The 62023-nt window shown below is 33.2% G+C and overlaps 1 protein-coding gene and 1 pseudogene across 2 annotated transcripts in view; one reads left to right on the plus strand and one right to left on the minus strand.

Moving 5' to 3' along the window:
• Positions 1-18210, minus strand: part of LOC143242507 (bifunctional purine biosynthesis protein ATIC-like) — a 23557-nt gene extending 5347 nt beyond the window's left edge. Inside the window, 14 exon segments of the mRNA XM_076485938.1 lie at positions 110-199; positions 805-890; positions 2154-2261; positions 2509-2634; positions 2890-2946; positions 2949-3045; positions 5856-5925; positions 6232-6286; positions 6289-6306; positions 6602-6690; positions 6880-6946; positions 9358-9434; positions 16559-16685; positions 18072-18210. Coding sequence (XP_076342053.1) covers positions 110-199; positions 805-890; positions 2154-2261; positions 2509-2634; positions 2890-2946; positions 2949-3045; positions 5856-5925; positions 6232-6286; positions 6289-6306; positions 6602-6690; positions 6880-6946; positions 9358-9434; positions 16559-16685; positions 18072-18093 — 1089 coding nt within the window. The 5' untranslated portion in view covers positions 18094-18210.
• Positions 18211-21065: 2855 nt separating this feature from the next.
• Positions 21066-59950, plus strand: LOC143242505 (coronin-2B-like; annotated as a pseudogene). The gene is made up of 13 exons (XR_013022824.1): positions 21066-21201; positions 21954-22047; positions 37946-38143; positions 38342-38458; positions 39198-39350; positions 39841-40005; positions 44433-44552; positions 44765-44869; positions 45528-45737; positions 47673-47785; positions 49452-49633; positions 50519-50717; positions 51987-59950. The product of XR_013022824.1 is annotated as a coronin-2B-like (transcript).
• Positions 59951-62023: the final 2073 nt, after the last annotated feature.

A 62023-nucleotide genomic window follows, 5' to 3' on the forward strand; every position in this document is an offset into this window, starting at 1 on the left:
TTGTACCTTTAGAATACAATAAATATACATTGTACCTTTAGAATACAATAAATATACATTGTACCTTTAGAATACAATACCTTTAGAATACAATAAATATACATTGTACCTTTAGAATACAATATTTTCCACCTTTTTTTTTCTTCAGAATTTCTAAAGCAGCTTTGTCATAGTCTGGAGCAATTATTCCATCTGAAACCTTTAATAATTTAACATATTATTTTTGTGTTAAAGTGTCTGCACTTTTCATTTTTCTTAGACCATTTTAGTGAGAACATAAATTTGTTAAAGAATATTAAATGGTGTATAATAAAACATTATCTTATAATTAAAATAAAACATAACAATGTTATAATAATAATAGTGTCATAATAATAATAATGTTATAATATTTGTATAAAAGGTTCTTTCATGTAACACTGGGAGTTTCAAAATAGAAACTTTTCTTCATTGTGAAGCATTCAGAAACGAATTTAGTTTATTTCATTGTTGGTGTTGCATGAAAGTTGTAATGACACTACAAAACAATACATGAAACCAAGTATCATCCATTACTGATGCATTTTCATATTTATAATCTGTTTACAAATGGTCATTTTTTTCAGCTAGAAGTATAAATATTACATTTCAATCTGTTTTTTATTTTAACAGTGATTTAATTTAAGCTTATTAAAACTGTTAACTTACAAAATTTAATTTTGTGAAGTTCTGTTATACAACTATATGTTTCTCCTAAAACAAAAACACCAAAAGCTGGTAAAAGATTTATTTTCCAATTAAAATTTTTTATAACATTCACAATACCTCTCGAGATATGATTTTAGCTGTTACAACATCACATGTAGCTGACAGAGCTATGAAATCTCCAAAAGATGACATTCTGTCTGCTCCTGTAAAAAATAACTTTGAAACGTTTATATTAAGACAAGGTATTGTCACAAATTATAATCCTTTAAAATACATTGTAAAGCTACCAGTTTTTCAGTATCAAGACAAGGTATTGTCACAAATTATAATTCTTTAAAATACATTGTAAAGCTAGTAGTTTTTAAGTATTAAGACAAGTTATTGTCACAAATTATAATCCTTTAAAATACATTGTAAAGCTAGTAGTTTTTAAGTATTAAGACAAGTTATAGTCACAAATTATAATCCTTTAAAATACATTGTAAAGCTAGTAGTTTTTAAGTATTAAGACAAGTTATTGTCACAAATTATAATCCTTTAAAATACATTGTAAAGCTGGTAGTTTTTAAGTATTAAGACAAGGTATTGTCACAAATTATAATTCTTTAAAATACATTGTAAAGCGAGTAGTTTTTAAGTTCTCAGTTAAACGTTTTTTTACACAGATCAAACAAAAGGTGCACAAGGAAGAAGGTAAGAAGATAGAACAAGTCTGAACAAAGTCAAAACAAGATAGGGCAAGTCTGAACAAAGTCAAAACAAGATAGGGCAAGTCTGAACAAAGTCAAAACAAGATAGGGCAAGTCAGAACAAAGACAGAACAAGATAGGGCAAGTCAGAACAAAGACAGAACAAGATAGGGCATGTCAGAACAAGACAGGGCAAGTCAGAACAAAGACAGAACAAGATAGGGCATGTCAGAACAAAGACAGAACAAGATAGGGCATGTCAGAACAAGACAGGGCAAGTCTGAACAAGTCAGAACAAAGACAGGGCAAGTCTGAACAAGTCTGAACAAAGACAGGGCAAGACTGAACAAGTCAGAACAAAGACAGGGCAAGTCTGAACAAAGACAGGGCAAGTCTGAACAAAGACAGGGCAAGTCTGAACAAAGACAGGGCAAGTCTGAACAAAGACAGGGCAAGTCTGAACAAAGACAGGGCAAGTCTGAACAAAGACAGGGCAAGTCTGAACAAGACAGGGCAAGTCTGAACAAGACAGGGCAAGTCTGAACAAGACAGGGCAAGTCAGAGTCTATCCTATATTTGCAATTTTTCTTCTCCATTTTAACATTTTTACTTTCAAGAACATTAGCTTTCATCCATGTTTATTGGTGCATGCAACTTGAATGTGTGTAACTTTGCAACTAGCCAGATATGATGGTACACTAGTTTCATACAAATAAATTTAGGATGGGCAAACTTTAAGAGTGTCTCTGTTGTTTATTATAAAAGGCGATACCTTACCTCTTGCTCGAGCATAGGCTGTTGCCAGTGGTGTCAAATCATCAAAGAGGTCATCTACCATACACAGTTTAGCTTGCTCTGGAGAGAGAGGAACACCGACAGCAGCACCTATAAAAGTTTGAGTTTTCAAAATATGTATCAAACTCTTCCGAGTTACACAAAATATTTCAAGAGAAAAAATGGAATAAAACTAACCACACAAATGATTACAATAGCATATCAATAAACTTTCTCTTATCATTATATTTGATCAGAATATAAACACTTGTGGGGAAAAATGACGCTCAACACAAAAGATTTTACCAAATTTTGCTCACCCGGTAGACTCACCTGCCAGGCACCCATCATTACTCACCTGCTGGGCTCACATGTTTGAAAGAAGCAGCAGCTGGGAGACTCAGACCTTCTTCTAGTTCTTGCACAAGCTGCCAGGCATTAAGTGCATCACAAAGGTTGATGAATCCAGGAGACCCATTCAAAACTAGAAATCAAACAAACACCAATTTCCTTTTAATATAGATGATGTTGATCATTACAATACCAGTGTGTAAATGTAAATATTTGGTATTATTATTATTATTTTATAACAACATGAAGCCATTTTTCATTTTTTCTTAGACCATCTCAGTAAGAACACAAATTTGTTAAAGAATATTAAACAACAGTGTACAAGTTATGATCTGTAAACTTAACACGAAGTATAGTGTGTCCAATATTATATAAAATCTTCTCATACCAGTAACTGGCAGTTTTTCACTGTAGGTGAATATCTGTGCAGGAGTTTGATGCGGTTAATGCCATATCTCAAGGGTAACTGGGAACGTCCTTGACTAAACTCTCGACGGAAATAATCAGAAATGGCCATGTCATATTGGGCTGTGTGGTTGAATGCCTGAAAATGATTAATTATATGCTGTTATACATTTCCAAACTGTCACTGTTAGCTGGTGACTATACACTGAAATCCTTGTCCACGTTTAATCGAAGAGTGGCGATTTGCAAGAGTAAATGGTATCTGTAACTGACTGGTTCAGCTTACTAAAAACTAAAAAGGTTTACGGTGACAAGAACTGTGTTCACAAGCTTATCCTAAAAGAGCTTTACAGCAACCAAAGAAATGTATTCGTAAACTTACTCAAGAAGAGTTTAACAGTGACACAAGAAACACGTTCACAGGCTTACCCTAATAGAGGTCCACAGCAACAAATGAAAAGTGTTCACAAGCTATACTTCTCTTGCAAGTATTACATCTTCCAAAGTTGCATGGGGACATCTACTGGGTTAGTTACCTTGTTTTTCAGTGCTTTTGGGAGAAGTGGGGGATTCCAGGACAAGGAAACATTCCAGACTGTGATGAATGACAACACTACAGTTTCTGCTGTTTTAGACATTCATGACAAAATTAAAGCTTTCATTAAAGAGGGAACTCTTAAAGTTGGTAAAAATATTTCTTGGAAGAATGTCACTTCAAGAAGTTCAGCTGATCAATCCAGGAACAATAAACTGTGTCAGGTCAATAGCAAAAGTTACTTGGAAAAGTACTTAAAAACAAAGAATGAAACTCTGAAGGACCTCACAATGGTCAAGTACTTGGAAACAAACAAAGGATGAACCTCTGGAGGACTTCAATAGTCAAGTACTTGAAAACAAACAAAAGGAACCCCTGGAGGACTTCACCATGGTGAAGCACTTGGAAACAAACAGAGGTTGAACCCCTGGAGGACTTCACCATGGTGAAGCACTTGGAAACAAACAGAGGTTGAACCTCTGGAGGACTTCACCATGGTGAAGCACTTGGAAACAAACAGAGTTTGAACCTCTGGAGGACTTCACCATGGTGAAGCACTTGGAAACAAACAGAGGATGAACCTCTGGAGGACTTCACCATGGTCAAGTACTTGGAAACAAACAGAGGATGAACCTCTGGAGGACTTCACCATGGTCAAGTACTTGGAAACAAACAGAGGTTGAACCCCTGGAGGACTTCACCATGGTCAAGTACTTGGAAACAAACAGAGGTTGAACCTCTGGAGGACTTCACCATGGTGAAGCACTTGGAAACAAACAAAGGAGGAACCCCTGGAGGACTTCACCATGGTGAAGCACTTGGAAACAAACAGAGGTTGAACCTCTGGAGGACTTCACCATGGTCAAGTACTTGGAAACAAACAGAGGTTGAACCCCTAGAAGACTTCACCATGGTGAAGCACTTGGAAACAAACAGAGGTTGAACCTCTGGAGGACTTCACCATGGTGAAGCACTTGGAAACAAACAGAGGTTGAACCTCCTGGAGGACTTCACCATGGTGAAGCACTTGGAAACAAACAGAGGTTGAACCTCTTGAGGACTTCACCATGGTGAAGCACTTGGAAACAAACAGAGGTTGAACCCCTGGAGGACTTCACCATGGTGAAGCACTTGGAAACAAACAGAGGTTGAACCCCTGGAGGACTTAACCATGGTCAAGTACTTGGAAACAAACAGAGGTTGAACCTCTGAAGGACTTAACCATGGTCAAGTACTTGGAAACAAACAGAGGATGAACCTCTGGAGGACTTCACCATGGTCAAGTACTTGGAAACAAACAGAGGATGAACCTCTGGAGGACTTCACCATGGTCAAGTACTTGGAAACAAACAGAGGATGAACCTCTGGAGGACTTCACCATGGTCAAGTACTTGGAAACAAACAGAGGATGAACCTCTGGAGGACTTCACCATGGTCAAGTACTTGGAAACAAACAGAGGATGAACCTCTGGAGGACTTCACCATGGTCAAGTAAAACAGAGGATGAACCTCTGGAGGACTTCATCATGGTATAGAGCCTACAGTTTTTCTAACTGGCATCAAATGGATTCCTTCTTGTTCAAGGATCCAGACCAATGGGAACAGAAGAGGGTGTGGCCCTTGTGAAGAATAGATGGCTTTTCATCAGGATAAGATTAACTATTTGTAAATCTTTCACAGGTTGGGTTGAAGAAAGCATGAAAAGTATTGGAATTTCTTATTTCATAAGTCAATCTAAACTTCATTTTCAATTACTATAGTATTGTGTATTTGTCTACTATTTTTATGTTAACAGGTTAAAACATTTTTTTAATGCAAATAAGATACCTTAAATGTAGTTTTACAACTTCTCCAATATGTTTGGATATAGGCTGGAACTATTCCTTTAATTTTAAAGCTTACTGCAGTAACTTCCAGCCAAGTTTGTTCATCTTAAGTACACTTCTAAAGGTGCTACCATCTACCAACTTCAAATGAAGTTATAACATCCTCTGTATTTCTTACAAAATGTACTTAACTGGTCTGTAAGTTTAGTAGATTAAATGACAATTTGCACAATCAATATTCCAAAATAAAAAACTAAACATTTTTTAGATTTTAAAATTTTTCCCACAAGGCAACAAAAATGGCTACCTGAGTTTCTAAGTTTTAATTCATGATGTCAGAGAAACATGTAGGTTTAATGTCACTAGCAAACAGACATTTTTAAGACCCCCTTGTACACTAAAACTTTTCTTAAGCCTACTAAAAGAAAAAAACAACAACAAAAATCTAAGATATAACTTTAAACTCTACCCTTGGTTTTAATTCTAGGATACTTATCTGACACTTTAGTATTTTTCCTAAATACAAAACTTGGGTAACTTGGGAAGATTTGCTGAACGTTTCATTCAGTACTGATAAACAGAACCTACCTTAACGGCTAGCTGTTGCCTGGTCATCAGTGCTGTCAGGTGATCAGCTAATAACAATTCTTTTGTCAATCTGTGGATTAACAGTTCTATTAGTATGAAGCCCAGTAAAGAATGAAATTGTAAAGAAAGTATTAGAAACTCTGGAATTAATTATGTTACAATTCTAACTGGTACCACATAGGATATCACACTTCATCAGATAAAATATAAACAATATACTTCAGACCAAATTATGTTACAATTGTAACTGGTATTATATAGTGCACCACACTTATCAAATTAGCCACATCTTGGATTATTATTGATACACAATTGTCAGTATTCTCCAACATTTTATATTTTGTTATACAACTAAATAACTCCAACTTTGACTTACAGCCTGTAATCTTCAGGGTCACAAAGAACTGTAACTCTTTCGTGGTTCTTGGCAGCCGAATCAGAGTAACCCCGCCTAAAAGAAAACAACTAAGTAACACCCAGCTAACAAACTATTAATATTTGTGGAAAGGTATCAGTTATGTAACAACCCTTAGGAAGGTAACAACTACATAACACCATGCAACTAATTTTTATTTTTTATTTTTAAGCTTCTAGAGTAGGAGTATTTAATAATGTTTTACTGAAGGAACTCGGGACACAAAATACTGTTTCTTGTAAAGATAACCCATAGAGAACACTTAAGAAGTGTTAGTTTGTTAAACATGAAGAAAGACATAAATTATTAAAAATATGTCTGACATCACTACCAATATCAATATCTTCCACAGCTTCTGCAACTGTTACATCTGGTTGAGAGATGGTCTTGACAAATGGGTAGAGGTTACAAACTACAACACTAGAAAAAGACAAACCTTAGTTTTATGTTCCCAGCGAGAAATTCACATATGAAAAAACTGTTTATTATGATCTTATCTAATTATCTTCTAGCAATCATCTGAACTAATAACATTTTCACAAAAACAAGTTATAATTAAAATATTTTACACACGGTACCATCAGAGCACAAGGTTTCGAGGCAGCTTACCTAACATATTTATAGTTCTGACGATCCATGTCACCTTTATCGTCATCTGTTCTCCTGGCTAGAATACCTGCCAGAAACATTCCTCTCAATACATGCAAACTGAATAAGTATTGTCTTTAGTTGTTGTAGACTTACTCAAGTGTCATATTAATCTGTCTTCATGATAAATGTTACTAGAAAGTTTAACACTTTGTTTTATTAGTTGGATCTAGTGAGATATGATGGTTTCTAAGTGTTCATAACTTTATTAAATCATTTTATTAGTGAATCAAAACAATCTAACTTTAGCTGAATTACGCTTTCAAACTGTAGCTAGTGAATATGAAGCACGAATATTGACGGCATGGACTAATTAATGAAATAGAGCACGAATACTGATGGCATGGACTAATTAATGAAATAAGGCACAAATATTGATGGCATGGACTAATTAATGAAATAGAGCACGAATACTGATGGCATGGACTAATTAATGAAATAAAGCACGAATATTGATGACGTGGACTAATTAATGAAATAAAGCACGAATATTGATGACATGGACTAATTAATGAAATAAAGCACAAATATTGATGGCATGGACTAATGAAATAAAGCACGAATACTGATGACATGGACTAATTAATGAAATAAAGCACGAATATTGTTGGCATGGACTAATTAATGAAATACAGCACGAATATTGATGGCATGGACTAATTAATGAAATAAAGCACAAATATTGATGGCATGGACTATTTAATGAAATAAAACAAATATTGATGGCATGGACTAATTAATGAAATAAAAGCACGAATATTGATGGCATGGACTAATTAATGAAATAGAGGACGAATATTGAAGGCATGGACTAATTAATGAAATAGAGCACGAATACTGATGGCATGGACTAATTAATGAAATAAGGCACGAATATTGATGGCATGGACTAATTAATGAAATAAGGCACAAATATTGATGGCATGGACTAATTAATGAAATAAGGCACAAATATTGATGGCATGGACTAATTAATGAAATAGAGCACGAATATTGATGGCATGGACTAATTAATGAAATAAAGCACGAATATTGATGACGTGGACTAATTAATGAAATAAAGCACAAATATTGATGACATGGACTAATTAATGAAATAAAGCACGAATATTGATGACATGGACTAATTAATGAAATAAAGCACAAATATTGATGGCATGGACTAATGAAATAAAGCACGAATACTGATGACATGGACTAATTAATGAAATAAAGCACGAATATTGATGGCATGGACTAATTAATGAAATACAGCACGAATATTGATGGCATGGACTAATTAATGAAATAAAGCACAAATATTGTTGGCATGGACTATTTAATGAAATAAAGCACGAATATTGATGGCATGGACTAATTAATGAAATAAAGCACGAATATTGACAGCATGGACTAATTAATGAAATAGAGCACGAATATTGACGGCATGGACTAATTAATGAAATAGAGCACGAATACTGATGGCATGGACTAATTAATGAAATAAGGCACGAATATTGATGGCATGGACTAATTAATAAAATAAGGCACAAATATTGATGGCATGGACTAATTAATGAAATAGAGCACGAATACTGATGGCATGGACTAATTAATGAAATAGAGCACGAATACTGATGGCATGGACTAATTAATGAAATAGAGCACGAATACTGATGGCATGGACTAATTAATGAAATAAAGCACGAATATTGATGGCATGGACTAATTAATGAAATAAAGCACGAATATTGATGACGTGGACTAATTAATGAAATAAAGCACGAATATTGATGACATGGACTAATTAATGAAATAAAGCACGAATATTGATGACATGGACTAATTAATGAAATAAAGCACAAATATTGATGGCATGGACTAATGAAATAAAGCACGAATATTGATGGCATGAACTAATTAATGAAATAAAGCACAAATATTGATGGCATGGACTAATTAATGAAATAAAGCACGAATATTGATGGCATGAACTAATTAATGAAATACAGCACGAATAGTGATGGCATGGACTAATTAATGAAATAAAGCAGGAATATTGATGGCATGGACTAATTAATGAAATAAAGCACAAATATTGATGGCATGGACTAATTAATGAAATAAAGCAGGAATATTGATGGCATGAACTAATTAATGAAAGCATCTGAATAAAATGTAACTTAATGAAACAATTCTCGTGTTTTGAAGTTTCTAACTAGTCTAACATAATAAAAACTATAACAATTTAATTATGTAAAAATTGTCCAAATTCTTAAGGAAAAGCATCTTTCTTCTAAAGTGTACCATAATAATAATTAAATTTGAGACTTTAAACCTTCTACAATTTAAAACCAAAGAACTTTACTTTCAAGGCAAACTTGTTTTTAAGGTAAACATTTTAAAATTATCATCTCTAAACATCCTAAAAGGCATAATGAAATTTTATATTTTTCATACCACCATGAACAGCAGGATGAAGTGTTTTGACTCGACCTCCAAGCATCTCAGGAGCTCCCGTCATTTCAGAAACATCCCTGAAACAAAGATGATCCATTAGTGATGCGGTCCGAGGTTCATCAGGTTTTAATTAACACAGCCCTGTTAGACTCATTACAACTACAGTCGACCAAACTTGGTTAAATAACTGCTTTGTGTTTACTAAGGTCATAAAATTCATATACCTTTGGCCCTAATTGATCACTGAAATGCTTCCAGAAGCAGATATAGATGCAAAAATTTTTTTACCTGTGAAATTCAGGCCTAAATAAAACGGTAGCACCAAATGAACCTCAAGCCTTCAAACTTTTTCAACACCAGAAGATGTTCAAAGAAAATGGTGCACCCGGGAGCCTTTAGTCTCACTAAGTGTGAGCCCGGGAGCCTTTCATCTCACTGAGTGTGAACCCGGGAGCCTTTCGTCTCACTAAGTGTGAACCCGGGAGCCTTTCCTCTCATTAAATGTACACCTGGGAGCCTTTCATCTCATTAAATGTACACCTGGGAACCTTTCATATCATTAAATGTACACCTGGGAACCTTTCATTTCATTAAATGTACACCTGGGAACCTTTCATATCATTAAATGTACACCTGGGAACCTTTCATTTCATTAAATGTACACCTGGGAGCCTTTCATCTCATTAAATGGTTACATTTGATTATCATCATTAGTCTTGAACAGTTGGAAATTACCAAGAATATTAATAATCAGAAACACTAACTTCAACTTGTTCATTAATCTGAATTAACCAGCACTAATAAAACATAATGGTAATATTTGGATTACTGGAATAGTCAAAACAGAATATGGTAGAAATGAGAAACACTAATTATTATCAGCTTAGTATTTTTGATGTTCTCTTCTGTACAACATGTTGCCCCTTATCATCATATCTTCTCTATCATGTGTAGAGTGAAGTCATCATAACATGTAATCTTCTTCACTCAATCACGTGTAGAGTGTAGTCATCATAACATGTAATCTTCTCCACTCAATCACGTGTAGAGTGTAGTCATCATAACATGTAATCTTCTCCACTCAATCACGCAGAGTGTAGTCATCATAACATGTAATCTTCTCCACTCAATCACGTGTAGAGTGTAGTCATCATAACATGTAATCTTCTCCACTCAATCACGTGTAGAGTGTAGTCATCATAACATGTAATCTTCTCCACTCAATCACGTGTAGAGTGTAGTCATCATAACATGTAATCTTCTCCACTCAATCACGTGTAGAGTGTAGTCATCATAACATGTAATCTTCTCCACTCAATCACGTGTAGAGTGTAGTCATCATAACATGTAATCTTCTCCACTCAATCACGTGTAGAGTGTAGTCATCATAACATGTAATCTTCTCCACTCAATCACGTGTAGAGTGTAGTCATCATAACATGTAATCTTCTCCACTCAATCACGCGGTAGAGTGTAGTCATCATAACATGTAATCTTCTCCACTCAATCACGTGTAGAGTGTAGTCATCATAACATGTAATCTTCTCCACTCAATCACGTGTAGAGTGTAGTCATCATAACATGTAATCTTCTCCACTCAATCACGTGTAGAGTGTAGTCATCATAACATGTAATCTTCTCCACTCAATCACGTGTAGAGTGTAGTCATCATAACATGTAATCTTCTCCACTCAATCACGTGTAGAGTGTAGTCATCATAACATGTAATCTTCTCCACTCAATCACGTGTAGAGTGTAGTCATCATAACATGTAATCTTCTCCACTCAATCACGTGTAGAGTGTAGTCATCATAACATGTAATCTTCTCCACTCAATCACGTGTAGAGTGTAGTCATCATAACATGTAATCTTCTCCACTCAATCACGTAGAGTCTAGTCATCATAACATGTAATCTTCTCCACTCAATCACGCGTAGAGTGTAGTCATCATAACATGTAATCTTCTCCACTCAATCGCGTGTAGAGTGTAGTCATCATAACATGTAATCTTCTCCACTCAATCACGTAGAGTGTAGTCATCATAACATGTAATCTTCTCCACTCAATCACGTGTAGAGTGTAGTCATCATAACATGTAATCTTCTCCACTCAATCACGTGTAGAGTGTAGTCATCATAACATGTAATCTTCTCCACTCAATCACGTGTAGAGTGTAGTCATCATAACATGTAATCTTCTCCACTCAATCACGTGTAGAGTGTAGTCATCATAACATGTAATCTTCTCCACTCAATCACGTGTAGAGTGTAGTCATCATAACATGTAATCTTCTCCACTCAATCACGTAGTAGAGTGTAGTCATCATAACATGTAATCTTCTCCACTCAATCACGTAGAGTGTAGTCATCATAACATGTAATCTTCTCCACTCAATCACGTGTAGAGTGTAGTCATCATAACATGTAATCTTCTCCACTCAATCACGTAGAGTGTAGTCATCATAACATGTAATCTTCTCCACTCAATCACGTGTAGAGTGTAGTCATCATAACATGTAATCTTCTCCACTCAATCACGTGTAGAGTGTAGTCATCATAACATGTAATCTTCTCCACTCAATCACGTGTAGAGTGTAGTCATCATAACATGTAATCTTCTCCACTCAATCACGCGTAGAGTGTAGTCATCATAACATGTAATCTTCTCCACTCAATCACGTGTAGAGTGTAGTCATCATAACATGTAATCTTCTCCACTCAATCACGTGTAGAGTGTAGTCATCATAACATGTAATCTTCTCCACTCAATCACGTTAGAGTGTAGTCATCATAACATGTAATCTTCTCCACTCAATCACGTGTAGAGTGTAGTCATCATAACATGTAATCTTCTCCACTCAATCACGTGTAGAGTGTAGTCATCATAACATGTAATCTTCTCCACTCAATCACGTAGAGTGTAGTCATCATAACATGTAATCTTCTCCACTCAATCACGTAGAGTGTAGTCATCATAACATGTAATCTTCTCCACTCAATCACGTGTAGAGTGTAGTCATCATAACATGTAATCTTCTCCACTCAATCACGTGTAGAGTGTAGTCATCATAACATGTAATCTTCTCCACTCAATCGCGTGTAGAGTGTAGTCATCATAACATGTAATCTTCTCCACTCAATCACGTGTAGAGTGTAGTCATCATAACATGTAATCTTCTCCACTCAATCACGTGTAGAGTGTAGTCATCATAACATGTAATCTTCTCCACTCAATCCGCGTGTAGAGTGTAGTCATCATAACATGTAATCTTCTCCACTCAATCACGCGTGTAGAGTGTAGTCATCATAACATGTAATCTTCTCCACTCAATCACGTAGAGTGTAGTCATCATAACATGTAATCTTCTCCACTCAATCACGTGTAGAGTGTAGTCATCATAACATGTAATCTTCTCCACTCAATCCGTAGAGTGTAGTCATCATAACATGTAATCTTCTCCACTCAATCACGTGTAGAGTGTAGTCATCATAACATGTAATCTTCTCCACTCAATCGCGTGTAGAGTGGAGTCATCATAACATGTAATCTTCTCCACTCAATCCGCGTAGAGTGGAGTCATCATAACATGTAATCTTCTCCACTCAATCACGTTGGCGCGTAGTCATCATAACATGTAATCTTCTCCACTCAATCACGCGTAGTGTAGTCATCATAACATGTAATCTTCTCCACTCAATCACGCGTAGAGTGTAGTCATCATAACATGTAATCTCCACTCAATCACGTGTAGAGTGTAGTCATCATAACATGTAATCTTCTCCACTCAATCACGTGTAGAGTGGAGTCATCATAACATGTAATCTTCTCCACTCAATCACGTGTAGAGTGGAGTCATCATAACATGTAATCTTCTCCACTCAATCACGTAGAGTGTAGTCATCATAACATGTAATCTTCTCCACTCAATCACGTGTTAGAGTGTAGTCATCATAACATGTAATCTTCTCCACTCAATCACGTGTAGAGTGGAGTCATCATAACATGTTATCTTCTCCACTCAATCACGTGTAGAGTGGAGTCATCATAACATGTTATCTTCTCCACTCAATCACGTGTAGAGTGGAGTCATCATAACATGTTATCTTCTCCACTCAATCACGTGTAGAGTGTAGTCATCATAACATGTAATCTTCTCCACTCAATCACGTGTAGAGTGGAGTCATCATAACATGTAATCTTCTCCACTCAATCACGTGTAGAGTGTAGTCATCATAACATGTAATCTTCTCCACTCAATCACGTGTAGAGTGTAGTCATCATAACATGTAATCTTCTCCACTCAATCACGTGTAGAGTGTAGTCATCATAACATGTTATCTTCTCCACTCTATCACGTGTAGTCATCATAACATGCTATCTTCAACACTCTATCACGTGTAGTCATCATAACATGCTATCTTCAACACTCTATCACGTGTAGTCATCATAACATGCTATCTTCTCCACTCTATCACGTGTAGTCATCATAACATGTTATCTTCTCCACTCTATCACGTGTAGTCATCATAACATGTTATCTTCTCCACTCTATCACGTGTAGTCATCATAACATGTTATCTTCTCCACTCTATCACGTGTAGTCATCATAACATGTAATCTTCTCCACTCTATCACGTTGGTAGTCATCATAACATGTAATCTTCTCCACTCTATCGCGTTGTGAGGGTGGGTCATCATAACATGTTATCTTCTCCACTCTATCCCGTGTAGTCATCATAATATGTTATTTTCTCCACTCTATCACGTATTACACCTCTCACCATAACGTTACCTTCTCTACTCTATCACGTGTTACACCTCTCATCATAACGTTACCTTCTCTAGTCTATCACGTGTTAAACCTCTCACCATAACGTTACCTTCTCTACTCTATCATGTGTAACACCTCTGACCATAACATGTTATCTTCTCTATCACATGTTACACCTCTCACCATAACATTACCTTCTCTACTCTATCACGTTGTTGCATCTTCTCACCATAATCGCTATTTTCTCTGCTCTATCTGCGTGTAACACTGCTCACCATGGCGTTGCGGCTTCTGCTCTATCTGGTTGTGAACACCTTCTCTCGCCATAATCGTTATTTTCTACTCTATCATCGCGTTTGCGCACTCTCACCATAATTGCATTCTCTACTACTCATCGTTGTTGCACCTCTCGCCATAACGTTGCGGCCTCTCTACTCTATCACGTTGTTATACATCTCACCATAACGTTGCGGCTTCTCTATGCTCACGTTGTTGCGCCTCTAACCATGGCGTTGCGGCTATTTCTACTCTATCATGGTTGTGACGCACTCTCACTATAATATTGCGGCTATCTACTCTATCATAACGCCTCTCACCATGGCGTTATCTTTATATCAATCGTTGTTTGCGCCTCTCGCCATAGCGCATTTTCTTTCTATATCTATGTGTGTGTTTGCGCCTCTCGTCATAGCGTTGCGGCTATATATCTATCACGTTGTAACACATCTCTCACCATAACGTTGCATTTTCTACTCTATCGCGTGTTTGCGCCTCTCGCCATAATCGTTGCGGCTTCTCTGCTCTATCGTTTGCGCGCTTCTCACCATAATCGTTGCGGCTTTCTGCTCTGTCGTGTAACACCTCTGACTATAACATGTTATCTTTGATCTATCACGTTGTTGCGCCTCTGACTATAATGGCGTTTTCTTCTACTCTGCTCATCATGTAACACCTCTCTGCCATAACATGTTGTCTTCTCTGCCATCGCGTTGTTACGCCTCTCGTCATGGCGTTGCGCATTCTCTACTCTATCGCGTAACACCTCTCGCCATAATCGTTGCGGCTTTCTCTGCTCTATCACGTTGCACGCCTCTCACCATAATCGCATTCTCTGCTACTCATCGCGTTGTTGCGACTGCTCGCCTTATAATCTGCGGCTTTCTGCTCTATCGTGTGTTTGCGCCTCTCGTCATGGCGTTGCGCGATTATTCTTGCTCATCGCGTATGACACCTCTCACCTTATGGCGTTATTTCTACTCTACTCATCACGTTGTTGCGCTATCTCTTCACCATGGCGTTGCGGCTATGCTGCTCATCGTTGTTATCAGCTTCTCACTATAACGTTGCGTCTTTGCTCTGTCATGTGTGGTGCCTCTGACCATAACATGTTATCTTGTTCTATCATCGCGTTGCGCACCTCTTGACTAATGGCGTGCTTGCTATCTATCTACTCTATCATGTGTGACACCTCTCACCATAACATTACGGCTTCTCTACTCTGTCGTGTGTAACACCTCTCGCCATAACGTGTTTATTTCTATCAATGTTAGTTGTTGCGCACTCTCGCCATGGCGTTGCGGCTTCTACTCTGTCATGGTGACACCTCTCGCCATAACATGTTATCTTCTACTGCTCTGATCGCGTTAACGCCTCTGACCATAACGTTGTCTCATTCTACTCTATCATCGTTGTTACACCTCTCGCCATAACGGTTGCGGCTATTCTTCTACTCTATCACGTTGTAACACCTTCTCGCCATGGTCGCATATTTCTCTCATCATGTTACACCTCTCACCATAATATGTTATTTCTACTACTCTATCACGTGTTGACACGCTCTCATCATAACATGTTATCTTCTCTACTCTATCACATGTAACATCTCTCACCATAACATCTTACCTTCTCTACTCAATCACTTGCAGCACCTCTCATCATAACATGTTATCTTCTCTACTCTATCACATGTAACACCTCTCACCATAACATCTTACCTTCTCTACTCTATCACATGTAACACCTCTCATCATAATGTTATCTTCTCCACTCTATTACATGTAACACCTCTGACCATAATGTTCTTCTCTACTCTATCACGTGTAACACCTCTCACCATAATATGTTATCTTCTCTACTCTATCACATGTAGCACCTCTCATTATAAGGGGATCTTCTCAAAATCAGCCAGTGATTCAATCTGGAACACTGAAGTCATATATTACACTTATATGATATACTATGCAGGAAATAGGATCATAAATTTGTCCAAGTACCAGAACAGTATGTTTAATTCCAATAAAATATGACAGTTATTACAGGAAATTACAAAAACAATTACTTTACTATATACATTCTACTTCTTAACACTGTTATTTGTATAAGCAAAAACAAACATATAGCAAACACTGTGTAATAACATAAATGCATACTTAACAGGAAGACCAGATTCTTGTATAGCTTTACCAGTTCCACCAGATGCCACTAGTTGAAGGCCAATATCATGGAGTTTCTTACTCAGTTCTGCAATCCCCGTTTTATCATAAACACTCAGAATAGCTGTGTGGGTAATGACTTAGCATTAGCTGAATTCCACAAGTTTGATAAATTACATCTTTGATAGAACTATAAGATTAGTACATCAAACAATAAGAAGCAGGTTTTACAAAGTTTACCTTATACAAGATGACTTCTATATTTAACATATACACGTTTTGAAATTTCTGTATTTTCAGTGTGTTTAATTTTAATACAGTCTCTATAAAGTAAATATCTAGATTTTTATCTGTCTGTGCCCAGAAACTGGTTCTCTAATTTGTTATTTATCTCATTCTCTTGCAGGAAATGAAACTAATGGCATTCTAGAACAGAGGCTTTCTTTCCTTACACTTAAATCAATGTACAAAGGTCAAGTGTACAGTTACTGATCTGTAGGAAAACTGGTCTACAGTTGTAAATAGAACTGTTTTTAACCTTTGTTATGCAGACTTGAGAGATTATTTTAACATTTCATGATTTCACTCTCTAGATTCTGCTTATGTTTAACATTCAGGTGTAATGTGGTTGCTATATAACAACACTTCTTTCTTTCACTCAGGAGTTTTTGATTCTTGTGTTTAAAGCTTGTTTTACTTTAATGTTGCAAGATTGGTTTTATTTTGTTTAAGTTTCTTTATTAAACACACACACACACACACTGCAGTGTGATATTCTCCTAACTTTCAGCCAGCAGGAGCCAAGTGACTGCTCTACAGAAAATCCCACATCACTATTGTTATTACGCAATTATTACTAAACTTGAGACTATTAAGTACTAGGTTTAATTTTTGGTAACTTTCTGATCCAGTTGCCGACTTTCATTTATCTGAATGACGAACACTAAAATATTAAAGATCAAATTACATTTCCAACCCACTATTACTATCAGAAGGTAGTGCAGCATACCTATGAGACACATAGTGAACAAAACTGAACTGTCATACTTCGAGAAATGAGTAAAATCCTTTCCTTTATGGTTCACAGTGCAGAAGAAACGAGAAATTTTAAACGAAAAATATACACACAAATTGCAACATTTAAAACCAGTGAAATAGCATTTGTGTTATAAATATGGATGTCCAAAGGCAAACCCCATTTTTTAAACATAATAACAAAGTTTGTGTGCTTAACCTTATTTATAAATAACATTCTTCTTACAAATCAGCAACAGTTTGTCACAGACTAGATAGCACGAAAGGGCAAACGGAATTCGGGAATCATGCTGTATATTTATGGCTTTTTCTGTTGTTGTCATTTTCCTAAATTGAATTAGAGAAAAGTTCGAGTCGATTTAATTTCAAATATTAGGTGCGTTTTAAAGGTGCGCATTGTTGTTTTTTATGCAATAAAACTTAGTACAATTAAAAGTACTACAATTATAAATAATTAACAAAAGTCACAACATACCCAGCTCACCAGTGAATGCCATTTTTCAAATACAGAAATTCACCACTACGATCCTAGAAAACTTCATGCGAGATTAAATCACATGCCTCTTAAGACTTTGACAAAAGCCCGGGAAATTCTAGCGAAAGGTGGCAGCACAAGTTATGTTTATATATATATATATATATATATAACCAACAATAACTAAATGATATTATAGACTAACTCATTAAAAAGTGTTATTCTTTACTGGAAACATAAGAATTCAAAGCTTTACCTCCAAAAAATGATATGGCATTAGTTGGATTTTTCTCCTTGTTATTGATTGAGAAATAGCTCATAATTACAAAAAAAAAAAGCTTGAGTCAATCTTTAAAGAAAAATGATTTATATGTGAAAAATAAAGGTTGTCCACATTTTAAGAAGACTACAATAGTAGGGAATTTTAAATACTGTAAGTTGTGTTTTATTGAGTTATGTTGTTTCTCAGGTGTCAAGATAACGTTTTGATATATATTACGTCATTCATTACTACATTCCGGCTAGTTTTTAGGTTTAACTGCATTTATTAATCCCGTCTTTTTTAACTGATCATGTGTATAAAGACTGTAAGTGGCCTTCATAGTGAATTAATTGTGTATAAACACGACTTATAGTATGCTAAGTTTGTCTATTCGTTGCACTTAGTTTCATTGTAGTATCAATATTGTTTTCAAGCGTTTTTCCGTTGGATAGGTTCTTTTGAATTATGTGTTAAAAATGCGAAATCCAATCCAATTAATTTGTTTCTTCCTTAATCTTTCATACAGCCTATTTTCACTTGTAGCTACAGGTCGAAGTGCATCAACATTGTTTTAAATATACTTACTAAAACAATTTTCTCAATAATCGTTTGAATAACTGAATACACGCGATAAATTTCACTTCTAGGACTGAATTATGAACAACATTTCTGACACTTAACTCATAAACTCACCGAACATCACAGTAACTGCTTACTTGTATTTATAAATAAAATATTATTGTCTTTCGATACTAGACAAAATTTCCTGATAATTAAAATTAAATAATTGGTTGAAGAGATCACCAAGTTTTTTAAAAAATATTTTTGTTCAAAGTTTCTTTGTTTTTCTCTTAGCAAAGGCACACTGTGCTATTTGCTGAGTCTACCGAGGGGAATCGAACTCCTGATTTTAGAGTTGTTAATCCGTAGACTTACCTCTGTTTCAGCGTAAGACATTTATTTAAAGAAGGATGACGTTTCAAGATAGCGCGCTTTGTCAGATTATGCAGTTTTACAACAAAGGTTTGATAATTACACCCTTATTATTAGTAGCTTCCGCTGGCAAACAACTGAATTGAAAATATTGCGTTCAACAATATTTTTTGCAATTTATTGCACGATTTTGTTATTAATCTAATCTGGTATTATCATTTACATAAATATTAAATTTTGTCTTACTTTTTTGTATAATTCTGCCATCCGACTCAGTAGCTAAATAGCAATCAGTGTCGTGATATGTTATTTCAGATGTTAAGTTCATCAAAGCTACTCTGTGAAAGCCGTTGATTGGGCTTTCAATAGTTACTATACATTAATAGGGAAGATTATACAACGTTTCGCGTATGCTGGTGTTACATTTTGTGTAGTCAGAGGATCGATGATAGTGAAGTAAAACTAATTTTTATGTGTTTTCTAAGTAAATTTATTTTATATTCTTTAACAGTTTTGGTTTAAAAGTGTAATACATATAATAATATGTATTTTTGTTATTTCTATTATGTTTATATATGTACATAACCAAAAAAATTATTTCGTGCTGTTACTTTAATATATGCGTTTAATTAAGACTAACCTAAACCTTTTAAGCTAGGCAAACGTTGTGAGGTACTATTGGGATTACGCCCGATAAAATCGACAATCAATAAAATCAATACATTCTAATAATTATCAATTTGTGTTTTGTGAAGTTACATTCTCCTAGTAAGAGTCATATATAGAATCAAATTATGTTATTTGTTGGATTAACCTTTAGTATTGATACATGCTTGTTTATTTTAACGCAGCTATACATAATGAGACGTGTGCTTTGTCTACCACAGGGTATGTATCTACGTGAACTACCAAAAATACTGGCCTGGATGTGTAGCGTGTTTTATTTATAATTTATTCATAACTATTGATATTACTGAGCTGGAACTTTGAAGAAATTTTAACTTTCAATAGCCAGTCACAATATATACTTTATTGAGTTTATTACATTTAAAAATACTGTAAAACGTATACTGATTACGTTTTAAATACAACTCAACGTCAAGTTTCCATAGTATTATAGTTGTTGTTTTAATTTTGTACTCGATAGTTCAGCGCTAAGTCTGAGAACTAATCACGCTAATTGTCTGATTTCGGTATCCGCAGTGACAACGCAGAAATATCTCATTATGTAATTTTGTACTTGCCAACAAACAACATACATTTAATTTTTAAGAAACAATTTAACGTAACATAATGGTCAGCAAGAAGCTGTCTAATCGGCCAAAGCTGTCCTTACACACTCATTCTTGACAGAAGTAAAATTTTAAACCTAACCTTTATTTTCAGAATGATGTCGATACATCTTTTAAACTCCTGTAAAGTGTTGACGACCTTAATAATCGCTGGCGGTATTTGAGCCTGGCCTGTATTCAATTATTTTCAGAATAGCACAAAGAAATCATAAGACTATCCTATCGAGTTTCCAGGATAGACTCAGTACGATCATTTCTAAAGATAGTTTTCAGATCAATGTACAAAATAACGATATCATTACTAAAATATAGAAATAACCTAAATATTTGTATTTTAACAACTGTATTAAGCTCACTTTATCATGGGCACAACAAATTATTAAAATATTTGTAATATATTTCTTAATTGTTCTTAATCCCTAGAAGGTGGCGCTTTCACTAATGATCAAGACACACCCGAACTGAGTTCTGTCAGCAGACGTTAAAACTCATGACATCATTGGTTTTGATCACAACGATTGCTAGGGGACCAACAAGCTACAATTTGACGCTGGTCACTAGTCACATTGCTTCTGAGTCCGAAGGTTTTGTAGCTGGTGTTTTCAATTTCCACAAGTAAAGTAAAAAGCCAACGCATGGTTTTGTAAGTATCGTTATAAATGTCGTGAACAATTTATTACTGTTATTAGAGAAGGGTATTTGTTTTCAAAATCGGGAAAATGTAATATTATTCCAAATTTGATAAAACTAAAGCTAGTAAAATTTGAAACTAAACGTATAAAACTAAAATATACCGCTCTGGTAGTGGTAGTAGTAATACATATAATAAATAAATATCCATGATATAGCGAATATTACAAAAGTTACATTGTTTATGTTAGCATTGTTAAATCGCATGGTAGTTTGTCGTTGTAGAACAATTTAAAATTAAAATGACTTATATAAAATTAATTCCAATTTAAGTAGTATTAGTAAGTAACAAGAGACGAGTTTGGTTTGATAGAAACATGAATGTTAATATACATATTTCGTGCAACACAAGAATAGCCCACTATTCAAGTGTGACAAAGCTTTTTAATTCATAACGTTATACAATGTAGGCTCTAGGCTATATTAATAATACTTTACTCTGACAAAACTTACGATCTCGTTGAAAATTTGTGAGATAATTATTGATTTTATGTAATATTTGAATATAATTTTATGTGTAGTGAAAATAACGATTAGAGTATTTGTGTTTTTCATTCTTGATTGTTTACATGCTATCGAGATTACAATATATACGTTCAAAATGTACTTTTCCTATGACTAGATTGTTAGATTACTTTTGACCAGCGTATTGTTTTATTAACACTGTTATATTCTCATATCTGGGTTATTTAAAATTATCATTAGACCATCACCATTATTGGCCACTCATTTTGGTCTTGGCGTCACATTACCCTCTCAAATGATCGACACAACATCCGTTACCAGACCTCTCTGTAAGGTAAGTATAAATTCTCTGAAGGTGAAACATGCTTCATTCTTTGGTCTTATGTAGAAAGGTTTAATTGAAGAATAAATATGTTGACTTTGGTAAAGCTAGAATAGTTTATTTGGTGAAATATACTTTGCAATTCATGTAATAGGACTTTTAACCAATATATTCTATAAGTGTATATACTTATTATTGTATTTGAATATATTTCAGCTGTTGAGTCAGGAACTACTAAATTTAGGAAAACAAAATTAGGATAATTTGCTGTAGAAAAATCATTTGGTTTGGATTAAACTAAAGTTTGTGAATGAAATTATTTGTTTTTAAGACTGATAATATTCCACTTTAACAGAAAAATAAATGTGATATTTTGGTGTCATGAACTATTAGAACACAACATCCTGTGACCTTATCTTAATGTCATGCTGAAGTGAAAGTCAATTTCATATTAGAAATCAATGCTATGCAGTCCGTAGTTTGTATAAATAACATTCTGATAAACTGTGGTTTATATAAGTAACAGTCTGATAAACTGTGGTTTATATAAGTAACAGTCTGATAAACTGTGGTTTATATAAGTAACAGTCTGATAAACTGTTGTTTATATAAGTAACAGTCTGATAAACTGTTGTTTATATAAGTAACAGTCTGATAAACTGTGGTTTAAAAACGTAACAGTCTGATAAACTGTGGTTTATATTTGTAACAGTGTGATATTTCATTGGTGTATACAGATGAATGGATAAGAAATGTGAAAGATAATATTTCATTGGTGTATGCAGATGAATGGATAAGAAATGTGAAAGATAATATTTCATTGGTGTATACAGATGAATGGATAAGAAATGTGAAAGATAATATTTCATTGGTGTATACAGATGAATGGATAAGAAATGTGAAAGATAATATTTCATTGGTGTATGCAGATGAATGGATAAGAAATGTGAAAGATAATATTTCATTGGTGTATGCAGATGAATGGATAAGAAATGTGAAAGATAAGTGGTTTCTGTTTGAACTTAGTAAGTGTTGTGAAATAGTGATGGTAATTAAAATGAGTTTCTTTCCCTTAAGGAAAGATGTTGTAGTCACATGTATACATTTATATAATTATCCTTTGAAGTGTTTTAGTTGTGTACAATGACCTTTAATATCTTTATAGGAATAATATTGTTGTGGTAATGTATGTTTAAGTCAAAGGTCATTGTTTCATTTTGTTATTTAGAATAATTCATCAGAATGTTGTAAGTTCTACCTTGTTTATAACGTTTTGGTTGTTTTTGACAAAGTTATTAGTTTTAATTTGCTTATATAGTTGTTTTTTGACTAAATGTAACCTTTTTGGCATGAAATATTTAACATCTAACAGATCATTAGCTTGAAACACATAATATTGAATAAACTATCAAATATTACCATCAAATTATCACTAGGGAGAAATACTAGAAACAAAATTAATAATATGATAAATGTAAGACGTGTTAGAAATTTAAGGACAGAACATGAATTATTGTTAATAATAAACCAGAAGACAAAGTTTTCACAGTGTATTTGATAAAAAGGTAAGAAAACTACGTTCAGGAGTTTCAGGCTTAGCCCAGGCCACTCAGAAGTACACGTTACTGAAATAGGTACTCTAATATGAAACGTTGGTCAACAAAGGTGAATTTTAGTAAATATTTCATCCATGTTCTATATATCTGCATCATGAGTGACACACACACATACAGAAACACACAATTCTGTGAAGCAAGTGCCAGATGGACGCTTATGACGCCACACGTTACAGTAACTATGAACTGAAAGGAAATGTTTGTTGTTACTAATCTTTAGAAGGACCACATAGTTGGTGTTTCAGAAATGTTCATGATCAGAAACCCCACAACGTTTTTAATCAGTTTTCTGATGAATTTTAAAATGAATTCTGTGGTAACTAGAGCAGAGAATTTTTAGTCTATTTAATGTCGAACAAATCTGTTAAATAAATAATTAAACTTATTGTTACTGACGGAGATTTAATGTGTTTGGTTTATTTTCTACTGTAGACGTTAACTTTATGAAAGGCTTTCTTAGAGAGCTACAGATGTCTAAAATGTTTTGACATTAGCTTACATATATTGTATTGTATTATAAATCTCTTAGACTGAGGTTCATGGTTTTTATTTCCCGGTGTGCGAAGACTAACCGTACAGGTGATATTTTAGTCATAAGGTTGAAGCATTCGGTTTTTGTAGTGAAACATATAAAACTCAAGATTAAAGATAGTAATTGACACACTGTATAAATCTGTGATATAAAATACTATTTGTGGAAACGTTGTCAGATCTGAGTCTTTGCTTTGGGCAAAAAGTATTGGTCTGTGATGCAAACCTAATTATCAAGTGTCGAAAATAATTATATCTCTGAACCTGTGCTTAGTGGAAACGTTTCAAAGGACGAATCTAGTTTAACGATGTTTGATTACTGTTCAGTTATAGCGTTTTCATTTTAAAATGTGTTATGCGAAACACTGAATGAGCCATTTAGAAGACGTTTCGTTAGGTCGGGTTTACGTGACCTTTCGTATATTAAGTTAAACAGTTTAGTTATGCTCTTTATACAGTTTTAGCAGGAACTTCAGTGACATCTTACTACTGTACGTAACTTCAACATGTGTGATCTCGTGCGTTTACGTGTTTTGACACGTGGCAAATAATATTATTTTTTCACAGAATATCATGCCGGGTTTTCTTGAATGTATTCAACAAGCCACATGTAATTTGTCATAGGAAAGTGTACCAGAGTGAATTTTATCTTGAATAAAGTGTACCAGAGTGAATTTTATCTTGAATTAACTGTACTAGTGTGAATCGTATGTTGAATAAAGTGTACTGGTGTGAACTTTAACTTGAATATATAACAGTTTGTTTGAAGATAATTGGCAGCTGGACTGTTTGTTTGAAGATAATAGGTAGCTGAACTGTATTTTGTGCAACAACTTGGTTTGCGTATTGCACGTGAAAGTATATTGTTTATGCTTTAGAAACAGATAAGCACTTTTAGAAATGTATTTCCACTGTATATACAGGCGAGGATTAACTTTTCTACTTTTAATTACGTTTGTAGTTTACGTTTATTACGTCTATAACTTGTTTACATATTTTGTGTAATTCGTAGCGTCTGTAACACCAGTTTTCCTTCGATTGTTAGTACTGTTCGGTATTCTGGTAACATGATGAGACACATGATGAATCAGAACGTGAAAAGCTACTGGTGCCAAGAATATGAGGTGAACGACATAAACAGTACTTCAACTGGCACGTTATTGTTTAATGCAAATATTGACGCGGTTGATACTGTTGTCGCACTACAACAAGTTGTCGACAAGGGTAAGACATGTATGTATCTGTATTAGTAGTGTACGAACCTGACGAATACATAGAACATAGTATTTATGTTACCTTTCATAATTCACGGTTGACAATTGTTCTTTTTATGAACATTTCCGGGTAAAACACAGCGTCAAACCATGTCAGGATATCGTAGTTAATTTTGTATAGGAGCCGAGGGGTTTAAAAAACAACAGTTATTTGCACTTGTAATCGTGGAAGGTGGACTAATACTATAGTCGTGGGGAGTGGTAAAAAGCTTTTTTATAATTGGGGGCAGAAAGGTTACTTTTGTAAGAAGAGGGGAGACTTGTTTTTGTAATCATTTCATGTAATCTGAATGTGTGCTTTCCGTACACACTAGAAATACACATAAATATTTTACGGATGTCTGTACCTTGTATTGTGACAAAAATGTATTATCGTATTTTTAAGTCTCAAGATCGAAAACTATCAAACTAAACGTGGAATAAGAAACTTAAATGTGTTCTTTTAATAGAACATAATGTTGTGTTTGTCAACGTCAAATGTTACTGAGGGCGTAGTTGACTAATGTGGGTTGTTGAGGGCGTGTTTTGTAATGTGGGTTGTTCAGGGTGTGTTTTCTGATGTGAGTTGTTCAGTGTGTGTTTTGTCATGTGGGTTGTTGAGTGTGTGTTTTGTAATGTGGGTTTGTTGAGTGTGTGTTTTGTAATGTGGGTTGTTCAGTGTGTGTTTTGTCATGTGGGTTGTTGAGTGTGTGTTTTGTAATGTGGGTTTGTTGAGGGCGTGTTTTGTAATGTGGGTTGTTCAGTGTGTGTTTTGTAATGTGGGTTGTTGAGTGTGTGTTTTGTAATGTGGGTTGTTCAGTGTGTGTTTTGTAATGTGGGTTGTTCAGAGTGTAGTTTACTAATGTAGGTTGTTCAGTGTGTGTTTTGTCATGTGGGTTGTCCAGCGTGTGTTTATCATGTGGGTTGTCCAGAGTGTAGTTGACCAACGTAGGTTGTTGAGTGTGTGTTTTGTAATGTGGGTTGTTCAGAGTGTAGTTTACTAATGTAGGTTGTTGAGTGTGTGTTTTGTAATGTGCGTTGTTCAGTGTGTGTTTTGTAATGTGGGTTGTTCAGGGTGTGTTTTGTCATGTGGGTTGTTGAGTGTGTGTTTTGTAATGTGGGTTTGTTGAGGGCGTGTTTTGTAATGTGGGTTGTCCAGCGTGTGTTTTGTAATGTAGGTTGTTGAGTGTGTGTTTTGTAATGTGGGTTTGTTGAGGGCGTGTTTTGTAATGTGGGTTGTTCAGTGTGTGTTTTGTAATGTGGGTTGTCCAGGGTGTTTTTGTAACGTGGGTTGTTGAGTGTGTGTTTTGTAATGTGGGTTGTTGATGGCGTGTTTTGTAATGTGGGTTGTCCAGCGTGTGTTTTATCATGTGCGTTGTTCAGTGTGTGTTTTGTCATGTGGGTTGTTCAGAGTGTAGTTGACTAATGTAGGTTGTTCAGTGTGTGTTTTGTAATATGGGTTGTTCAGGGTGTGTTTTGTAATGTGGGTTGTTCAGAGTGTAGTTGACTAATGTAGGTTGTTGAGTGTGTGTTTTGTAATGTGCGTTGTTGAGTGTGTGTTTTGTAATGTGGGTTGTTGAGTGTGTGTTTTGTCATGTGGGTTGTTGAGTGCGTGTTTTGTAATGTGGGTTTGTTGAGGGCGTGTTTTGTCATGTAGGTTGTTGAGTGTGTGTTTTGTAATGTGGGTTTGTTGAGGGCGTGTTTTGTAATGTGGGTTCTTCAGTGTGTGTTTTGTAATGTGGGTTGTTCAGTGCGTGTTTTGTAATGTGGGTTGTTCAGGGCGTGTTTTGTCATGTGGGTTGTTCAGAGTGTAGTTGACTAATGTAGGTTGTTCAGTGTGTGTTTTGTAATGTGGGTTGTTCAGGGTGTGTTTTGTAATGTGGGTTGTTCAGAGTGTAGTTTACTATTGTAGGTTGTTCAGTGTGTGTGTTGTAATGTGCGTTGTTCAGTGTGTGTTTTGTCATGTGGGTTGTTCAGTGTGTGTTTTGTAATGTGGGTTGTTCAGGGTGTGTTTTGTAATGTGGGTTGTTCAGAGTGTAGTTTACTAATGTAGGTTGTTCAGTGTGTGTTTTGTAATGTAGGTTGTTCAGTGTGTGTTTTGTAATGTGGGTTGTTCAGAGTGTAGTTTACTAATGTAGGTTGTTCAGGGTGTGTTTTGTCATGTGGGTTGTTCAGGGTGTGTTTTGTCATGTGGGTTGTTCAGTGTGTGTTTTGTCATGTGGGTTGTTCAGAGTGTAGTTTACTAATGTAGGTTGTTCAGGGTGTGTTTAGTGATTGGGTTGTTTAGGGTGTGTTTAGTGATTGGGTTGTTTAGGGTGTGTTTAGTGATTGGGTTGCTCACTGCGTTATACGTTCAATAATGTCTCGTGAACAAAACCACTGCTGCTGATGGTCATCTTTCGTGAATCCTGTAAAATATAACAAAACCTTTACTGCTGATGGTCATCCTTCGTGAATCCTGTAAAATATAACAAAACCACTGCTGCTGATGGTCATCTTTCGTGGATCCTGTAAAATATAACAAAACCTTTACTGCTGATGGTCATCCTTCGTGAATCCTGTACAATATATTTATGTCAGTGATGTCGAGAAACCCACTTGTTGAGAAATGTATATGCAAAAACGGCTTGTTTGGATGACGATTTAGGGCCTGGCATGGCCTAGCGCGTTAAGGCGTGCGCTTCGTAATTTGAGGGTCGCGGGTTCGCGCCCGAGTCGTGCCAAACATGCTCGCCCTCCCAGCCGTGGGGGCGTTATAATGTTACGGTCAATCCCACTTTTCGTTGGTAAAAGAGTAGCCCAAGAGTTGGCGGTGGGTGGTGATGACTAGCTGCCTTCCCTCTAGTCTTACACTGCTAAATTAGGGATGGCTAGCACAGATAGCCCTCGAGTAGCTTTGTGCGAAATTCCAAAACAAACAAACAAACAAATGGATGACGATGACCGAAGAAGGTCGAAACGTTGTTCGCTCTTCTATGTAAAATATTTTCTCAACCCAAACGAGCCGTTTTTGCATATAAATATATTTATGTATTTTATCACGTATGAAAACAGAGCTCTTTATTTGCGACTTTTACATAACTCCAAGTACATTATTTTAAAGCTGAAAACAAGTTAAGATACATAACATATTTAATGTATTGGTCATTATTTTTAACGTTTTAGAAGATTTATTTTGGAATAAAGTGTAATTCGATAGCTACACACGGACTTGGTAACCTCTAACCCCTGTATGGTGGCTCTCCTTCCAAATGGCCTTGCTTGTTAAAACCTGTGTAGTCGACAAGTCATCTGATAAGTTGTGTCATTTTTAGCTTAAGTGTCATAGATACTGTAGCGTGATGTACATTGTAGTGGATAGTGGCACTCCTCTTGTAGTTTATATCAACTAGACACAAAATAAATATAATGAATTCTACGTATAGTTATTGTTACATATCACCAGTTTGTGGTTTTCTGTTTGAAGTTGATCTTGTGTTTTTCCTTCTCCTGGCTCGTGACGACAGTTAAAACATCATCTGTGTCGTGGTGCATTGTCTCTTCTACATACTTTATAAATAGTTTTGTGAAAGGGTTGATTAATCCATCTTTCCACTTAAGAACACGTTGACTTCTTGTATCTCATGTTTTATACGTTTCAGCAGTTTGGAAGAAGACAATAACAAAAATAAAATACCTCAGTTGGGAAAAAAATATTTTAAAATATATATATTTTTTACAAGTGATACCCATACTAGTATCTCATAGATTTTCAGACTGATAAAGTCAACACCAGGTAGAGTCATTTTTTATGTGTTGCACTGCTGTCTTTGCCTAGCCCCTGGATGACATAATATGTTAATAAAATACTTCCTTTACAACAGTGAGTTCTAATGATTTCATAAACAAATGTCCAGTTTAAATATGGATATTTAAAGAATATTTGTGTTTATTATAAATGTGTACGATACTAAAAGATCGGTTTAAATTCTGGTACTTAAAAATGTGGTTTGTGAGCTGAAGGAAATACAAGAAACAGAACACAAGTTTGTCTTACCAGCTGAAAATGATGTGTGTGACATTGTAATGTAAATTTTATTACATTCAACACAGATATTGGTAAAGTGAAACTCCGATACTTACCATTATCAATTTACATTATCTTGTATTTGTTTTAATGGGAATAATCAATCCTTTCTCCTATGATGAACCCTCAGTTGAAAATATAATACGTAAAATATTATATGTAAGTTTTTATATCAACTTAAAATCTGAGAAGACAATGAAATCACTTCTTAATATAAGGGTTAAATCATGGTTTGGGTGTTATACAGTCCCGATTGTACTTAATGTTAGGTTTAAGTTATCGTTTGGGTGATGTACAGTCCCGGCTATACTTGATGTCAGGTTTAAGTCATAGTTTGGGTGTTATACAGTCCTAGCTACAGGTTATCTTAATTGGGGGTGAGAACAAAAGATATATAGTGGGGCCAAAGTTATCAGTGGGATTAGCTTTGGGAACCAACGATATTTTAAGGGGATCCCTCCCCCTGCAAGTAACATCCGTTTCATTGACAAAGAATTCCTGAACGATAGATAAACATCTTATTATCCACCTTAATCGCCTGCTACATAAATCTAGGACGTAACTGTAAAACGGGTAAGTTGTGTTTTCGTTGATATAAACTTGGAATTATATAAACATGTTGTTCTGGCCCGGCATGGCCAGGTGATTAAGGCACTTGACTCGTAATCTGAGGATCACGGGTTCGAATTCCCGTCACACTAAACATGCTCGCCCTTTCAGTCGTGGGGGTGTTATAATGTGACGGTCAGTCACATTATTTGTTGATAAAATAGTAGCCTAGGAGTTGGCGATAGGTGGTGATGACTATCTGCCTTCCATCTAGTCTTACACTGCAAAATTAAGGACGGCTAGCGCAGATAGTCCTCGTGTAGCTTTGTGCGAAATTCAAAACAAAACAAACCTATACCAACTTTGAGAAATAAAAATATAGTAACACAGATAGATGAAGTCATGAAGTGTCTATAAATAATGAAGTCAAATGAAGTGAAGTGTTTAGACAGATGAAGTCATGGTAAGTATAGAAATATATGAAGTCATGGTGAGGTACATAAATATATGAAGTCATGGTGAAGTATACAGAGAGATGAAGTCATGAGTGAAGTGTACAGATAGATGAAGTCATACGAAGTGAAGTGTTTAGACAGATGAAGTCATGGTGAATACAAAATATATGAAGTCATGAGTGAAGTGTATAGATAGATGAAGTTATGAGTGAAGTGTACAGATAGATGAAGTCATGGTAAGTGTCTACAGATAGATGAAGTCATGAAGTGTTTATAGATAGTTCAAGTCATGTATGTTTATATCTTCCTATGTGAGTGGTATCACGTACAAGGCCTAGCGTTGTTTGGTAAGTAGTTTGAACTAAACGTTTCAGTCTCTTGAAACAGGTCATGGAAGTGCCTCATGGTTTTAAAGTGTTCCCATAGCAACGAGACAGGAGAAAAGCCTGGCTGGAGCCACGAGGTCGTCGTTTGAGTAAACGATTTGGTGTGAACGAAGATAACTTCAGAAGCCATAAAAATACTGGAAAGTCATGAAATTTTCTAAACACATTTCTCATTACTGGAAATCTTCGAAAAATTAGTGACTTTTTATCACGAGATCCTGGAAGTGCCTTTGAAAGTTAACTCCATCATTCCTAAATTTCCGTTTTATTGACTTCATTGTGTTTATCTTTGTTTAACGAAAAGCGATCTTTATAAAATGTCTTGGCAATATCGTTCCATTAGAAACTTTGGTTTATGCACTGTCTTGTTCAAGAGAACAAGTATCACGTGATTATTACTGTAATGGTAATAATATTGTAAAATAAGATGGAAACTACGATTCTAGCACTCGAAACTGAGCCATTAAAGAAGTGGATGTATGTAAAAAAGCTAAAACAACTGCCAGCAGAAAAGAAATACTCACAACAATTACGGTCTTAAATACCGTTTAAACGCAAGGACAAGAAAATATATAGGCTTAACACCACCTCGAAATATAAAGTTTTTATTGAACCACCAGGTGTTCAGTTGTTTGTTTTTTTAAGTTCTTAGGCAGAACTGTTGTAGTAAGCTGGTGTAGATAGGGTTTTAAAATAGCGGTTATTTTAAACTGCAGAGCAGACGTTAAAATAATGCATGGGAGACATGCGCGCTTTTAATACGCGTAATATCAAAGTGGTTTCAGTAACAATACGAATGTTTAGCCTTGTTGTCGTGGTTGGCAAGGTGACATGTCGTCATATATGTAGAGCAACCAATCAGGTGCATTTTGTTATATTGTCAAGTGTACATATGTTCAATAAACATATGACTGGTGAACTGTGGTTAAAGTACGATATGTGGGTGAAAGATGTAAGAGTTATTATCACTTGTTATTAAACTAAAATTAGAATTAGACGATAGCCAGTGAAGGAGATGTCAGTGACGTGTAGTCATTTAGAAATTCTCTTAACTTGTCTCACTATGTTGCTTTTTACAGCATCACTTCATTGTTAGAACAGCTTGTAAATTTATTACTACAGTTTTTATAAATTGTGATAAAACATTAGATATTTTATCTAGGTGTAGTTCTGTTAAAATCATTTCTCAAAATTGACTGGTTAGTATTGGATTTTTATTCCATTATCCTGTGTGAACCATATTTTCAAAGCTAATAAAACTTAATATAAATCAACATGTTTCTGTAGCAGCTGGTATTTGTAATATTTGGATATACAAGTTCTGCCCCTTGTACCATGTTGGTTCAGTGGCAAATCTGAGGACTTGATATCCACAGTGGATATCAGAAACAGAGATAGGTTGTGAATATTGTATGAACTTGTTGGCATATTGAAACATGTTTTATTTCCCTCATATAAGACCAGTTAGTTTTAAACCAGCTTGCCTTTAAATGAACTGGACTATTGTACATGCATTTAAAAACCAACCACTTCTATGATGCTCATTGTTTTTATAACTGACATTTTTTAAATAAAGGTCTTATTAGATTTATGTTTCCTGGCTAGTTTTTGCTTTTGTTATATAATTCAGAAGTTGGAACGTAAACTGTTTTATGTGTTTCATATAAGCTTTTATTATCTAAAGCCTACAATACTGCATTCATGTTGCAAGTATCAGGTTAATTAACTAACCTAGTATAATCTCAGGTTTGTTTTCAATAGCTTCAGTCATTTATTACCTATCTAAAGAATTTCTGCAGAGCTAAGACTTCATGAAAGAAAGAATCTAAATGTATAAGTTAAGTCTGATAATTCAGTGTATAAAACCTTTAAAGCAACAGGTATCAAAATAAGTTGTTTTCAATTCACTATTGACTATTGATGTAGTAATATCTCTCAATATTACTGTAGTGTGTTCTTGTAAAAAATGAGTTATGTTACTTGTTTTGTTGGTAATTTGGGGTGAAATATCAGTCTCTTAATAAGTAATTCTGATTTGTCATGAGATATCATTTGTAGTGTATGTTATATAGTAATGACTGAATGATGACATTGGACTAATGGTTAACATTTCCTTGTGTAATGTAAATTATATAGTAATGAATGAATGATGACATTGGACTAATGATTAACATTTTATTGTGTAACAAATTATATAGTAATGACTGAATGATGACATTGGACTAATGGTTAACATTTCCTTGTATAATGTAAATTATATAGTAATGAATGAATGATGACATTGGACTAATGGTTAACATTTTATTGTGTGACAAATTATATAGTAATGACTGAATGATGACATTGGACTAATGGTTAACATTTCCTTGTATAATGTAAATTATATAGTAATGAATGAATGATGACATTGGACTAATGGTTAACATTTTATTGTGTAACAAATTATATAGTAATGACTGAATGATGACATTGGACTAATGGTTAACATTTCCTTGTGTAACATAAATTATATAGTAATGACTGAATGATGACATTGGACTAATGGTTAACATTTTATTGTGTAACATAATTTATATAGTAATGACTGAATGATAACATTGGACTAATGGTTAACATTTCCTTGTGTAATGTAAATTATATAGTGATGACTGAATGATAACATTGGACTAATGGTTAACATTTCCTTGTGTAATGTAAATTATATAGTAATGACTGAATGATAACATTGGACTAATGGTTAACATTTCCTTGTGTGATGTAAATTATATAGTAATGACTGAATGATAACATTGGACTAATGGTTAACATTTCCTTGTGTAATGTAAATTATATAGTAATGACTGAATGATAATATTGGACTAATGGTTAACATTTTATTGTGTAACATAATTTATATAGTAATGACTGAATGATAACATTGGACTAATGGTTAACATTTCCTTGTGTAATGTAAATTATATAGTAATGACTGAATGATAACATTGGACTAATGGTTAACATTTCCTTGTGTAATGTAAATTATATAGTAATGACTGAATGATAACATTGGACTAATGGTTAACATTTCCTTGTGTAATGTAAATTATATAGTAATGACTGAATGATAACATTGACTAATGGTTAACATTTCCTTGTGTAATGTAAATTATATAGTAATGACTGAATGATAACATTGACTAATGGTTAACATTTCTTGTGTAATGTAAATTATATAGTAATGACTGAATGATAACATTGGACTAATGGTTAACATTTCCTTGTGTAATGTAAATTATATAGTAATGACTGAATGATAATATTGGACTAATGGTTAATATTTCCTTGTGTAATGTAAATTATATAGTAATGACTAAATGATAACATTGGACTAATAGTTAACAACTAAATTTGACACTACAATTTCATTTATTTCTAGAGACAAGATTGTTTAACGTTCTAATATGTATTACAAAATTAAATAATAAAACCCTGTTCTTGTTTGGTTTAGTTTGTTTTATAATTTGCCCAAAGCTACACAAGGGCTATCTGCACTAGCCATCCCTACACAAAGCTACACAAGGGCTATCTGCACTAGCCATCCCTACACAAAGCTACACAAGGGCTATCTGCACTAGCCATCCCTACACAAAGCTACACAAGGGCTATCTGCACTAGCCGTCCCTACACAAAGCTACACAAGGGCTATCTGCACTAGCCGTCCCTACACAAAGCTACACAAGGGCTATCTGCACTAGCCGTCCCTACACAAAGCTACACAAGGGCTATCTGCACTAGCCGTCCCTACACAAAGCTACACAAGGGCTATCTGCACTAGCCGTCCCTAATTTAGCAGCATAAGACCAGATGAAAAACAGCTAGTCATCATCACCCAGCACCAACTCTTAGGCTACTCTTTTAACAATGAATTGTGGGATTTACTGTCACATTATAATGCCTCCACAGCTGAAAGGGTAAGCATGTTTGGTGTAACAGGGGTTCGAACCCTCAATCGTCAGGTTATGAGTCGAACACCTAAACCCACCTAGCCATGCAGGGCCCCCTTGTTCTTGTAGTATCACACTTCACTGTTTTTTCCACTTATAATAAATTTATAAATACAGTTCTTTGACCTGGCAAAACAAAATGTCCAGCTTCTACTCAACAAAGGACCTATTAACTAATATAGCATAGAAGATGTTTTTGTTTTATAAGGTGAAGTTAAATTCAGCTTCAATGTTGGAGAAAGAAAGGAAATAATTTTCTAGTGAAATTTATCGTAACCATTTCAATTGAGTTTGGTTTAAGCTGAGAAACATCCTTAAAACTATGTTTGTTCTGTTCAATGTTAGTTTCAGTTTTGAAATCTTATGCTTTAAAATTTTTTGATGAATGTTTTTATTTTATCTTACTAAATGTACTGTTTGGCCCTGGAATGTGAACCATATTTTCAATATTAAACAGTAAGCTAGCAAAACTTAAAACATACCTGCATGCTACTGAAACCACTGCATGTTTATTGTTTGCTTATATGGATGCTTCTATTTTGTTTTGTTTTAACAGCTTTGATTGGTTGATTTCAATTGAAGATGGGAGAGAAAAGTGGGATTCAGGTAGAGATTTTAAAAATATATCTAAATATACATTTATTGTAAAATAAACTAACATTTTCTGAATGTGCTACCTCTTGCACCTTGAATTGTGTTAGAACATTTGCTGTGTTGGTCAACAAAAACCACATAAGGACAGTTTCTGTTTAGGTCGTTGAATATGTGACCAAGAGTAGATCATTTTGTGAACAACATTAGAACATTGGTTTGTCGGATGCATTAACAGCATTGGACCGATTAACAAGTTAGGTCACTAACTTAGTTGTATAAATGAGGCAAAATGTTTGACCTGCTGGATATAAGAGAATAAATAATATTTTGGTTAGTAACTAGGAATGTTGAAGTAGTTCTGTAATGTTGAGGATTTACATTTCTTACCAAACATACAATTTGTAAGATGTACATGTTTGGTGTTGAAGGCTTAAGTTTATTACTGAACACCACAGATTTATACAAGATGTATGTATAACTTCTACAGACATACAAGATGTATGTATAACTTCATACAGACATACAAGATGTATGTATAACTTCATACAGACATACAAGATGTATGTATAACTTCATACAGACATACAAGATGTGTGTAACTACATATAGACATACAAGATGTGTGTATAACTTCATACCAGACATACAAGATGTGTATAACTTCATACCAGACATACAAGATGTATGTATAACTTCATACAGTCATACAAGATGTATGTATAACTTCATACAGTCATACAAGATGTGTGTAACTTCATACAGACATACAAGATGTATGCATAACTTCATACCAGACATACAAGATGTATGTATAACTTCATACAGTCATACAAGATGTATGTATAACTTCATACAGTCATACAAGATGTGTGTAACTTCATACAGACATATAAGATGTATGTATAACTTCATACAGTCATACAAGATGTATGTATAACTTCATACAGTCGTACAAGATGTATGTATAACTTCATACCATTTTCTTGTGTCATGTCAACTAGTGTTGATAAGATTTGAATATAAGAAAATATATATATATATATATAGTATATATAGTAATACTAGTTCTACTAGTTTTGTTGTGTTGCATTAATAAAGTAGTAATGATGTAGTAATTGTTCTTTATTATCAGCTTGTAACATATATATATATATTTACACGTGTTACCAGCCACTAATACACGATATATAAATATGTATATTTAAAGATAATATTAATATTCAAGAGTTAATAAATTGAAACAAAATCAAAAGGAAGGATTACATTAAAAACAGCAAATTGAAATCTCTCACTAATTACATTAGTTTGTTGTAACCAAAAATAAATTAAAACAAAACACTGCACTAATTCAAAGGGTCCCAGGGTACAAGTTATGATGTGGAATGTAAAATGTATCTTAGGTTCTGGAGGTGACTGAAGACCCACATTGTAGTGGGGATACACTGTCTATCAGTCATAACCTTCATATGCCAGTCTCACATAAATATATTAAAGGAAAAGAATAGTAGGAGAGTTAGAGTAGTGTTTTTATATTTCGACTTGGAACAAACTATATGTATAAAATTGTATTATCAGCCATTAATTAGCATATATCATTAATAACTGTATATCATTAGCCACTAATAACTGTATATCATTAATAACCATATATCATCAGTTACTTATAACCATATATCATCAGTTACTTATAACCATATATAATCAGTTACTTATAACCATATATCATCAGTTACTTATAACCATATATCATCAGTTAATTATAACCATATATCATCAGTTACTTATAACCATATATCATCAGTTAATTATAACCATATATCATCAGTTACTTATAACCATATATCATCAGTTAATTATAACCATATATCATCAGTTACTTATAACCATATATCATCAGTTAATTATAACCATATATCATCAGTCACTTATAACCATATATTCATCCACTAATAACCATATATCATCAGTCACTTATAACCATATATCGTCAGTCACTTATAACCATATATCGTCAGTCACTTATAACCATATATTCAGCCACTAATAATCATATATTGTCAGCCACTAATAACCATATATAATCATCCACTAATTATCACATCAAAACTTCTTATAATATTACATCTGTGCTCTTTCCCTTGATGTGTATTTTAAAGTATATTTCAAGTAGCAGGTATGGATCATTATGGTATGCTTGTTTTGTTGTTCTTTAATAAAACCAAATTACAACACATTTCATATATATGTATATGTTCCAGATGAGTTAAGTGGTTAATACCACTAAGCTTTGTATGAAAGGTTTACCAAATACAATTGATAGATACTTAGTGTGTGGGAAGTTTGGCAAGTAACATGCAGTGTACATGTATAGTTTTGTAGTGCACAGTTAATAACAGTGTACTGACAGTTATTGATTCTAAAATTAGAGGTAGCTGAAGTTCTTAACGTGGTTACTTTTATTTGTTGACAAATTCCAGATGACATTTCGAGGAGTGCGTAGCAGCAAGTTTCGACACGTCTTTGGAAGTCCAGCGAGAAAGGACAGTTGTTATGAGTGTATTAAGATCACAAAAAATGCACATGACAGTCACTTTTGTGCAGTCAACCCTAAATTTGTTGCTATAGTAACAGAATCAGCTGGAGGTGGTTCATTTCTTGTTATCCCTATTGGAAAGGTGTGGAGTTTCTCTACGTACAGTTCCTTAAAACTTTTTATTTAATGAACTTATAAGCAATTAATAATAATAATAACAATAACAAATTTTATGAAATTTAGCTACAGCTTCAAACTGAAATACTCGTTTTTGTTTAACAAATAATTTTCCTGATTATATGTATTAACTGTTTGCATAAAAATCTTTGTATTGTTGAAGACTGGACGTATAGAGGTCAATGCTGGGAAGGTAACAGGACACAGAGGACCAGTATTAGACATCAAATGGAATCCTTTTAATGACAATGTGATTGCGTCTTGCTCTGATGACTGCACGGTAAATGTTCTGTCTAGTTTACAGATGTATCTCTTTATACATGTATTGTGAAGTATTGTCTGAGTATTGAACTGTCTCCCACTTCAACAGCTTTTCATGCAGGTACAATTCATCATACACCTTTAATGGGAACAAATATTCTATACTAAATTGTCAGGAAGTGATCAAACTATCATGTTCATTTCAAATGACTTTAAGAATACAAATGTAGATTTTCTGTATGTTCTTCTTTAGTTGCTCAACAATTGCTTTTTGCAGTGGGCAGGATAAGTAGCTAAAAGCTTTGGCTCCAAGTAAAATGAAGAGTACAACACAATTAACCCTTTTAAAGTCCATGAAATAATTTAAATTTATAGATTAATTAATTGAACTTTTCTTGTCATTGGGGACGGGTACTTTTCTTAGGTTAACTTAAAAACCTTTTCTGTTTAACACACACGCACGTTAAACTGGGATACATCGTGGAAGTAACTGAAACATATCTCCCAGTGTTTATCATGAGCTACATCTTTAGACACTGAAGATGAATCACTTTTCTTGCAGTTTGTATAATAATTACACCTGTATGGTAATATAACAGTGTAGAAAAGTTTATGCAAACAAGCGTGTATAAGTGATGTTACAGTTGATGTAAAAACTTACCTCTTTAGTGCCATTTATTTTGTTCACTTCATAGACTTCTCATTGTTGGTGTTGGCTGTAAAAACTAATGAAAAACAGAAATCTCTTAAATTTGTAGCTCAAACTATGGTATATTCCCGATGAAGGCCTGATGCGTTCAAACATGACAAAACCAATCATGGATCTACAACACCATCGTCGGAGGGTGGGATATATTGAGTGGCATCCAACGGCTGAAAATATTCTCTTGAGTGCTGGATTTGATAATTTGGTAAGGACAATAAAGATTTTTTAACAAGTTAGAAAAAAGATGTGAAAACGGAAAAGCTAGAAATGCCATATCACTATCTTATGAAGTAAACATTTCCTTTTATAGTTAAGTAATGAATAAATTCTTTACGTGGTTGGTAGAAATCATTTGATGACTAACTAGTAGTAATGAAGTTTTTACTCTGAGCTCACAGTGCATTAAAGGTTTGTTTTAATAGAAGTAAAATCATTTTCACCTGGTGACTTGTAATATGGGTATTTCACATAAACATGTCTTAAACAGTATAACTAATGAGTCCTCTTGTCTAACAATTATACTAAAAGATTCTAGTTTTAGTGACAAAACTTGGGACTTTAAAACTGTAACACAGGTGTATGATTCATGCATACATATGCTGTGTGAATAACAGAAAAAAGTTCCAGTCACTTCTTATTTTGGATAAAGAAGATGAAAAACATTTAGATAAACTATGTGATTCTGTTTTGAACAGATTCTTGTTTGGCAAGTAAGTAAAGGAGAAGTCGTAAGAACCATTGATTGCCATCCTGATTCAATATATTCTATGTCTTTTAACCATGATGGCAGCTTGCTGGCAACCACATGTAAGGACAAGAGGTTGAGAATTGTGGACCCTCGACAGGGGATTGTCCTTAAGGTTTGTTTCTTCTTGCGCATAATTAAGAGTTTGTTTTTGGCATTATGGCTTGATGTATGTTCCATGTAAAGACAGAGTTGATATTTTTGGTGTTATGAGTTGATGTATGTTACATGTAAAGACAGTGTTGATATTTTTGGTGTTATGAGTTGATGTATGTTACATGTAAAGACAGTGTTGATATTTTTGGTGTTATGAGTTGATGTATGTTCCATGTAAAGACAGTGTTGATATTTTTGGTGTTATGAGTTGATCTATGTTACATGTAAAGACAGTGTTGATATTTTTGGTGTTATGAGTTGATGTATGTTCCATGTAAAGACAGAGTTGATATTTTTGGTGTTATGAGTTGATGTATGTTACATGTAAAGACAGAGTTGATATTTTTGGTGTTATGAGTTGATGTATGTTCCATGTAAAGACAGAGTTGATATTTTTGGTGTTATGAGTTGATGTATGTTACATGTAAAGACAGTGTTGATATTTTTGGTGTTATGAGTTGATGTATGTTCCATGTAAAGACAGTGTTGATATTTTTGGTGTTATGAGTTGATCTATGTTACATGTAAAGACAGTGTTGATATTTTTGGTGTTATGAGTTGATGTATGTTCCATGTAAAGACAGAGTTGATATTTTTGGTGTTATGAGTTGATGTATGTTACATGTAAAGACAGAGTTGATATTTTTGGTGTTATGAGTTGATGTATGTTACATGTAAAGACAGTGTTGATATTTTTGGTGTTATGAGTTGATGTATGGTACATGTAAAGACAGAGTTGATATTTTTGGTGTTATGAGTTGATGTATGTTACATGTAAAGACAGAGTTGATATTTTTGGTGTTATGAGTTGATGTATGTTCCATGTAAAGACAGAGTTGATATTTTTGGTGTTATGAGTTGATGTATGTTCCATGTAAAGACAGTGTTGATATTTTTAGTGTTATGAGTTGATGTATGTTACATGTAAAGACAGAGTTGATATTTTTGGTGTTATGAGTTAATGTATGTTACATGTAAAGACAGTGTTGATATTTTTTGGTGTTATGAGTTGATGTATGTTCCATGTAAAAGACAGAGTTGATATTTTTTGGTGTTATGAGTTGATGTATGTTCCATGTAAAGACAGTGTTGATATTTTGGTGTTATGAGTTGATGTATGTTCCATGTAAAGACAGTGTTGATATTTTTGGTGTTATGAGTTGATGTATGTTACATGTAAAGACAGAGTTGATATTTTTGGTGTTATGAGTTGATGTATGTTCCATGTAAAGACAGAGTTGATATTTTTGGTGTTATGAGTTGATGTATGTTCCATGTAAAGACAGTGTTGATATTTTTGGTGTTATGAGTTGATGTATGTTCCATGTAAAGACAGTGTTGATATTTTTGGTGTTATGAGTTGATGTATGTTACATGTAAAGACAGAGTTGATATTTTTGGTTTTATGAGTTGATGTATGTTACATGTAAAGACAGAGTTGATATTTTGGTGTTATGAGTTGATGTATGTTTCCATGTAAAGACAGAGTTGATATTTTGGTGTTATGAGTTGATGTATGTTCCATGTAAAGACAGTGTTGATATTTTTGGTGTTATGAGTTGATGTATGTTACATGTAAAGACAGAGTTGATATTTTTGGTGTTATGAGTTGATGTATGTTCCATGTAAAGACAGAGTTGATATTTTTGGTGTTATGAGTTGATGTATGTTCCATGTAAAGACAGTGTTGATATTTTTAGTGTTATGAGTTGATGTATGTTACATGTAAAGACAGAGTTGATATTTTTGGTGTTATGAGTTAATGTATGTTACATGTAAAGACAGTGTTGATATTTTTGGTGTTATGAGTTGATGTATGTTCCATGTAAAGACAGAGTTGATATTTTTGGTGTTATGAGTTGATGTATGTTCCATGTAAAGACAGTGTTGATATTTTTGGTGTTATGAGTTGATGTATGTTCCATGTAAAGACAGTGTTGATATTTTTGGTGTTATGAGTTGATGTATGTTACATGTAAAGACAGAGTTGATATTTTTGGTGTTATGAGTTGATGTATGTTACATGTAAAGACAGTGTTGATATTTTTGGTGTTATGAGTTGATGTATGTTCCATGTAAAGACAGTGTTGATATTTTTGGTGTTATGAGTTGATGTATGTTCCATGTAAAGACAGTGTTGATATTTTTGGTGTTATGAGTTGATGTATGTTACATGTAAAGACAGAGTTGATATTTTTGGTTTTATGAGTTGATGTATGTTACATGTAAAGACAGAGTTGATATTTTTGGTGTTATGAGTTGATGTATGTTCCATGTAAAGACAGAGTTGATATTTTTGGTGTTATGAGTTGATGTATGTTCCATGTAAAGACAGTGTTGATATTTTTGGTGTTATGAGTTGATGTATGTTACATGTAAAGACAGAGTTGATATTTTGGTGTTATGAGTTGATGTATGTTCCATGTAAAGACAGTGTTGATATTTTTTGGTGTTATGAGTTGATGTATGTTCCATGTAAAGACAGTGTTGATATTTTGGTGTTATGAGTTGATGTATGTTACATGTAAAGACAGAGTTGATATTTTGGTTTTATGAGTTGATGTATGTTACATGTAAAGACAGAGTTGATATTTTTGGTGTTATGAGTTGATGTATGTTCCATGTAAAGACAGAGTTGATATTTTTGGTGTTATGAGTTGATGTATGTTCCATGTAAAGACAGTGTTGATATTTTTAGTGTTATGAGTTGATGTATGTTACATGTAAAGACAGAGTTGATATTTTTGGTGTTATGAGTTAATGTATGTTACATGTAAAGACAGTGTTGATATTTTTGGTGTTATGAGTTGATGTATGTTCCATGTAAAGACAGAGTTGATATTTTTGGTGTTATGAGTTGATGTATGTTCCATGTAAAGACAGTGTTGATATTTTTGGTGTTATGAGTTGATGTATGTTCCATGTAAAGACAGTGTTGATATTTTTGGTGTTATGAGTTGATGTATGTTACATGTAAAGACAGAGTTGATATTTTTGGTGTTATGAGTTGATGTATGTTACATGTAAAGACAGTGTTGATATTTTTGGTGTTATGAGTTGATGTATGTTACATGTAAAGACAGTGTTGATATTTTTGGTGTTATGAGTTGATGTATGTTACATGTAAAGACAGTGTTGATATTTTGGTGTTATGAGTTGATGTATGTTACATGTAAAGACAGAGTTGATATTTTTTGGTGTTATGAGTTGATGTATGTTACATGTAAAAGACAGAGTTGATATTTTTGGTGTTATGAGTTGATGTATGTTCCATGTAAAGACAGAGTTGATATTTTTGGTGTTATGAGTTGATGTATGTTCCATGTAAAGACAGTGTTGATATTTTTGGTGTTATGAGTTGATGTATGTTACATGTAAAGACAGAGTTGATATTTTTGGTGTTATGAGTTGATGTATGTTCCATGTAAAGACAGTGTTGATATTTTGGTGTTATGAGTTGATGTATGTTCCATGTAAAGACAGTGTTGATATTTTTTGGTGTTATGAGGTGATGTATGTTACATGTAAAGACAGAGTTGATATTTTTGGTTTTATGAGTTGATGTATGTTACATGTAAAGACAGAGTTGATATTTTTGGTGTTATGAGTTGATGTATGTTCCATGTAAAGACAGAGTTGATATTTTTGGTGTTATGAGTTGATGTATGTTCCATGTAAAGACAGTGTTGATATTTTTGGTGTTATGAGTTGATGTATGTTACATGTAAAGACAGAGTTGATATTTTTGGTGTTATGAGTTGATGTATGTTCCATGTAAAGACAGTGTTGATATTTTTGGTGTTATGAGTTGATGTATGTTCCATGTAAAGACAGTGTTGATATTTTTGGTGTTATGAGTTGATGTATGTTACATGTAAAGACAGAGTTGATATTTTTGGTTTTATGAGTTGATGTATGTTACATGTAAAGACAGAGTTGATATTTTTGGTGTTATGAGTTGATGTATGTTCCATGTAAAGACAGAGTTGATATTTTTGGTGTTATGAGTTGATGTATGTTCCATGTAAAGACAGTGTTGATATTTTTGGTGTTATGAGTTGATGTATGTTACATGTAAAGACAGAGTTGATATTTTTGGTGTTATGAGTTGATGTATGTTCCATGTAAAGACAGTGTTGATATTTTTGGTGTTATGAGTTGATGTATGTTCCATGTAAAGACAGTGTTGATATTTTTGGTGTTATGAGTTGATGTATGTTACATGTAAAGACAGAGTTGATACCCTCACAGCTTAAAGGAAACATTGAGTGAACTAACCTTTAATGTTTCATTTTCCCACAAAACTCATCAACATTATCGTTGTTATAAGAGAGATAATTAATTGTTTAATAGTGAGTGAAAGTTTTTGTTTTGTCATTCTTTTAGGAAGGTCCTTGCCACCAGGGGTCCAAAGCATTCAAAGCTGTGTTCTTAGGTGATACTGGACGTGTTTTTACAAGTGGATTTTCCAAGTTTAGTGATCGACAGTGGGCTGTGTGGTCACAGGTGGAACTTGTCTTTTTACATTGAAATGCTGATGTAATTTTTTGAGGTTTTGAAAAATAAGTAAAACTGGTGTTTAAATACTATGTGAACCAAAGATAGCTAAATTGTTGGTATATGAATTATTTAAAAATACTTAGGTTATGTTAAAGCTTTCAAAAATATTTTAATTAGAAGTATTATGTATTAACTAATGAAGTAATCAAACGTTCCAGTTCAACTTGAGTAGTCCGTTGAGAATAGAAAACATCGATTCTTCATCTGGAGTCTTGTTCCCCTACTATGATCATGACACAAAGATTGTTTATCTTGCAGGAAAGGTGAGAATGTTTATTAACTTTTAATTAAATTAGTTTCTTATATTTCATTTCCCATTGCAGCATGAAATACGTATAAATTTTAAGTATTTGTTTGTAGTAAAGTTTGAAGAGGAAAAACAAACAAACTGAATAATTACAGTAGTACTTGGTACTTAACTTGGTATTATGTAATACAGCCTTTCCTAAAGTGTGGGGAACCCCCATGAATTGGGATACATATCACCTTGCAAGTGACTAGGTTAGAGTTGATAATACAAGATAAAACATTTTAATATAGTTTTATCATAAAAGATAACTAATTACTACAAGACATATAAGGTTATAATGTGTATTCATATATTACGTCTTGTCACTAAACTCATGTTTTCTATCATTTTAAAGAAGACAGGGCCACACAAGAAACCATATTTAATGAACGGAATGTGGATGATAATGTTTAGAAAGTGCTGCTGTAGTACAAGCTGAGCTGGCTGATGGTGTATGAGTGATACTAGGCTGAGCTGGCTGATGGTGTATGAGTGATACTAGAAGGCCAAGATAAAGCTTATGTTAGATATATATAGAAATTAATGTTTTACATTGAAGTTTGAAAGGTGTGACTTGTGGACACTGTAATCCTGTTTTCATGCATCACTGATACATTTATTTTGATGGGCAGGGTGATGGGAATATTCGTTATTATGAACTTGTAGACGAAGCTCCCTGGTGTCATTACCTCCATCAATTCCTAAGTGGTTCTCCTCAGCGAGGCCTTGGCTTCATGCCCAAGAGAGGACTCGATGTGATGCGTTGTGAAGTGTTCAGATTTTATAAGTTACATGCAACAAAAGGATTATGTGAACCAGTTTCCATGATTGTTCCAAGAAAGGTTTGTTTTTGAAAAACTAATGTTGTTATGTTTAAGTTTCATGAAAACAGAATAAAGCTGAATCATCAATTACGTTACTGCTCTTGCAATAGGTAACTTGTAAATATATGTTTTCAATGTGTTTCATTTTCTATGGCTTGCAACTGAATGCACTATTAAATTAAAACTGAGAAATCCAAGGACATGCAGTGAAGCCAAATTACATTACTTTATATTCAAACTTTTGTAATAAATTATGGTAGTTACTTTAATATTAAATAATGAATGATGTATTTACTGATATTGGTGATTATTTAATATTAAAGAGTGAATGTTGTATTTACTGACATTGGTGATTATTTAATATTAAATAATGAATGTTGTATTTACTGACATTGGTGATTATTTAATATCAAATAATGAATGATGTATTTACTGACATTGGTGATTATTTAATATTAAATAGTGAATGTTGTATTTATTGACATTGGTGACTATTTAATATTAAATAATGAATGTTGTATTTACTGACATTGGTGATTATTTAATATTAAATAATGAATGTTGTATTTACTGACATTGGTGATTATTTAATATTAAATAATGAATGTTGTATTTACTGACATTGGTGATTATTTAATATTAAATAATGAATGTTGTATTTACTGACGTTGATGATAATTTAATATTAAATAGTGAATGTTGTATTTACTGACGTTGATGATAATTTAATATTAAATAGTGAATGTTGTATTTACTGACATCATATCATACAAGAAAACCCACTTGTAGAGAAATATATATGTAAAATTGGCTCGTTTGGGTTGAGAAAATATTTTACGTAGAAGAGCAAACAACATTTCGACCTTCTTCGGTCATTGTCAGGTTCACAAAGAAAGAAAGAGGTAACTGACCAGAAGCTGACCACATGTTTGGAAGGGGTTGTGTAACTGAGTGTTGGAATGTTAGATGTTTGAATATATAATTTTATATTATTTATTTTATTATATTAATATAGGTATAAAGGTGTTCCTTTGTATCAGTTTATTTTGGGTTTAAGTTGTTGTATAAGTAAGGCTTCTTTAATTTTGCATAAGTTTATGTTTGTTTCTTTATTTAGTATTTGAGTGTTTTCTATGGTTATGTTGTGTTTATTTGACTTGTAGTATTCAAAAAAGTGTGAAGGTGACTTTATATGTTCTTTGAATCTGGTTTACATTTTTCTACTTGTTTCTCCAATATAGAAGTCGTGGCAGTTATCACATTGTATTTTGTAAACAATCTTGGTGTGGTGTTTGTCAGTGTAGTTTTTACATAGTATAGACCTCAGTTTTGTGCCTGGTTTTTGAATAAATTTGATATTAATTGGAATTTCATATTTTGTTACTAGTTTTTGCCAAATGTTGGTTATTTGTCTGCTGATGTCGGGAATATATGGTATGCAGCAGTATATGGTTTTGTGATTTTTTGATTCGTGAGATATATAAACTTTTGTTGGTTGATTTTGCTTTCTGTCTAGGTATGTGCGTATAATGTTTTCTACAGTTTGTGGAGGAAACTTATTGGTGTTGATGAAGTATTGTTTTATTTTGTGTAATTCATTGTTAATTTTATCTGGTGAGCATAGTTTTACAAAGGAACACCTTTATACCTATATTAAATGTAATAAAATAAATAATATAAAATTATATATTCAAACATCTAACACCACCCTCTAAATTCCGACACTCAGTTACACAACCCCTTCCAAACATATGGTCAGCTTCTGGTCAGTTACCTCTTTCTTTCTTTGTGAACCTGACGATGATCGAAGAAGGTCAAAATGTTGTTTGCTCTTGTACGTAAAATATTTTCTCAACCCAAACGAGCCAATTTTACATGTATATTGTAACATACAGTTTACACTTCTACAAATATTACTAACTTTGTTTGATTCAATTTAAAATTTCTTGGAAGTCTGAACAATTTCAAGATGATCTCTACCCTGACACGGCAGCACCCACTCCGCCTTAACAGCAGAAGAATGGCTTGACGGTAAAAATCATAACCCTATTCTCATGACTTTAAAGGTCAGTGGCACATCTTTGTATTTATACATTGACTTTGATGGTCAGTAACTGTTACATTTATTTCATTATAGATTGACTCTGAAGGCCCATAACTGTTACATATAATTTATTATAGATCGACTCTGAAGGTCAATGACTAGCCCATTTGTTGAATTATAGATTGATTTAGGACAGTGACTGTAACCTTTCATTACTATAAATTGATTTTGAATGTCATTGACCAATACATTTTTTCTATAAACTGAGTTCGATGGTCAATGACCTGCATATTTTTATACCACACATTAAAGATTTGTGACCACAACACTTGTTTTCTCATACACCTTGTATAACATTTATATGAAAAATGTTTTTCCTTTATCTATGATATATGGTAATTTCTTAAACGTTTTTTATTAGATTTTGTTCACCACTTAGTTCAAAATATAGCTTCTCAAATAGCAAGCAGTTGTATTTTGTACAATTTGGAAATTAAGACCTTTTGGGCAAAAATAAAGGTTCTTGTTTTGAGAAAAGTATTAGTGACAAAAATAGTATTGAAAAATCACTCTGATTAAAATACAAATTAGATTGACATGTGTTAAATAGAAACTCATTTTCAGGCCTTACATATATTGTATTAGAAGTTCATTAGTTTATAGAAAATTGTGACAAATGAATCATTGGGGAGCCATTGTAATTAACTGATATAGTTTGTTAATCTCACAGTCTTTTAGTAGTTAATAGGTTAATTGTATTTGTTATAAGTTGTTATTCTTAATATAAGATGTACATTCTGTTAAACATTGTACTAGATTGACATTGATAATATAAGATGTACAGTCTGTTAAACATTGTAATAGATTGACATTGATAATGTAAGATGTACAGTCTGTTAAGCATTGTACTAGATTGACATTGATAATATAAGATGTACAGTCTGTTAAACATTGTACTAGATTGACATTGATAATATAAGATGTACAGTCTGTTAAACATACTAGATTGACATTGATAATATAAGATGTACAGTCTGTTAAACATTATACTAGATTGACATTGTTAATATAAGATGTACATTCTGTTAAACATTATACTAGATTGACATTCTTAATCTAAGATGTACAGTTTGTTAAACATTGTACCAGATTGACATTGTTAATCTAAGATGTACAGTCTGTTAAACATTATACTAGATTGACATTGTTAATATAAGATGTACAGTCTGCTAAACATTATACTAGATTGACATTGTTAATATATGATGTACAGTCTGTTAAACATTATACTAGATTGACATTGATAATCTAAGATGTACAGTCTGTTAAACATTATACTAGATTGACATTGATAATCTAAGATGTACAGTCTGTTAAACATTATACTAGATTGACATTGATAATGTAAGATGTACAGTCTGTGAAACATTATACTAGATTGACATTGATAATATAAGATGTACAGTCTGTTAAACATTGTACTAGATTGACATTGATAATATAAGATGTACAGTCTGTTAAACATTGTACTAGATTGACATTGTTAATCTAAGATGTACATTCTGTTAAACATTATATTAGATTGACATTGTTAATGTAAGATGTACAACCTGAGAAAGGTTGTAACAGGTTTGCATAGTGTGTAAGAAGTTGTTGTGTGAAGCAGATGTTTTTTGTGTTTTTCATAGACTGGGGCTGGAGCACAAACAAATAAGCCAGTCTTGTACAACCTGGAGAAGCAGTATTTGTTGACAGCTGACCGAAACAACGAAAAAAAGTTTCGTTTCATTTCTAAAGAGAATCGTGTTGATTATCGAGAAATGTCTAACATGAACATCAATGTTATTAACAACAATGCATTTTTGGATATGTATGCAGCTTTTACAATTATATTGTATAATGAACACATTATTAAATAACTGGTGTTTTGAAAGTTATTGTGATGAAAATAATCTGTATTTATACACAGTGTTTATTGGTTTGTCTTTCTCTAAATGAAGAAATCCAAAATCAGTTTACTCTATTTGAAAGTAATGTTATAATAAAAACCTGAACATTTTGTTTTTTAATTTATCTGCTGGAATAATTAATCCTGTCAAATTTAAGAGCTGTAATAAATCTTTTCTTCTTTCTCTTCTCAGTAACTGCAAATAATCTTTTCTCCAACTTCACCTAAGTGTTTTTCCTCATTTATCTCATCATATGTAATAATAGGTGTCTAAAAATATGGTCTCAGTACAAATTCTGTATGTTCAATTTACACTAAAGATCTAATGCATACTTGTATTGATTAGACAAATAGAAAGCTTATATTATCAGTTGAAGTATTCAAATTAACTTATACACAAGTAGCATAACAGATTTAGCTATGACGTTTCATAACTATTAATCACGACCTTTCATAACTATTAATCACAACCTTTCATAACTCTTAATCATGAACTTTCATAACTGTTAATCATGACCTTTCATAACTGTTAATCGTGACCTTTCATAACTGTTAATTGTGACCTTTCATACCTGTTAATTGTGACCTTTCATACCTGTTAATCATGATCTTTCATAACTGTTAATCGTGACCTTTCACAACTCTTAATCACGACCTTTTGTAACTCTTAATCATGACCTTTCGTCACTATTATTCATGACCTTCTTTACCAGCAGTAGCCATGATTAGTGGTTAATCTATTAAACATGAATTTTTGTAACATTATTAATCTGATCTTTTGACATTTGTATGATTAATATCTTTCAGGACTAATCAGAACCAGGTGTTGGAGTCTGCTGAAAACCAAATACCATGGCTTGAAGGTCAAGAGACAAATAATGGAGTGACAGTGTGTGATATTGTATCCAGTGGTCAGTATCCAGTGGCCACATATGTTACTCTGGATGACAGTAACAGTGACAGTGACCTTGAGATTGAACCTAATGGACCACAAACATTAGCAGTGGTAAGGATGTTACGTATCTGATGAGAGATTGATTTTAAATTTTCCTAATAAGTTTGAAATATTCCTATTGATTATAACAGTGATACCATTATGGTTGAGGAAATATATTACAAAGAACATAAACTTAAATTGAAACACCAGCACTTCCTAAACTAGGGTCCTAACGGTCATCTCTTTAGAGCTGTGAATAGTTTTAAATCTAAGCAAAAATATTATACTGTAACAAAATATTGATTCATTGTTCTTGGAGTTAACTCTCTAACCACCACCAGTGTGTTGGTTTTTTTCCACCAGGTGATTATCTGAAATATTTGAAAACTGTGTATGGGGTCTGTTATTAAAGAACGTTTGGGAACAAATGGGGTACAGAAGTCACGAGATAAAATTGGCAACATATAATATTTTATTGCTAAGAAAGTCAAATTCTTGTAGAGGTCATAAAATAATCTGAAGTAAATAATTAGTTAACTGAGGTGAAAAACTGTTTTACACAAACAAGAATGGTTTCGGGATGTGTACTAATTTAAACAAAACTGTGGAAATGATCTACAGTAGGAAAAATGTATTTAATATTAATACTGTATTGAAATGGTGAAATTAGTATATATGGCCTATCCATCAATTATTTCTATTTATTACAAAATTTATTTGTATCATTTTGGTTTTTATAAAACAGTTTTTACTTTAGCTTGTTTCCTGGATGATGCTGATTTAGAAATTATTGTACTTTTTATTTAATGGTGTTATTTTTTATAATTCTAAGATCCACTTTGGAATCCATCTGTACCTTCACTGCATGTATAACAGTTCTTTCCATAACCTTCACTGCATGTATAACAGTTCTTTCCATAATTTTTTTAATACTTTATCTATCTAAACAAAATATCGTTAAATTATGGGCTTCTTTTATAGTCTCTTAATGTTATGAGTTTGTAAACAGTATTTTCTAATGAACACATACTTATCAGCATACAACAACAGGACATAATAACTTCTGCTGTTTTCTCTTCAAATAGAAGTCAGTACAAAACATAAAGTAGAAAATATCTCCTGTTAAACTGGATTTTATGTTATTTAGAGTTTTATAAATGTTTCACACATTATGGTGTAAAATTATAAATAAATGGTGTCAGAAGAATTGAACCTTTTCTGTAACTGGTAGAATATTTAATTTGTTGAGATTATAATATTTTAACATTTAAATCTGTCTATGGGATACATTACAAAGAAAGACACACAGATAACCTAATGTTTGATAATCTGGAACAGCTAAAGAAGGCATATAAACATCGCACGGAGGAAATTAAGTCTTTGAAAAGGGAACTGGCAGCTAAAGATGTCCAGATACGAAGATTAGAAGTCCAGCTGGAGAAGGTGGCTATGAATCATGGTGAAATGTGAGGTGATGAGTTAAGTACATTCTGCCACCATATCTCTTCTTCAGTCAATACTTAATTCCACTTTTGCCAGTAAAAACTGAGTTCATTTTAACTTCAAAACATATCTTTGATATTTCTGCTTAAGATATGGTACAGTTTTATATTCTATAATTTTTCTGACAGTTTTGAATTTAAAAAAAAGTCAAAATAATGTGATAGTGCCCTGTCACAGTGTTCAGTTCTTAAGTTTTGTTTTATGAAATTCATAGATTTCTACTTGTTTTTTTATAAGAGTATAAGGTACAAACTGTATGTACATTTTTACCTGTTTTTTTTAACAAGTGTATGACACTTTTAGATTGTATTTATGGTTAAGCAGAAATTTGTACAATCTACTTTTGAAGAACTGATTTTACTCAGTTTGTGATTTAATAAGAATATGATGTCCTAACTACAGAGTTTCAATAGTACTATATTACCATTAATCACTGGGAATTGGTGTAAGTTTTATGTGTCCTTACGATAATCCATTTTAATGTCATGAGTAATAAAAACTAGAACAAACTTACTGTAAGTTACTACAATAAAATATGATCAGTAGTAGGTTTGGTATAGCAAAGTTCATCCCAACAAATGTTTGTTTTCAAATCAGTTTTATGAGATATTTCTTACAGAATGTAACTTTGCTAATATTTTATAAGAGGTCATTAATTAACATAATATCCAAAAACTTTTTGAGTGTACCTTATGTTGAGGTGAAAGTTAGTTTTGGTTTTGTGTATCCCATTCTTAACTATATGACATCTCATAATAACACAATTTGTGATTGGATAATAAAGCAAGTAGTCTATGCTATTGAAGGTGATAAGGTGATAAATCTAGTTTTGTAATGAGAGGTTCTAATAATAAAGAAAATGCACAGGGAGTAACTAAAATCTATAAACGAGTTTGAAAGAACATTCAATGAAACAAGTAAAACTGCTTATTTAGCAAATAATCAATTACTGATTAACTGACTTTACACCAGCAGCTGATATGAAAAGTAATAGAAATCATTCCTTAGTGTTCTGTGTTGGACTTGGTCTCTTTCAGTATACTGTCCGTCAGTGTTTTGTGTTGGACTTTGTCTCTTTCAGTATACTGTCCGTCAGTGTTCAGTGTTGGACTTTGTCTCTTTCAGTATACTGTCCGTCAGTGTTCTGTGTTGGACTTTGTCTCTTTCAGTATACTGTCCGTCAGTGTTCTGTGTTGGACTTTCATGATAATGTGAAACCCACATGAAGTAAAGATCTATCTTGGGACAGCTGGTATGGGTATTAACACTTTTACCAGATCCTCAGATACATGTCTTGGACTTTCTTTATTTCAGTATATTCTCTATTCGTGATCTTTCTTGGAAGTTATCTCTTAGTATATTATGAGATAATACCATGATGGCAAAACATCTAAAGTAAAACTTAATTCACATACAAACACACTACCTAGAGTTCAAACATATGATTGGGCACTGCTGCAAAACTACCTGTAGTTTAAGCTGCCCTTAACAATAACTTGGTTATTTAATGTGTATCTAACTTAGAATTTCAGTCAATGAAAGTCCACGTTATAAAAACACATTTATGTCTTTTCTACTTTTCTCACCAAGTGTTAGTACAGCAGAATGAACTGTGATAAGTGTATTATTTCACCTTATTGTTGATAAGTTAAAAAGGATTAACCAGATGGCAGCAGTGTTTGTTAAAATAGTATTATTAACAAGAGAATACTGTTTAATTTCTTATGAGTGCACTAAAGGCAGCAAGTGACACAACTACATCTGTATTTTATGTTTGATACAATATATCTACTGTAGTAGTAACGACAGCTGTTGTATAATTACAGAACTGACACTGAATCCTTTAAGTAGTTTGATACAAAATATCTACTGTAGTAGTAACGACAGCTGTGTATAATTACAGAACTGACACTGAATCCTTTAAGTAGTTTGATACAATATATCTACTGTAGTAGTAACGACAGTTGTGTATAATTACAGAACTGACACTGAATCCTTTAAGTAGTTTGATACAAGGTATCTACTGTAGTAGTAACGACAGTTGTGTATAATTACAGAACTGACACTGTAATAACATTACACTTTACACTTTAATAACATTATATATCTTTCATCATATGTAATATTCCAGATCAAATACCCTTTTAGGTTGTACAGTTGTAAAGATAAGTATATTCTACTGGCTTAGTGCATGCTTTTGATAAAAGTGAGATAAATGCTTTATATGTTTTCACATGACCTTCTCTACATGTCAAGGATATTTTTTTAGTAATGTGAGGAGCCAATGTGTGTGTGTTTAATAATACACACATTGTTGTGTTTCTTTGACTTAAAAGTGAGATAACATGTTCAATTCTATGTGAGGTAAAGTTTAAGTTTCTTTAGTAGAGGGTGTTCTCTGTTGTGGAGTGTTGGCTGAGTGAATTGACGATTGTTTCCAAAATACATAAATCACTTTAGTTGGTGAAATGTAAACAGTTTTGAACTGCTCTTTGGATGGGTGAATATTTCTGCACTGCAACTTCCATTTTCTGATACTAATTGGATATAGTTTTACCTCCAATGCTCCGATATATTTACTGAAGCCCCCTGGAGGTGGAACCAATATGTATGTAAAGCCATACTACAGAGGATGTCTGCAAAAACAAGTTATGTTTCCTAAAGGGAAGCATAATTCTTAGTCTGTTTTAAAGATATAATTACTTTCTAGATATGACAAATTTCTAAGTATTTTCTTGTCAGTGTTACTTTGTATACAGTGTAACTGTTCACCAATCACGTTCTTTCAGTAAAATACACAATTCATTATTTTAAAGGTGCTGTTCATTACTTTTACACACCAAGTTACTGGTAAGGCATTTTTATAAAGTTATTGTGTAATTTATTCAACATACAGACACAGTTAACACAGATTTTTAGCTCAGTTTTCTTTCCAAACCAAAGATACAAAACTATCAAATATAGCTATAAATATAGGTTTATTATAATACAGTATAATGATTTCACATATCTTGTTCCATATACAGATGTGAAAAAGAAAATATTTATTTTCTTTCTTTATTTAGTATTATCATGTTGATATAATTGGTCAGAAAATTCCACAAATATTGTAAACGTCATCAGTGTATCTTCTATAATACATGTTTAAATTCAGTTAAGCACTTCTTTAATTACTTCTTGTAGAAACCTCTCTTAGGTTAAGTACCAAACTAGGTCTCATCATTAGTTACTGAGCAGTGTTTCTCACAATTAAAGTATCTAGATAACCAACACCTAGCAGTGTTTCTAACAATTAAAGTATCTAATAACCAACAACTAGCAGTGTTTCTCACCATTAAAGTATCTAGATAACCAACACCTAGCAGTGTTTCTCACAATTAAAGTATCTAATAACCAACACCTAGCAGTGTTTCTCACAATTAAAGTATCTAATAACCAACACCTAGCAGTGTTTCTAACAATTAAAGTATCTAATAACCAACACCTAGCAGTGTTTCTCACAATTAAAGTATCTAGATAACCAACAACTAGCAGTGTTTCTCACAATTAAAGTATCTAATAACCAACACCTAGCAGTGTTTCTCACAATTAAAGTATCTAATAACCAACACCTAGCAGTGTTTCTCACAATTAAAGTATCTAGACAACCAACACCTAGCAGTGTTTCTCACAATTAAAGTATCTAGATAACCAACACCTAGCAGTGTTTCTAACAATTAAAGTATCTAGAAAACCAACACCTAGCAGTGTTTCTCAGAATTAGAGTATCTTATAACCAACACCTAGCAGTGTTACAATTAAAGTATCTAATAACCAACACCTAGCAGCGTTTCTCACAATTAAAGTATCTAGTAACCAACACCTAGCAGTGTTTCTCACAATTAAAGTATCTAGATAACCAACACCTAGTAGTGTTTCTCACAATTAAAATATCTAGATAACCAACACCTAGCGGTGTTTCTCACAATTAAAGTATCTAAATAACCAACACCTAGCAGTATTTCTCACAATTACAGGATCTAGTAATTAACACCTAGCAGTGTTTCTCACAATTAAATATCTAATAACCAACACCTAGCAGTGTTTCTCACAATTAAAGTATCTAATAACCAACACCTAGCAGTGTTTCTCACAATTAAAGTATCTAGTAACCAACACCTAGCAGTGTTTCTAACAATTAAAGTATCTAATAACCAACACCTAGCAGTGTTTCTCACAATTAAAGTATCTAATAACCAACACCTAGCAGTGTTTCAAACAATTAAATTATCTAATAACCAACACCTAGCAGTGTTTCTCACAATTAAAGTATCTAATAACCAACATCTAGCAGTGTTTCTAACAATTAAAGTATCTAGTAACCAATACCTAGCAGTGTTTCTCACAATTAAAGTATCTAGATAACCAACACCTAGCAGTGTTTCTCACAATTAAAGTATCTAGTAACCAACACCTAGCAGTGTTTCTAACAATTAAAGTATCTAATAACCAACATCTAGCAGTGTTTCTCACAATTAAAGTATCTAATAACCAACACCTAGCAGTGTTTCTAACAATTAAAGTATCTAGAAAACCAACACCTAGCAGTGTTTCTCAGAATTAGAGTATCTTATAACCAACACCTAGCAGTGTTTCTCACAATTAAAGTATCTAATAACCAACACCTAGCAGCGTTTCTCACAATTAAAGTATCTAGTAACCAACACCTAGCAGTGTTTCTCACAATTAAAGTATCTAGATAATCAACACCTAGCAGTGTATCTAACAATTAAAGTATCTAGATAACCAACACCTAGCAGTGTTTCTAACAATTAAAGTATCTAGATAACCAACACCTAGCAGTATTTCTCACAATTACAGGATCTAGTAATTAACACCTAGCAGTGTTTCTCACAATTAAATATCTAATAACCGACACCTAGCAGTGTTTCTCACAATTAAAGTATCTAGTAACCAACACCTAGCAGTGTTTTTCACAATTAAAGTATCTAGTAACCAACACCTAGCAGTGTATCTAACAATTAAAGTATCTAATAACCAACACCTAGCAGTGTTTCTAACAATTAAAGTATCTAGATAACCAACACCTAGCAGTGTTTCTCAGAATTAAAGTATCTTATAACCAACACCTAGCAGTGTTTCTCACAATTAAAGTATCTAATAACCAACACCTAGCAGCGTTTCTCACAATTAAAGTATCTAGTAACCAACACCTAGCAGTGTTTCTCACAATTAAAGTATCTAGATAACCAACACCTAGTAGTGTTTCTCACAATTAAAATATCTAGATAACCAACACCTAGCGGTGTTTCTCACAATTAAAGTATCTAAATAACCAACACCTAGCAGTGTATCTAACAATTAAAGTATCTAGATAACCAACACCTAGCAGTGTTGCTAACAATTAAAGTATCTAGATAACCAACACCTAGCAGTATTTCTCACAATTACAGGATCTAGTAATTAACACCTAGCAGTGTTTCTCACAATTAAATATCTAATAACCGACACCTAGCAGTGTTTCTCACAATTAAAGTATCTAGTAACCAACACCTAGCAGTGTTTCTCACAATTAAAGTATCTAGTAACCAACACCTAGCAGTGTATCTAACAATTAAAGTATCTAATAACCAACACCTAGCAGTGTTTCTAACAATTAAAGTATCTAGATAACCAACACCTAGCAGTGTTTCTAACAATTAAAGTATCTAATAACCAACACCTAGCAGTGTTTCTAGCAATTAAAGTATCTTGTAAGGAACACCTAGCAGTGTTTCTCGCAATTAAAGTATCTAATAACCAACACCTAGTGGTGTTAACTTGAAACTAAACCACAAACTCTGTATTTTTAAGTTGTTCTATAACAGCTATTCTTCCAAATATTTTGAACTTTTTGAATACCAGAGTTTTGTAAACCTTACACATTTTATACACCTTTATATAACTCTACACGTTTTGAATTGTCTTAGGAAATTGTAATTGAAGATTGTTTTTTGACCTCTAAAATAACATCTTTCTACTAGGTACAGTTGAGAGGAGCTGTAATGAGTTTGAATATTAACCTGTTGGAATGTAATTGTGTCATACTTATTGGAAGGGAATTTTATGTCCCAAATAAATTTGAGAAGAAAGAAAACAACTGTGAACATTATAAGGTAGAATATATTCCACTAGCATTGGCTAAAGACAGAGTGCAATGATATTCTGCCATCAAAGCGGCAATTGCAGATAAGCAATGACATTGGAAACCACTGAACTTAAAGAACTGGCACTCAAGAACAGAGGACAGGTTCTATTTCTGAAATAAAATATGTTTCTTGAAACATGTCTTTCAAAGTCAAGAAATCTGTATATCACTCTTAGCAAGTAATTGTATTATTTGTCTAAATTACTCTATTTGGGAGTAATTTTCCTACAGCATCTTTTGGTAAGCCAAAGTAATAGAACAGGGTGCCTTTAAAGTTGTTCATTTTGTATTGTAGGTGGTCTGAATTTAATTAGAGCAGTGGCTCTCGAAGTGTGGTCTGCAAGTGATGTCAAAAGTTTTAGAAAGATATGATTAACAAAATCAAAATGTTTTCATAAAATTAAATTTTGGAATACAAATTTTTGTAAACATAGAATTCTCCCTCCCCAGAAACAAATAACATCAATAGGTTTGGGAGTCAATGAAAATATTTTTAACTGAAAGAGGCTCTTGGGTTATTAAACCATGAGGACCAACCTTGTGTATCTTCAAGATGTTCTACTTTTAATAATACCTGTAATATTTACCTGTTAGATAATTTCATGTAGGTGTTTTTGGTTAAAACATGCATATTTGTTTAAGGAGGTTTAATATTTCCTGAGAAGGAAAGTTAAGTATTTATGGAAACTGTGCCATGAGAATGTTAAAACTTGGCATTATGGCTGTGTATACAAAGAATGTAGTGTCTTTTCTATGGTTTTAAACAGTTATAAGAGATATATATCCGACTGTTAATAACAGTCATGTCTGATGGGAACTCTTGTTTAGATCAGGGCTGATAGAAGTAAGAAGGCCTGTATTGGGAAAGAGGATTTCTCTTTGAGATACTATAAATGACTGAACATTTTATAAGTGGTTTACTGCTGAATGTAAACATCTAATTTTAAATTAAAACATGTAAATGATCAAATAAACAATTATATCTCATTTTTGTCACTGTGTTATTACAAACTTGTGATATGAGATTATTACCAACATGTCCAGTTGTGATTAATAATGCTATCAGTGGGATATCTTACTGATAAAATTATTTCTTTATATTGAAAGAACAACCCTGTTTAGGCTAAATAGTGAAATTAAAGTGATTATGGGATAAATTACTGAAATGTTTATCCAGATGAAGTGGATACTAGCATGAGGACTTGTAGTATACAGACAGCCATTGTACAGCTTTGTGCTTAACAATAAGTTATCCTTCGTATCAACATTCAGTTGTAGACATGTTTTGTTCATGTTTTCAGAGGTCTTAAAAAACTGGTTTCTTATTTACATACTGTTTATATTTATTTATCCTAGGTTGCATACTTTCTAAAATGTGTATTTTGAGTTTTATTCAATTAATATGAAAGACAGTGATAATATACAGCTGTGTTTGAATAGAATTTAGGCAAATACTGTCATTGTGCTGACAGATGAAATCTCACCAATGGAACATGTCAGTCAACTGTATATGTTTGCATGTTGCAGTTTTTAGTGATAGTCACCAAAGATTAAACCATATATATAATTAATTGTATCAGTCTAAGAAATAAAGATAGCTTGAATCATGAAATGTGTGTCATATTGCAACTTTGGGAACAAACTCCCCACACGATATTTCATTTATTTAATTAAAATATTAAAACTCAAGTGGTATTACAACTAATAAAACAGTACCGTTTGTACACAATACCTAGTGTATAATCAAATATATTACTAAGAAAAAAATGTAAGTTATCTTATGAAGCAAAATCCATTACATTTATATCAGTTTGTTAAACCTTATACAACAAACTTGAAGATTTAAACCTTACAATAAAACAATATAATAAGAAAAAAAAATGTAATTAAAACTCGACATTTTGTCTGAAGCCTTTCTAGATGAAACACGCACAAAAATTTAAATCTGTTCTCACACGCACGTTAAAGATAAATCAAATAACTAAGTGATAGTTTTTTGTGTTTTTTTTCTTTCAACATTTGTAGTGCATGTTGAAGGGACTTACAATTTTGATAAGTTAAGAAAAAAACGACAACCCTTAGACTCCAGATAAATATAAAAGAATACATTTTTATTTCAACTAACGTTTCGCTTTTGCGGTTTTCCGGTAGTATTGCGCCGGAAGTACAAAACCCTTCTAACAATACATTGAAAGCTACTTAAAACACTTCCGGAATTCTATGGTAATATGCATAACGTCGTATAAGATTTACTTTATCTCACTTTAATCTGTGATGACGAGAAACCCACTTGTTGAGAAATTTATATGTAAAATTGGCTCGTTTGGGTTGAGAACATATTTTACATAGAAGAGCGAACAACGTTTCGAACTTCTTCGGTCATCGTCAGGTTCACAAAGAAAGAGGTAACTGACCAGAAGCTGACCACATGTTTGAAAGGGGTTGTGTAACTGAGTGTCGGAATGTAGGGGCGGTGTTAGATGTTTGAATATATAATTTTATTTATTTTATTATATTAATATAGGTATAAAGGCGTTCCTTTATATTGGTTTATTTTGGGTTTAAGTTGTTCTATAAGTAAGGCTTCTTTAATTTTGCGTTTGTTTATGTTTGTTTCTTTATTTAGTATTTGAGTGTTTTCTATGGTTATGTTGTGTTTATTTGACTTGCAGTGTTCGAAAACGTGTGAAGGTGACTTTTTATGTTCTTTGAATCTGGTTTCCATTTTTTACTTGTTTCTCCAATATAGAAGTCGTGGCAGTTATCACATTGTATTTTATAAATAATGTTGGTGTTGTGTTTGTCAGTGTAGTTTTTACATAGTATAGACCTCAGTTTTGTGCCTGGTTTTTAAATAAATTTGGTATTAACTGGAATGTCATATTTTGTTACTAGTTTTTGCCAAATGTTGGTTATTTGTTTGCTGATGTCAGGAATATATGGTATACAGCAGTATATGGTTTCGTGATTTTTTGATTCGTGAGGTATATTTACTTTAGTTGGTTGATTTTGCTTTCTGTCTAAGTGTGTGCTTATAATGTTTTCTACGGTTTGTGGGGGAAACTTATTGATGTTGATGAAGTATTGTTTTATTTTGTCTAATTCATCGTTAATTTTATCTGGTGAGCATAGTTTTGTGGCTGTGTTTATATGGTTTCTTAGTGTGTTGAGTTTTTGTTTTGTTTCATGTGCTGAGTCCCAAGGAATGTATAGTCCAGTATGGGTGATTTTTCGGTGGATTTCTGTTTTGAATTATGTGTCGGTTCTTGTAATTTTTAGGTTAAGAAATGATATTTGATTGCTTTCTTCCTGTTCACATGTGAAGTTAATGTTGGGATGTATAGAGTTAATGTGATTGAAAAAATTAAGTATGTGTTCTGTAGATCTGAATTCCGCAACTGTGTCATCTACATATCTGTACCAGTATAGTGGTGGATGTAATGCTGTGTTAATTGCTTGTGTTTCAACTTGTGTCATAAAAATATTGGCTAGAACTGGTGATACTGGGTTGCCCATGCTTAGGCCATTTGTTTGTATATAGTTTTGGTTGTTGAACATGAAGTTTGTCTTTATCGTGGTGAATTCTATTAGGGTTGCTAACTGGTTACTGGGAATTTTTATGGTTGGGTTAGGGTCTCGGATATAGATTTCTTAGGCTATCTTTCAGGCTTCAGTGGTTGGGAAA

Source organism: Tachypleus tridentatus, unplaced genomic scaffold (genome assembly GCF_004210375.1).
Source record: "Tachypleus tridentatus isolate NWPU-2018 unplaced genomic scaffold, ASM421037v1 Hic_cluster_2, whole genome shotgun sequence".
Lineage (NCBI taxonomy): Eukaryota > Metazoa > Arthropoda > Merostomata > Xiphosura > Limulidae > Tachypleus > Tachypleus tridentatus.